The 60,948-nt window shown below is 37.6% G+C and overlaps 2 protein-coding genes, 1 long non-coding RNA gene and 2 pseudogenes across 5 annotated transcripts; 4 read left to right on the forward strand and 1 right to left on the reverse strand.

Moving 5' to 3' along the window:
* Positions 1–32,250: 32,250 nt before the first annotated feature.
* On the forward strand, positions 32,251–36,126 carry LOC147515622 (SNF1-related protein kinase regulatory subunit gamma-1-like pseudogene; annotated as a pseudogene). Its single transcript, XR_015212983.1, has 4 exons — positions 32,251–32,646; positions 32,990–33,255; positions 33,598–33,669; positions 35,813–36,126. The product of XR_015212983.1 is annotated as an SNF1-related protein kinase regulatory subunit gamma-1-like pseudogene (transcript).
* Positions 36,127–36,221: 95 nt separating this feature from the next.
* On the forward strand, positions 36,222–38,235 carry LOC147515623 (uncharacterized). Of its 2 annotated transcripts, XR_015213480.1 has the most exons (5): positions 36,222–36,283; positions 36,387–36,464; positions 37,562–37,582; positions 37,678–37,816; positions 38,009–38,235. It is a non-coding gene; the product is annotated as an uncharacterized LOC147515623 (long non-coding RNA). The 2 variants fall into 2 exon arrangements; XR_015213481.1 differs by lacking the exon at positions 37,562–37,582.
* A 1,155-nt stretch (positions 38,236–39,390) lies between these two features.
* On the forward strand, positions 39,391–40,514 carry LOC147515624 (uncharacterized; annotated as a pseudogene).
* Positions 40,515–45,719: 5,205 nt separating this feature from the next.
* Positions 45,720–46,691, reverse strand: LOC147515625 (uncharacterized). The gene is made up of 2 exons (XM_086592981.1): positions 46,121–46,691; positions 45,720–46,012 (listed from the first exon to the last, which is right to left on the reverse strand). Exons 1-2 carry the CDS (start codon positions 46,689–46,691, stop codon positions 45,720–45,722), a joined length of 864 nt encoding a protein of 287 aa, XP_086449107.1.
* Positions 46,692–50,314: 3,623 nt separating this feature from the next.
* On the forward strand, positions 50,315–50,881 carry LOC147515626 (uncharacterized). Its single transcript, XM_086592982.1, has one exon. It carries the CDS (start codon positions 50,315–50,317, stop codon positions 50,879–50,881), a length of 567 nt encoding a protein of 188 aa, XP_086449108.1.
* Positions 50,882–60,948: the final 10,067 nt, after the last annotated feature.

Below are 60,948 nucleotides of genomic sequence, written 5' to 3' on the forward strand. Positions count from 1 at the left end.
CAGTGGAAAAATGCCAATCCCCCATGATGTTCAGAAGAAAAAACAACATGGCAGTTCCAACATTCATGGTCATACTGGCTAGTGGAATAGTGAAGTCTAGCCATCGGCCAGCTTCGGCACGTTCTCTGACGTGGGCAATGCCATCGCCATACCGAGCAGCAAAATCTTCCCTGGGGAGTATGTCTGCTCCGGGTGTAGAATAAGAGAGTTCCAACCAACTTGAGTGATGTAGTCTCTGAAAAGATGTCCATATGCCGGAGAATTCAGCAACGAATGGAAAGATTGTTATGGAATCATCTTTGGAGCTTCCATTGTAGAAGATTTGAAAAAAATGTGACCTGTTTAGACAAGGATAAACAAATATTAGAGTATGATGAGAATAATTAAGTAAAAACAAATTACCATTAAAAACTAAAAAGAAAATGACAAATAATATAAAATTGCTAAATTTAAATGGTTTCATTGGCCCTAGTAACGGCGAGGATCCTTTTATGGGAGGGATCCATTTATAAAATTTTCTATGCCGTCAATCCATGCAACATCCCGTTGCAACATTTCGCTCTCTGTCTGGTAAATCTCGGCGTGGTTCTCCATTATGAGAGTGTGATTTGCCAAGAACTGGTTGTGGCTGTGCAAGAATTGTGCTTGTTCCTCTTCGTTTATTGTCCGCAGGTCCTGAAATTCAACAAGACTGTTGATGATAATGTTCTGATGTTTGAATAATGTCATCAGTCCTTGTTGCATTAAACGAAGCCCTTCCATGGGATTAAATACGTTGCATAATGCATTTTCAGTGAAGATGTTGTCAGCGGAACAATCTTTTTCGGTTTCTGCACCGACATGGTTCTTCGCAACGTCGGGGTTCCAGAATCCGTTCTTACATACTGAGTGAATGGTAAGAATGTTAGCTGTTCAAAGAGGTGTATGAGGAGAAGTACTAGAAAAACCCCAACGTATCATGATAAGTGTCACAATGGTTGGTAAAGGAGCTGCCTTTTTTCTGGCACGTGCGATCGCGTTCCAGAGAAATTTAATAATGCAAAAATCATTGCAGTTACTCTGTAAGACCCAGAGTATATGGAGTAGGGGTTTGGTTATTTCGGAAGTCTTAGACATGCCGAGCACATTATGAACTACCCATTGGATCACAGATAATTGGTTCTTTTGCAAAGATTGCTGATAAACAATACGGTTTTTCCGGTTGTATTCGCCGTGAAGGATAGTTGCAAACATCAGATGCCTGATATTGTCGAAAGGTGAATCCTGAAGGTGTACTCCTTGGTTTGTAATAGGAATTTGAAGTACCTCAGAGATGATTTCCATAGTCAATTCACGCTCGCATCCGTTAGCACAGACAAAGAATTGCTCGTTTTGGAAATAACCGCGTTTATAGAACAACAAGACCAATTCTCTGGAATAAAATGCTTGCTTATGATGTAAAAGAGGGTGCCATCCTCGACGTGATATTTCTATGTCAAAAAAGGGATGAAAAAGACCATTTTGGAAATTTTCCATAAAAGTTTGCTCGGGCACGAAACTTCAAGTGAGGGCCATTAAAGATGGAGTGGTGAAGAAAAATATTTTTGGAAAAAGGAAAGTTAGATTTTTGAGGTGTCTATCCTTGTTATAAATAGGCACCAATCCGAAATTATAAAAGATACGGATCGAGGTGTCACAGGGTAGTTAGACCACGTGTATCTTCTAAGATATGTGCAAAAGTGGATTTAGTATGGATGAGAAGAATGGGGCATGTGACAAGGAGTGCCCTTTTTTTTTTTTTTACACTAGAGCGTAAGAATAAGGACAAGGAAAATATAGATATACTATCACAATAAGATGTAAGAACGTACAACGGTATGGAAACACAACATAATGATACGGGAATTGAAATACAAACCTAAATATTAGATAGAACTATATGCCACATTAACAACATTACTATAATGAAACAAACAAGCATGAAGACTTGATTAGCATATTCAATTTGCCACTGCTCAAACTTTTCTAGTGCATCCATGAAGCTTGAAATTTGGAGCGGACTAAAAACGATTTTTTAGAATAAGAAGTGTAGAGGGAAGAATATGAAATGAGTGAATGTGGAGGAAGTGTTGAACTTATTTATAGAAAGAACTTTGCCGTTTTCTGACCGTTTTTTGTGCGTTTTCATGACCGTTTAAGAAAACGTTTTCATGACCGTTTTCTGACCGTTTTTTGTGCTTTTTCATGACCGTTTAATAAAACATTAGATTACGACAAATTTTGCTGTTAAGTGTGACATCTAAAATATATATGTATATATAATTATATATATCTATATAAATTATTATTACTAATATTATTATATATGTTCCTACCTATATAATATAATATTAGACATACTAATATATCCAGGTAAAATTTTTTAGGAAATAACCTACTATTAAGCTGGAAATGCAAACACGTAAATCAAATATCTGACATAAATATTATACAAGACTGGAAAAATAAACTAGCTACTGATGATCCTCAGGGGCTGTAGCAGAATCCTCGGGGGCAACAGAAGAAGAACCAGGAGTCCTGCGACGTCGTGCAGTACGAGCTCCCGTGGATGCTAACTGCTCCTGGATATCACCAAGAGTATCCATCACCGAGCCCGAAATCGATCTTTGGCTCGCCATGAACATTCGCTGGAACTGGTTCTAGCGAGTAAGCATATTGTCCTGAAATGCAGTCATGGAAGCTCTCATTTCCTGCTGGAATTTACCCATGCTGTCTGTTATCGACTCGTGGCGAGTGGTCATATCTGTCCTTAACTCGCCCAAGGTACGTCTCATCGATACTTGGAGAGTGTACATGTTTCTCAGACCACTGTTCACAGCATGTAAGGCCTCTATGGGGTGGGTGATCTTACTCATGGCAGTCTTATCAAAGTAGGGTGGGTGAGAGGAGCCTACGTTAGCGTGCTCGGCAGCCCTAGGTGTTGTGGGTTCCCAAGGGTCCTGTATGCATTTCTTGAAGACAAGCATATTCTCATATTGTGGTATAGGGAGTAGCGGGGTGGAGGACAGAAAATCCAAGGTAATCATAACTTGTGTTACCAGAACAGCAAGAGGGGCAGATCTAAGAGTGGCATGTGTAATAATATCAAAAAGAAAGGTAACGATGCAGAAGTTACCCTTTCGCTCCTGCAGGATCCAGAGAAGGTGGAGGAAGGTCTTGGTGATGTCTGAGGGCTTCGAGGTGCCGATGGACGTTGATCCCCACCAATGAGTCACACCCGGTGGTTCCGTCGCGACCGCGAAATACCGATACGCATTTTCCGTCTATGTTGTACTCTCCCTCGATTAGCGTGTCGAGCATTAGGTCGTAAGTCTATGGGTACACGGACTGCTGCTGAGTCAGCACATGGTCGACCAGAGGAATGCCCGTGATCCCGGAGAGCAAAACAGGTGTGACTTCGTGGCGCACACCCTCGACGTTTACCCAAAAATGGTCGCCATTAAAGCTCCCATTATCGTAGAATTTCATCACCAAATCCTTGGAATAAAGCCCTCCATTAGCATATAACAAGTACTCCCATCCTCTAGAGTGAATTTCATTATCAAAGAATGGAGCAAACATCCCATTTTCAAATAAATTTCCAAAAATTTTCCCCACACAAATACGCCTGTTACCGGCCATTACTGGTCTTAGGGAGAGGCTGGATAATGATTAATGATGAGGGGAAGAAATGGGACTTGCTGACGGAAGGGAATTGTGGTCGGAGCTGTAAGAGTCGCGCGCAAGACCTGGATATAGTGTGGGCATGTCTCGTGCGAGACTAAAGCGAGAGGGGGCAAGATCCGGTTTTTTGGGAAGAAGAAGAATGTAAGGGTGACGCGTGTTTTCGGGTTTTTCGTGTTTAAATGGACCGAGAATTCGATATTTTGGTTGGGCCAAAAAATTTTCCCAAGCCCAAATCAAGCCTAAAGCCCGATTTAAGCCTAAAAATTCAAATGCTTACCCACGACTCGTTCGGACTCCGAATTGGACGAATGAGATATCGAAACGATCGGCACAAAAAATGCTATCCAATTGTATGAGTCATTCTTGAAGGTCACAAGAGTTTTTGAAAAGAAGGAGAGTGTTTTATTTATAAACAAGGGTTTTATTTATATACAAGGGAGATATACGTGAAAAACACTGGATGTCCAGAAGAGTCACCATCTTAAATCATAGACAATTGTCATGTCGGCTCTGGAGCGAACCCAATTCAGCCAGACTGTGGCTTTACCTCTATGTATTATGGGGTTAGGGGCAGGACGATACCATCCTGGACCGTGCGCGCTACGGTCTAATAAAATTGCCCTTATTACATACGGCTATCCTCAAACCGCCCCAAGGGAACTCAAAGTAACCAATTCTAGGATTGGTCTGGTGGAATCCATTGCCCGTTTGTGTTCCAAGTATGCAACATCTGAGGTTGGACACGAATCTCATGTACAAAACTTAATACAAAGGGAAAAGGCAACAATATAAACATATCTACAAGGTGAGTCTTTTAACGTCAGATCCTCAAGACGAGTCGGGTCTTTTAACATCAAATTCTCAAGACGAATCCCAACCTGTGGGAGAAATGGTGCGGCAACAAAGATTATCCTGCGCAGCTGGTGTCAGACAAAAGTATACCTTAAACTGGCTAGTATCGGATAGGAAGTCAGGGCCTAGACAGAAAGGTGTTTGACAATGCATACACCAGCCCATCCTTCGCGCACGTCGTTTACGAGCAAAAGTACTACAACCATTCCCTATTCGTGATGAGTAAGACTTACACCAAATGATTAGCTGAAGTTCACGAGGTAGAGAGTAGAAAAGGGAAGAGAAGGAAGGAGGTGAAATTTTAGGTACCCATCGTTTACTGAAAAGCATGTTTGCTCGTGTTGTAGAAGACATTTATACTCAGTTATGAAATAGAGGGTTTTTTTGGACTAAGGTTCCGGACTAAGGTTGCAACCACACACTTTCAAAGAACTATGGAGATCATGAGATAGAAGATGGCCCGGCTACCAAAATGGCGTACCCTCTATAGAAACAAGATTGAGTACGCCAAATAAAACATCAAGTCTGTGTAGACCGGATCCTGAAGAAGAGTCTGTTCAACATCTGGTGAGCGTAATTCGTGGTAATGTTTTAGGCGTTGTCCATTGACTTGAAATTCGCTGTTATCTTGTGGATTAAGCAAAGAGATTGCCCCATAATGTTTCACAGCTGACACAATGAAAGGACCAGACCATCGTGTTTTCAATTTACCAGGAAAAATGTGTAATCTGGAGTTGTACAGTAGAACTTTTTGGCCAATTTTAAAATTCTTACGCAAAATGTGCTTGTCGTGCACTCTTTTCATATTAGCTTTGTAGGATTTTGAGAGATCATATGCATCACTCTGAATCTCCTCAAGCTCATTTAATTGCAGTTTTCGCTTCTCGCCTACCTCAATGATATTGTAATTGAGGCTTTTGATAGCCCAAAGGGCACGATGCTCAAGTTCAACTGGCAGATGACAAGGTTTTCCAAAAACAATGCGGTAAGGAGACATCCCTATAGGTGTCTTAAATGCTGTTCGGTATGCCCACAAGGCATCCGATAAGCGAAGAGACCAGTCCTTTCTTTATGGGTTGACAGTTTTCTCCAGAATAGATTTTATCTCTCTGTTGGAGACTTCCACTTGCCTACTCGTTTGTGGGTGATATGGAGTAGCAACCTTGTGAGTAACTCCATATTTTTTCATTAAAAACCCAAAAATTTTAATACAAAAATGTGTACCCCCATCACTGATGATAGCTTTGGGGACACCAAAACAAGAGAAAATGTTTTCTTTAACAAATTTCACGACAGTCTTATGGTCATTTGAACGACATGCGAGTGCCTCAATCCATTTGGACGCATAGTCTATAGTGACTAAAATGTATAGAAAACCTTGAGAAATAGGGAAAGGTCCCATAAAATCAATGCCCCAAACATCAAAAATTTCCACAATCAAGATAGGATTTAGGGGCATTATATTTCGTTTGGTAATTTGACCTAGGTGCTGACAACGAATGCAAGCTATGCAATGTTCGTGTGCATCACGAAAAAGGGTAGGCCAGTAAAAACCACATTGTAATACCTTGGCCGCAGTTTTCTTTCCACTGAAATGACCTCCGCAAGATTGTTCATGGCAAAAGGATAATACGTCGGTGTGCTCCCCGGTCGGGAATGCAAATGCGAATGAGTTGGTCGGAACAATACTTAAAGAGGTAGGGTCATCCCAAAAATAATATTTTACAGTGGATAAAAACTTTTATGATCGGGGCGTGACCAAGAGGAAGGAACTTCCTCAAGAACAAAGGTAGTTAACGATATCCGCCACCATGGAGATGAAAAAATAGAGTACAAATATTAGATGCGGGAAGGAATCACGGATGGCTTCAGAATCACTATCAATGTCACCAACCAGCTTTGATAAATGGTCGGCCCGCGACATTTTCAGTTCCTTTCTTGTCCTTGATTTCCGGGTGAATTCTTGCAAGAGAAGGATCCAGTGGAACAATCGTTGTTTTCGTCGTCCTTTTTAGTAAAGTACCGAAGTCGCGGCATGGTCGGTATATACGATGGTGGATGTTCCAACTAAGTAAGGGCGAAACTTATCCAAAGCATAGACAACAGCTAGGAACTCTTTCTCAGTTGTTGTGTAATTACGTTGAGCGTCATTAAGAGTTTTACTAGCGTAGTAAATGACAACGGGTTTGTCATCACGTCGTTGGCCTAGGACGGCGCCAATAGCAAAGTCGCTAGCATCACACATTAGTTCGAATGGTTGAGACCAATCAGGTGGTTGAATGATAGGAGCGATAGTCAGAGCGGTTTTTAGAGTATCAAAAGCTTGTTTGCAATTGAAATTGAAGTCAAATACTGCATCCTTAAGCAAAAGATTGGTTAAAGGTCGAGCAACTTTAGAAAAATCCTGAATGAATCTCCTGTAAAACCCAGCGTGGCCTAAAAAGGCACGGATATCACGAACTGTACGTGGGAAAGGTAGCGAAGAAATTTTAACAATTTCAGCTTTATCAACCTCTATCCCGTCTTTCGAAACAATATGACCTAAAACAAGTCCTTTGCTAACCATGAAATGACACTTCTCCCAATTGAGTACCAGATTTTTCTCTTTGCAACGCATTAATACTTTAGAAAGGCTGGATAGGCAGTCGTCAAAGGAATTTCCGTAGATGGAAAAATAGTCCATGAAGACTTCCATATAACGTTCCACCATATCACTGAAAATGTGAAGCATGCAGCGTTGGAAGGTGCCTGGGGCATTACAAAGACCAAAAGGCATTCGTCCGTATGCAAAGGTTCCAAAGGGACATGTGAAGGTTGTCTTTTCTTGATCGGCGGGATCGATGACAATTTGGAAGTATCCGGAATAGCCATCAAGAAAACAGTAGTAAACATGACCGGCTAAACGTTCTAGCATCTGGTCAATGAATGGGAGAGGGAAGTGATCTTTACGTGTTCTGGCATTAAGTTTGTGATAGTCAATGCAAATTCTCCATTTTAATGGAATGCGATTGGAGATGCACTCACCATTTTCATTTTGTACAACTTGAATGCCGGACTTTTTGGGAACAACATTAACAGGACTAACCCAATCACTATCAGAAATAGGGTATATAATAGCCGCATCAAGTAAACATAAAACTTCCTCTCTCACCACTTCCTTCATGGCGGGATTACGGCGGCGTTGTGGATCTCGCGATGTCTTTGTGCCATCATCGAGATGTATGCGATGCGTGCATATGCTAGGGTCTATTCCCTTGATATCATCTAAGGACCATCCTATAGCGGAGCGGTGTTCACGAATGACATGAATCAAACGTGCCTCTTCGTCGGTAGTCAAGTGAGCAGAAATTATTATAGGGTGACTACCATTGAGATCGAGATGCACGTAATTCAAATCAGAGGGTAGAGGTTCTAAATCCAGAGTTGGAGGATTGGGGATCAAGGATTCGTGAGGGATCATCTCTTCAATGGAACAGAGCGAATCCGGTTCTTCTGAATCAGTTTGCAATGCAGTAGTAGGATCAAATAGTGGTACCGACTCTAATAATACGTGGACATCCCTTATGTACGAGTCATTGTCAAACTCAGGATTATCAAAAGAAAGAAATTGGTGTATCTCGTCTGGGGGAAAAGAGTTTATGAAATAATCATGTTCCAGTATATCAACCAAACTAATCTCGCCCTCCATTATAAGATCGGGAAATTGTTTCATTAATTTGAATACGTTGAGTTCGACAGAAAGGTTCCCGAAAGACAATGTCATTGAACCGTCCCGATAATTTATGAGAGCGTTAGCGGTTGCAAGAAAAGGACGTCCCAAGATGATAGGAATGGAGTCACAAGCCACTTCAGTATCTAAAATGACAAAATCAACTGGGTAGTAAAAATCTTGGACCTTGACTATGACGTTTTCTACTATGCCCTTTGGGTACTTGATGGAGCGATCCACAAGTTGTAGAGTCATATTGGTAGGTTTTAATTCATGAAGACCTAACTGCTTAAATAAGTAGTAGGGAAGTAGGTTAACACTGGCACCTAGGTCTAAAAGTGCGGTAGCGGTATACTTGTCGCCCAACGTGCATGGTACGGTTAATTAGACACGGTCCTTGTACTTTACCACACCATTGGTAGTGGTAATCGAGGGAAACTGCTCAGTGAGGAACGCTTGTTGAGGAACATTCGTACGTCGTTTGGTGGTGCACATGTCCTTCAAAAACTTGGCATGCTTGGGTAAATGCTTAAGCGCATCTAGGAAAGGTAAGTTTATGGTCAAATTTTTGAAGGTTTCATGGATCTCATCGAAATGTTCGTCACGTTTGTTCTTTACCAAACGGGTAGGGAACGGAGCTTTTGGGCGGAATCGCACATAAGGATCAATGGCGTTTTTCCCTAGGGACGTGGGTGTAGAATTGGAAGGTACAACTTCGTCCGTTATAGGTTGCAAAGTAGGAGTTGGAAGGACGTCAGCCGTGGTTTCCGTCGATTCCTCGTCTGGCATACGTATTTTATTGTCGATGGTTCGGCCAGAACGAATAGTGGTAATGGCATTTACCTTACCCTGGCTTGGATTACTAGGTCCTGGTGTATTGTTGAGTTCAAAGGCAGTGTTTGTAGGCTTAGGGTTTGGAACTGCTTGGCCAGGGAACACGCCCTTTTGACTTTTATCCTGAGCTAACAGCTGAAGAGACTGTTAGATGGAAGCTAGGATTTGATTCTGTTGATTCATGTATGTCAGAAAAGTTTCAGCTGTTTTATCGGCTGTGGATTATACCAGCGGAACAGTAGGAACTAGTTCACGGTTATTATTTACGGGTTGATTTTTGTAGCCATATCCTTGATTAGCGGGAACAAGGTTGCGGTTGTTTTGGTACCCTATATTTGCATTGTTTGGAAAATTACTTTGCCCTTGCTGGAATTGCGGATAATTTCCTTGACGATAGGAATTGTAGTTCGCGGGTGGTCGTACAGGAACGTTGTTGACACCCGGAGGAGCTTGTTGTTGGGCAGGGGGTGCCCAACCTAAATTCGGATGTTGTCGCCAAGGTGCATTAGGGATGTTGAAAGAACAAGCCTCTTCAGAAGGTTGGGGAGGGCACTCGTATACCAAAGGACAATAAGAATCGGCGTGCTCCGGACTTAAGCAAAGAGGACATGGGGAAGCATTGGCAGCCATGACCTGTTTGGGTTTTTGATCATTTTCTTGTACCGAAAGAGCATCGACCTTTTTGTTTAGGGACTCTATCAGAGTTTTTAATTCCGGATCGGGTTTGACCTCGAACATAGACATAACTTTGGTAGGAGTGTATTTAGAAGATCTAGAAGAATCAGTGTTTCCCCAATGGGTGCTTCGTGAAGCCTGTTTCTCAAGAAACGTGTATGCTTCAGTAGCGTCCTTGTCCATGAAACAACCGCCGTTCATGATATCTAAGGTTTCCTTTTGATGGTCAGAGAGACCATTAAAGAATGAACGGACTAATACAGCGGTGTCGAGTTGATGATGGGGACATTCGAGAAGCAGATCAGTAAATCTTCTCCATGCTTCCGAAAAAGATTCTTGGGGGTGCTGGCGAAAGAATTGAATCTTTTGAAGCATTTCTGTAGTTTTATTCTGAGTATAAAATTTTATCATGAATGCTTGTACGAGTTTGGCCCATGTGTCAATGGATTGCGGCGCTTCGCCTATGAGCCAAACTGAAGCTTTATCAGCTAAGGTGAAGGGAAACAACCTAAGCAAGACTTGTTCGTTGGTAACAGTCGGATGGCGGAAAGTGGTGACTACTTGTTGCATCCGACGAAGGTGATTGTACGGTTTTTCATGGTCTAGACCATGGTAAACAGGTAACAAACCGAAAATGTTTGGTGGAATTCGAAAATCACCTACAATAGCATCGAGTTTAATGCAAGAAGCAAGTCCTTCTTGTAAGGCAATATAGAAATCCGAAAGGGGTTTCTCGACTGTGGGATTTTCTTGGGCCATAATTACGGGAGATGACAGCAATGGAGATGTTTGACGAGGTTGGTTTACGGAGGAGGAACTATGTCTAGGAGATAGCATAAGCAGTTGTTTATTGTATTTCTGACGCCGATATGTAAGTTCTAATTCCTTATGTTTACCAGACCGTAGTCTCATACAAATATAAATTTTAATTTAAGGTTCATAAGGAACGAGTTATGACCGGAGGTTTTAGAATTAAGGAAAGAGGGAGGTGAAGCACATCTTCCCGAAGTGTTTTGCTAACTTGAGCGGGTAAGCTAGGATAGCGTGTGAATATTCCAGCAGCCCGTGTCACCCGAGAGAATTGAGGGAGGTTGTTCGTGTGCTAGCACGCGTTCCTTAATTAGGCAACCTCAATTTTTTTCATGTTTCCTAGGCACTGATGGAATAGGATGATGATTTATGCTGGTGTATTATGCGGGGTGTTATTAAGATGATTTAGATGAAATTTTTAATCACTATGATTTTTTTATTTTTTTATTTTTTTTATTTATTTATTTATTTTTATTATTTATTATTTTTTTATTTTTTTATTTTTTTTATTTTTTTTATTTTTTTTTTATTTTTTTTTTTTGTTTACGTAATTAATGTATTATGGAGACGTAATTACGAAATATGCAATTAAAAACGATAGATGCCAAAATAGAAACTAATTAACATATACTAGTTTACGCAGAAAGTCTACACATGCAAATCTATATTACTTATACGTGCAACTATATGTAAGTTATATGTGAGCTAGGAGAATGTCGAGAACGAACTCATATAGATTAATACCATGTACGTGAATTGATGTAACATACACATACAAAAATATTCTAAGCAGGTGGTTTGAAACTACACATACATCCAAATATATTCAAATCATATTGATCGTGTTAACGTGAATATGTAATGACGAACCACATTTCTATACAAAGAGTTCTTATGCCACACACAAACATGCAAGGTAAAACAGGTTATAGTAACAACCAAATAATATCCTCGACAAAGTTTGAGGAGTTTAAGGATTTGAAACCTGGTGTCCCGCGATTCCTCGTACACGATCGAACTAACTCCCGAGCTTGTGAACTTACTTGCTAAACTGGACAAGAGAGTCCAAAAGAGTACTGAAAAGGAAAGTGGTATGTACCTGAAAACCGGAGTGTTGATACTCCAGGTTAGTCTCTCGCGCTACTAATTTAGTCTCGTCCGAGACTCTTTTGTCAGTTCAGTACTTCAAGTTCCTACGGAATACTTAAACTGTGCTAATAAAAATAAACAAAACTTGGTTCACAGATATTTGTTAATAGAAAAAGTTAAGGCAAACAGTTACGTAACACGTTAGTATCGTAAAAGAAATGGAAATTTAAAAAATGAAGAGGTAGGGGAGGGGGTTTATGTTTGATGTATTCCAGTTATTACGTTAAGTCCAGAGTCCTTCGGCGTGCAGTGGAGCCATTTGATAAAACGATCATAATACACGTTTATTGTTTTCAGTTACTTATTTTCTTAAGTTCGAGGTCCAAAGTCCAAAGTCCAAATACCCAAGTCCAAAGTCCAAAGTCCAAAGTCCAACGTCCGTATAGTCGTACGTTTTAGTCAAGTTACCTTACTCACGTGGGATTGGTAGGATAGGTCGAGTAAGGGATCGTCCAAACCTTAGGGCTCAGAAAAGGTTCACAACTGGAATTACAACTTTTGGTGAGTAGGATTTTAGGTTTTTTAGTTGGTTTTAATTAAATTAACGGTAATGCAAATAATGTAAATTACTACGGTGATTATATGTAGATTAACCAAAATAGAGAAACGGGGAGAGAGTTAATCATACTCATGCAAGAATCATTTTTAACAGTTTATATTACCACATCACTACATCTCTAATTCGTCTCGTGTTCGGAGACGGCGTCGAGTATTGATCCCTAGCACATGCCCACATCTCTGAGCCGCATCACACAATTATAAGGAGTTGAACTAATATTTCATCTCTGGAATATCATTTCAGCTCCTGGCTCGATTCCACATCAGCTGGACAAATTGGAGAGCTGTCTGACACCATAGAGTTGCACGCGAGACATTTTGGGTCGCGCCCGAGACTGTTTTGGAGCATCAGCACTCCAAATTTGTACAGTCTCAGTCATTTTGGGACCGGATGTCTAATCTATGCCTAATTCCTAAGTAGTGATTCTAGAATATTAACGAGTCAATCCGGATTCTCACACGAGCAGCATAACCCTCCCCCTGAGGGGGGGGATTAGCTCATGGTCATTGAAGGAATAATAAAACTTGCTGTATACATTAAGTAAATAAATGCAGGGCAGGAATTACACTAGAAAAGAAATGACTATTATAATGGGTAAAATGACTTACAGTATTTAAGCTGCTGGAAAGTAAATGACGGAATGTAAGTGATGAATTAAAACTAACTACTGCTAAGAGGAAGCTAGAGCATAAAATGCTGAAGGAAAATATATGAAGGCCACCCCCTCATATATATAGGATGATATATGAAGGCTACCCGTGAATGATTTAATTGAGTTTTGGCCTTATGCTAATTGAAACATTCAAAACTTTGAGAATCAAACTTTTGTTTTTATCCATTTTAATTTTGTCTTTTACCTTATTAAGGTTTCGTCCTTTAGCTAATTTCAATTCAAACCACCTGGTTTGAATTGGTACGTGTCTTCTATATTGCGAGGTGGCACCAAATTAAAACCATCACTTGCCACCTACCTATCTTGACTTCGTCATGCCTTCGGGCCCCCAGAGTGGGTCCACTTAGTATGTCCATGGTGGCTCGATTTTGGCATTTTTACAACTTTTCGTCTTTTTTCAGAGTTTGTCGCCTCGGTCGCTCTGGCAGTTCACTAGCCAACGTCGGCACCCGATTTATCCGATTTGAGCTTCGAAGTTTGTTTGCTTCTTTATATGTGGACTGTTTTGCACTGGTTTTGTTTTTTTGGAAACTTCGGCTCTAGTCAGGCTCTGTTGGGCTTCACTAGGGTTGAGTGGGAAACTTCAAATATTCCAGTATTCCCGTACTTGGATGCACGTTTTATCATTATATTTATTTTAAATGCGGAAACCTGCAAAAGTACGAAAATATAATTATTACATGATTATTAAACACATAATCGACCAAAATGTTATGTCTCTCGGGGTTTAATATTACAGTTTTGGGTGCTTATCAATACCTCCAGTACTTTTTTCTGGGGTTTTCTACAGTCACTTCTAGGAGTTCAGTAGTGTGTTTGTTTGCTATGAAATTTCCTCAAATCATACCGGAGCAGTCCTTTGAAGAATTGCTCGAGAGTGACACCTATGGGTGATGGTTCCGCAACATGATTGTGCAGTCAGGATGGCAGCCTCTAATGGTAAGTGCTGATGAATCTTATTCTCCTGCACTTACTGCTTATTTCTATGATAATTGTAGAAAACCAAGAATTTGTTAGTTGCTTCAAATAAGAAAAGAAAAAAAAAGTTTCCATCCAAAGAAAATAAATAAATAAATAAATAAAATAATAAGTTAGAACTCCAAAAATAGAATCAAATGAGTCAAAAGCTAAAAGAAAAATTAAAAAATGGCTAAGGATGGAAACAAAGTGTGGAAGTGAAGTAAGAATAAGGTTTTCTCTAGTTACATATTTTGAAGATCCTATTATCTCATACTTTCATTTTGAATATCCATTTCCTTCCTTCTTAAACCATCACCTAATCCCCGCAACACTTAATAAAGACCTCTAGTTTAATTAGGAATATGTTGGTGTGATAGTAAGTGGCAAATGTGTTTGATCGACCTCGGCTCCCTTGTACATCATTGAGATTGTGAGGAAAAGTGTGCCCACTGCACACTGGCCTGGAGTGAGCTAAACTTGAGTGGAAAAATCAGAGTATTTTTGTCTTGACATATTTGTGAGGACCTACTTAAGGACGCTATTCCAAAGTTTCATAAATGGATTTGTTATTGCATTTCATAGCATAGTTCATTATATATATGTTTATCCGTAGATGATTGATTATTATGTACGTATTAGCTTAGGTTTCGAATTGATTATTTTTTATTCATTGCTAGTGAAATGTATAGGTATCTGAGAATAAATAAGGAAACATTAATTTTATTTCTTAGTCGTTGTAGTATAAATAAAGTTTGTGAGTATCTTCTCTGTAAAACTCTCATGAGGCTATAACTCGTCCACTAGGGAAATCCTAGTGGTTTAAGGCCTTATTGCATATAGTCAATGCAATCGCACTCGGCGAAACGAGATTAGTTAAAACTCTAGTTTTTGTCACTTATTTTAATTTCTCATCTTTGCTTGAGGACAAGCAAAATGTTGTTTGGGGGTGGTTTGATAAGAGCCCAAAACTGTAGTTTTAACCCCTTAATAATATTACATTTAGACCAATTATGTTTATAATAAATAAAACTTAGTATTGTTTACGTACTTTTATGTATTTCATGTCTTTGAGTCAACTACGTGAAGAAATATATCACTTTTGCAAGAGAAAGGAGCAAAAATTGATTGCTAAGAAGTTCTATGGTTAAAATCCTAGTTTCAAAGAGAAAAAACCTTTTTAAAGCCCAATCAAAACTGAAAAGTCACTCTTTAGCCAAAAAAAACTGAAAAGTCAAAGTCAACGGGGCCAAAATAGAGCATAAAAGCCAATAGAAATTCTGCAGGCCGTATCTTTGGACTTAGACCTTGGAATTGGGCCTATTATATGTCAAAATGACCGGCTCGGAAAAAGTTTTTTCATGGTCTAGGCCTTGATCTAATAAGAGGAGCAAAAGTGGATGAAAAGGTTGTTGCAGCAATTTCCAGCAAAGAAACCCTTTTTGGAATTAAGTAATTAAGTTTTGGGCTTGATTTAGTGGCCCATAACATATCTGCAAAGCCCATGCACGAAATTGTAGACCTAGCCCTCTCCTATATAAATAGGACTAAGGCAAAACTCTAACTCTTTCCTACCTCTTCTCTTTAGTTTAACCTAGTTTATGTTTTATTAGCCTAGCCACCATTAATACAATTCAAGTTATTTTAATACAAGTATTCCTTTAATTATGTCTTCTTCTTCTCATTATTTATTCCATAATAGTCTAATGAACCATAGCTAAGCCTCCATTAGAGGGGTTTTATTGAAGCTTTGATGAAGGCTTGATGTGTTAATAGTTGTATTAAAGAGTTTCAAGTCTAGGGTTTTCTATTTAGCAATAAGTAAAATACACCTAGAGTAGAGGGTAGTTCATTCACCATGAGAATGGGTTTCAACTTCCTCTCATGAAAATTATTAGTTGGCTAGAGATACCATGAATAATTAGGGATAAAAAGACCTAACCTTTATGTTGAACCTTGTGTGAAAACATAAAGATTAGGGCTGCAACAAACTCTATACTAGCATGTTAGGGATTAATCAAGGTGGATTTCAAATCTCCCTAATTCTTTCTTCATATTCACATCTTAATATTTATTTGCCCTCGCTTAATTTAGAATATATTCAATATTAGTTTTCACCATATTAGTTATATTTAGAATCATTACTCTCATGCTGTTTAATTGTTAATTATTAGTGGAATTAGTATTATCTAAGCAATTAGGAGTGGAACGAATTCTTACTCTAGTTTATTACATGATAATTAAGAGTAGAACTTTGATCAAAAGAATGAAAGTATAGTTTACTTCCTCCTAGTCTCTTTAGCATAAGTAGGAGTAAAAGAGAAGTTTCATTTTATCACTATGGAACTTCCTAGTCAGAATCCGTGTGTGAATCATCACGACGTCGAGAAAATCCTTCTCCTTACTGACATCGGGTCCTAGGGTGTCTATCACTAAGCAGGAGCGCATCTCTAATGTTGTGCAGTGTCCTTGTGACACTATGCTGAAAATGTCGCTGCTCCTGTTGGAAAGACTGTTGCTCCTCTCTGTGGGTTTACTGTGCCACTATAATTGCTTGCTGCATTTGCCTGAGTTGGTGGACGTGCTGGTGCAGAATCCTCTGGCCCTCATGGAGGAAATGAATTCCGTCCATGGGTTGAGTGAACTGTTGAGTGGCACCTTCAGCAAAGTAGTCCACTGGCTCGGTTGGGCATGCTTGCTCAGCGGCTCTGGTGACAGGTGGATGCCATAATTTCTAGATGCAGTAGGCATATATAGGACCTATATATGGTAGCATCTTTGACCTCCACTAGAGCGTCTGTAGCCTCCCAGTCCTGCATGATTCAAGTGACCAACATTGGTAGAGGGGCGGTGGACTTCCTGGGTATGCAAAGTTGCTCCCAAACGAAGGCGACGATGCAGAAGCTATTCTTCTATTCTTGAGGAATCCATAGGATGTGGAGCATCACCTTACCAATATCAGAAGGCTTGACTGAGCCTATCAAGTCGTAGGCTGGTTGTCCATTGAGGCCAACTGATTCCTTTGCAGCGAACTCTAAAATGCGTAGTGTGACTTGGGGTTTTTCCTACCCTCGAGAAGCATTTCTGCCATCATCACATTGATGGTCTTGTTACCTGGGGACTATTCCATCTAAGTATAGACCTTCAGAGGAATCCCCAGAGCCTCACTCACCACCTCCTTAGTGAGCTCAAACGTGTGGCCATCCCTGACAACCATGATGCGGTCATCCTCCCCTCGTTGCATGTTGTTGTAAAATGAAAGAGTGAGAGAGGGAGAGTAACTCACATCCTCCAACAAAGCCAAAGACTCCCATCATCTTCTTCTAATCTTAGCCATGAAGTGCACTTCAAATAGATCAGAATTGAAGAGGGGTTGGAAATTTTGCTTCGGCACGATTTTTAGGACTCGAACCATTCAGAGTAGGAGCTGATGAAATTGGGGTTTTTAGTTGGAATGACAGTTAAAAATGGAGCTTAGTGTAAAATTTTGGAGGGGTAGTATTTGTAGGTTATCGAGCAATCGCGCTGTAGACGAGGGCGGATGCGAGCGCGGTTAAATGCGGCTAGGGTTGGGAAATTTTGGGGAAGATGAGGTCATTTGGGTGGTCACGTGGCTATAAAAGGTTTGATGGCACGTGCATTTTAAGTTGTTTTGAAATTTTGGCCCTAGCCCAAATGAAATCAGGTAATTCTGATCATATCCTTAGTGCATTGGCAACTTCAAAAGCCGATCCGCGCTTCATTACTCTTCTGATCTTGACCCGTGAGGTACCAAAACGATCAGCATTGAAAATTCTATGGAAAGATATATGGTACACTTACATCCAATAGTGGATGAAAAACAGGTGAGGGAAAGAAATGAAAAACAATTGAAGGGAAATATATACAAACGAAGGAAAAAAAATTAATTAGTTTTTTTGGGTTTTTGAATATGAACTGAAATTTTAAAAAGGTGGGTCATTTTAAGTCAGATCTCCAAGACTTTTGAAGTTTTTAAAAACTTGAGTCAATCTCAACCAGATGGTTGGATTACTCTCTTCAGATGTGCTCGGTGAGCAGGTGGCTGGCACATGAAAACCTTGAAAACTGAATTTTCACTATGAGATTGAAGACCGAGACAAGTTGGTGTTTGACAGTTCATGCACTAGCCTTCTCTCATAGCTCGTCTCTTACGTGCGTATAAACTCTTACCCAAACAAGGAATGGTTTTTTGTATATGTGTTCATATCTTCAGCTGCAGTTCTCTAGAAAGTGCTTGCACACGATCATTGAAACTGGTCCACCTAGTCTTGCTAGGTGAAGGGTTTTTGTTTGTAATGTTTTTTTTTTTTTTTGAAAATTTCTACAAGTTTGAGTCTTTTAACATCATATTCTTGAGGCAAATAGAGAGGTGGAGGCAAAAGATAGAATTAAACAGATAACAATATCACTTTGGGTTACTCTGTTTGTTTAATTCTTGTTTGGAGATGCCTCGTTTTTTTTGTTTTTTTTTAATTACTTAAAACAATAACAGAAAACAAGAAAACTACTAAAAAAATCACTATGAGGAGAGTGATCCACCCAATAGAAGGAAAAGATTTTTGAATTTAGATTACTCAAATTGTGAACCATCCCATGGTTTGGCCTCCCTAGATCTTCCACCTCTTGTTTTGCAACTAGGCAAATCAAGTGAAAAGGACTAGCTCTATTTCTAGATAATCTAGTCTTTCTTCTCCTAGTCTCTAGTTAGCCCTAGTTAAAGCCATTCCAACTAGATTGTAAGACGGAACTCTAAACAATTAGAAATTTCCCACAGAAGAAAAAAAAAATGAATTGAAAGGGCTCCAATTGCCAACCATCCTATGGTTTGGCATGTCTATATAAGAAGAAACATGCAAAACAACCATGAAAGGCAATCGTAAGACACCTCCACTCAATCACCATCTCACCTCTGCTTTGTTTCACATCTCTTCTTTATAGAGGAAATACTATTCAAGCGTCAATAGTGAAGAACTTATTTAAGACAAAAAACAAGGAAAGATATTTGTTTTGAAAAATAATGTAAAATAAATAAAAGAAAAATTATATACTCACTCCATCCATAAGGTCAAACTTACTCAAACGAAGAGTAAAATTTTTTTTACAAAGAATATGCGAGATATATGTGGACTCAAGGCTCCGGCACTTACAACCACACACTCCAAATGGAGGGTCCGGTTACCTTATTGATGTATTCCCTTTAAAGAAAAAGGTGGAATGGAATGAGGAAGGAATACATCGTGGAAAAGAGGATTTAATCCTCATAGATAGGATGATCATGAAAGAATTTTTAGCGCTCCAGCTTCGTTCACATCACTTGTTGCTTCAAAGGCTGTGTTTGTTGATTTAGGGTTTGGAATAGCTTGTCCTGGGAACACACCTTTTTGAGTTTTGTCTTGGACTAACAAGTTCAATGATTGTTGAATGGATGCTAAGATTTGAGTTTGCTATTGTATGACAGATAGCATTATCTCGGTGGGCTTATCTGTTTGGACACTAGTTGGTGGTGTAATTGGAACTAGGTCTCTTTGGTTATTGATAGAACCAATGCTCTGTTCTTATTGTTATAAGTACCTTGTCATTGTCTAAATGTATTTGGTGGTTTATTGAAACCTAGAGGTGATTGGGTTTGTGGATTATTAGTCCATGCAAAGTTTGGATGTTGTCTCCATGGTACATTTAGTACATTGAAAGCACATACTTCTTCTGGTTGAAGTGATGATAGGTTTGTGATCAAGGGACAAGTGGCATCTATATGATTTAAGCTTAAGCAGAAATTGCATGGTGAGGTATTTATGTTCATGACAGGATGAGGAGTTTGGTCTTTTTGTTTGGTTGTGAGGGCATTTATCTTTCTTGTGAGGGTTTCGATTAAAGTTTTGATTTCTGGATCGGATTTCACCTAAAAAATACCCTGTACATAAAGTTGTTAATGCATACTTCATGTATAGGGGGTTGAGCTGTTCTAGAATTGTTTATATCGCCCCAATGGGTACTCTTTTCCGCTTGGTTTTCAAGAAAGGTTAAAGCTTTGGTTGCACCTCTATCCAAAAAATTACCATTACTCCTGATGTCAAGGGTTACTTTGTGTTCTTGGAGAAGACCTTTGAAGAAACATTGAACAAGAGTGGATTTTTCTAATTTATAGTGAGGACATGAATTAAGTAGGTCAGAGAATCTATCCCATGCTTCGGAAAATGTCTCACTCGGGCTCTGTCTGAAGAACTATATCTTACTCCTTATCTCTTCTATTTTCTTCGGTAGAAAATACTTCTTCATGAAGGAGAACAAAACATTTTCCCATGTATCAAAGGAATCAGGCTTCTGAGAAAGAAGTCAGGCATGACTCTTACCAGCTAGAGTGAAAGGAAACACTCGTAGCTTCACTTGATCGTCAGTGACGCTCGGATGGTGGAAAGTAATGCATACTTCATGTATCCGACGTAGATGTTTGTACCGTAACTCGTGTTCAAACTCGTAAAATATGGGTAGAAGATTGAACATGTTTCATAGAATTCGAAAGTGTCTTATGAGCGGTGTGAGTCGTACACAAGATGGAGGTCCATCTTGCAATGGTGTGTAGAAGTTGGAGAGAGGCTCTTCAGTTTGTATGACTTCGTCGACCATCTTAGTAGGTGGGGGACGAGAAATTGGAGATTGTCTAGGACGACGTGCTCTCCTACGTGAGTAAGTTTTATTCTCGCTAAACCTTGTAGTGCCTGAACATAGTATCATGCACTTTTAGCAAGATAGCAAAACTATCTTAACATGCGCAAACGATCCAGTGTATGCTCAAGCAATCGAAATTTATTTTTGCAAGTTTGGAGTTTTGAAAATCTTTGCTGAGTCTATAATTTACTATGCCCTGTTCAAAGGAACAATTGGGCGCAGGACTAGGATGGATCTACTACACGGCTCAGATTAGTAAGCAATCACTTCACCAAGTGGTGTGCTACCAAGAATCTCACTCACGGTGAATCTGGAGGAAGGTAGTTGGTCCACCGGAATCTGATAACATATTACTCTAAATCCTCGTGGCTATATTTTTGTCCTTTTCTGGAGGAGTGTGACTACTTTAGGCTCTAGTCGATTGATCTTAATTTGTTTGTTTGGTCTAGTGCTTCAAGAATCAAGCAACGTCCGATTTATCTACATTGAGGAATGACTTCCCAATGGTTGTTTTGTGGCTCGGGTTCAGCCTTATGCGTGAATTGAAATTGAAGTGCAAAAATTAAAATTCAAACAATCATGTAAGCATGCTTGAACACACAAACTATCCTCTTACATGAGCTTCAAGGAGGTTTAGAATTTACCTCTCAAGTTGTGCTTACACGCTGCTTGAAGAGAAGGCAATGTTGGTTGGCGCATGATCTGAGAATCAGGCCCAACCGTTCGAGCGTTCCCTGTTTTAGGTTACAAAAAAGGTCTATTTATAAAGCTCACAATCCGGGTTTTTAATAATTAAACAACTTTGCCTTCATGGGCCCAAAACATAGAAGTAAACTAACACTAATACTAAGACTAATAGATTAACTAGATTAGCTTGATTACTTAGATTAACTGGAGCTAATCATAATTATATTAGAGCAAGTTGATTCAGAGTGCATGAGCGTATGATTCACGGCTCGCCTCACATACTTGAACTTCCCAAGGCAATGAAAACTCTAACTCTTGGTAAGTTGCACAACTTAAAAGAAGTGTTAAACTCATGCTAATCTAAATAATTAACCAAAAAAACTTAATTTTTTTTCTATTTTTTCGATTTTTTTTTCTTATCTCTATGTATCACAACAAAGTCCACTGATTTATACTACTCTATTACAAAATCTGGATCTTTAGTTACAACCACACATAAAATATGATCAGTTGAACCTCAAACTTGGATTTGAAATAAAGAAGATCAGTATTGAAAAATAATGAAATATATTAACCAAAAATTTTAAAAAAAAAAAACAATAAATGAAAGGGATAGAATGGTGTTTCCCTCCTTAACATTTAACCAAGCATCCATGTTCTTTCAATCTATGACGGCGGCACCATTTGAAGTAGATAGGGTAAGTATTTCAAAAGAGTATTGATGTGGTTCAGCATAAATTGTTTAGAACTTGGATTGAATGGGAGTTGTGAAGGAGAAAAGGTAGTACTTTTAGCTTTTATGACTTGTTTTTGTTGACTAAACTTGTATTGAAAGAAAACTCAAAGGAAACAAATTGATTGATGAAAGAAAACTTGAAAGGAACTTGTTTGATTGAATGATTGAAACATAAACTTGAAATAAAAATGATTGAATTGAAAAACAAAAAGTAAAACAACTTGAATGTAAATGACTTGAAAAATAAATCCTACACTACTCCTACATGACACTAAAATAAGTCTAGGTGTATTCTCTCCTCCTACTTTTTGGTTCTTATACCCCTACTTTTACTAAAGTCTGATTTGCCCTCTCCCTCTACAATCAAGACACCTCACCATGGTTGTTTTATACTTTTCCTTTTTGCTTTTTCTTTTGCTTTTGCGTATCTTCTTGATCAAGCTAGGTATTGAGCAAATCTTCTTTTGTATCAAGTCCATCCATCTATAGTCTTTTGAGTTAAGGATGTGACTTCAGTTCTCTAGTTTTTAGTCATTAGCCTTTGACTTTCACTTTGACTTTTTCAACACTTTTTCATATCAGCTTTGAATCTTCATAATAAGCATAAATAAGGCTCATTTTGGTGCTAATATGCAACTTTTATGATAAGTGGTCTAAATTGCACTGTAACCTGAAAAAGGCAATAAAAGCTATGAGTTGTCTTTTCGTTATGCGTAAGAAGGCTTGTAATGCAGTAATGTAAGGGTAATAAAACACACATTTGGGAGCTGATCAATCGTGCAGATGACAAATCTATCTCTCAAAGATACATACACATAAAAGGAACTTGATGTTGTTTGACTTGAAATTCTTAAATTCATCCAACATAATGGAGCGTTCGAGCCAAACGTTATGTCTTAGCTAGGTTTTGACCCATTCCAGTTAAGGTTTGCTGCTTGGTCTCACCATTTTTTTGATATTTTAGATGGAACAAATAGATTGTTGTTTTGATTGATGGAACAAGTTAGGTGATCAGCTCCCAAATGTGCATTTTATTACTTTTAAATTACTGCATTACAGCCCTTCTTACGCATATTAAATAGACAACTCATAGATTTTACTGTCTTGTGCAGGTTACATGCCATTTCAAACCACTTATAATAAAAGATGCATTTTAGCACCAAAAGGAGCTTTACTAACGCTTCTTATGAAGACTCAAGTTGTTATGAAAAAATGCTGAAAAAGTCAAAGTCAAAGGTCAAAGGTCAAGGACTCAAAACCAGAGGACTGAAAGTCATGTCCTTAACTCAGAAGACTGGAGATGGATGACCTTGTCACAAAAGAAGACTTGCTCAAGAAGATAGAGAAAGAGCAAAAGCATAAAGGAAAAATAAAATGCAACATAGTGAGGTGTCTTGATTGTAAAGGGAGAGGGCAAATCAGTCATTGGAAAAAGGTGTAATATAAAAGCCAAAAAGTAGGAGGAGAGAGAGCACCTAGACTTAATCTCTAGTCATACAAGAGTAGAGTAGTTTTAATTTAAAGTCCTTAACATTTTCAAGTTTTTATTGCTTTCTTTACTTTTGTTCTTCAATTCAACTTTTCAATTCAAAGTTTGTTATTCAAGTTTCAATCCTAGTTGTTCTTCAATACAAGTTTCAATCAAAAGTTATTATTCACTTTTCAATCCAAGTTTGGTCTTCAATCCAAGTTCTTGCATCTTTACTCAATGTTTCCCATTAAACCAAGTTCTTTACATTGCTTTTTAACCAAGTTTTCATTCTTTCAACAAACAAGTTATGAACTTTAAGAATTACTACCTTCTCCCCTTCATAAACTCCCATCAATCCATCTCTAAAAATCTATGGTGAACCTCATAACAAAAACTTCCCAACAATACTAACAACATCAAATGGCGCCGCCGTCATAGATTGGAATAAATGAATTCATGGTTGAGCTATAAGGAGGGAAGCAACATTCTACCATATCCATTTATTATTTTTAATTTTTTTCGTCATTTTATTTCATTTATTTTCAGTACTGATCTGTTTTGTTTCAAATCCAGGTACATAGTGGAGCAGCTGGAGAAGAGTTGGATCTGCTAACGAAAGCCGGAAGCTTTTCCCCAGAACCAGAGGGGCGACCGCCCGTTGACCTCAAGCACCAGTTCCACAGTTTTTTGTCGATCAGGTCAACTTTATCTAGTGGTTCCAACCACATATCCAGATTTTGTAATGGGTTATTTAGCCTTTAGTCCCTAAAATTATCGATTATTTGGTTTTAGTCCTACTTCCACCTTCGATTTTCTTAAATGACCAAAATACCCTTAGATCATGTTTATCACGTGACTTAAAATTGCATAAAAGTAGGACCAAAACCTAATTTACCCAATTACAGGAGGGGTAAATCCTAAAAATGAGATTCGACTACGCAATAATTTCTAACATTTTCTTAACTAACATTAAAAAAAATGTATTTTGGGAAAAGTCATTGCATTGTTTTTTTGTGCATTCTCTCTCTCTCTATAAGTCTTAATTTTAAATTGTTCGACTACGTAACACAATATTATGTTCATTGAGTCCTTTGAATTGGAGTGCTACATTAATAGTGTAGGAACCGTTATTTCAGAATGAATATTTCTACAAACTGTGAAAACCACGCACAGTGGAATTAATGGTTCTCACAATTTTGGATTGGAAAACATGTCTGTAAATCCGGTTGAGATGACTCTGAGAATCCAATAGCTATGAAATAAACAATCAACCTCTTGATCTTCTGTTGTATTTCTTTCAATAGATTGGACGTTATGTGGGAAACGATCTACCAACCCCCTTCTCTCTCACAAAGCTAGAACCGATTTTGGATCTATCTTTCCTTGCCTCTCTTTTCAATCCAGATGAATAGTGAATTTCAGCCAGGAGAGAAGGGTTTCTATTTATAGGGTACAACAGGGACCATGAGGAGAAATTAGGATTGGGCCTCCTGACGGGCTTGGGCTTCCCATGTTCGCCCAGAACACACAGCCTAAGTCCGTCAACAAATGGCTTATTCCACTAAAGGCCATTGTTGCACTACCGCCCTAATCCCAAATTATGTGTCAGCGTGTATAGGCTCCATATTATATGCTCGTTGATATCCCCGTGTTTAAGATATCGAATGCCCATTGATTAAGTCAAGTTACTGACAACTACGTTAATCAACTTCTTATGTCCTTGAGTAGTACCACTCAACCTCATTGTCATGTCGGATCAAATCTACTTGCAGGGTTTACAGACAATCCTTATGAGCTCCTCAAGGGGACATCATCAGCCCGACTTCTTGCGGGACACGGATTCCTTCTATAATCAACAACACACCTTACATACAATGTCATTACTCAATTCATCGAGTTTGTTGATTCACAAATGAATCTCACTCATTGATGATTTAAAGCAATGTACAATGCACGTAAGTGCCCGTTATCATATCCGGATTAAGAGGACAAGCATCCATAATAACAGAGGCGTTTGTTCTCTTATATAGTTAGTATAAAGAGAAACAACCTCACTTGGTCCTATTCAATACACACAAAATGTACTAGTGTAATCCTATAGTCAAGATAGACTAATACGTACCAGATTATACTACAACCGTACCAATGGTTTGTCCAAATCCATCTAGGTTGTGAACGATTACTTATACTTTATAAGGTACTGATGATATAATCTTCTGTGTGTCCACACCATATCATTTACAACATAAAGTAATAGACACATGCATATAACTAATAACATATATAATATGCATAACATTTGCCCATATGATTCTCATTCAAAATATAAAGAATTAGAGTTAATACAAAAGTAATGCTTTTAGTATATAACCCAGGATAAAAATACAAATACAAATACAAATATTGACTAGTCGTGTGCTTAATACAAATATATAGTAAAGAATTTATCGCTTGAATTGAGGTTCTTCTCTAAATATAGTGCCACGTAGACAGAGAGACCTTCCAGCTCAGAAAAGCCTAAGCCCATAAATGGTTTTAGTGAGCCCAGAATCTACTACATAGAGTTGGTCTTACAAGTATAGCCCCGCTTTTAAAATGTTTATGATTAAAACTAAATTGACATTATTGTATTAAGCTAGTGCTCCAGTAGGGCTAAACAAACGAAAAAAAAAATGAAATCTCCGCCCACTTGTCTTCTCTCACACACTCGTAATCTGAACGAAATGAGGGGGAGTGAGAAGAATTTTCCCTCATTATCTCACCTAATTCATCAAGATGAAAACTATCAATGATCGAATGGCAGATGTAATTTATGTAGGAAACTTATTATAAAATTATATTTATTGTTAAGTAAACAAGAAAATCAAATTGATACACAAATATGTCATGAACAAACCTTTAGTTCAACAAACTAACTTAATTTACCAATGATTAAATTTGATCCTAGTGATAATCACTATGTCCTTATTAAGACAAATTTGCTCCCTCTCGGTGTTCAAGATTGATGAACAATTGTCTCCCAAGACAGAATGGATTTCAGTCCCATGAATGTAGCACTCCAATTCAAAGGACTCAATGAACGCAACATTATGTTGCGTAGTCGAATCTCATTTTTAGGATTTACCCCTCCTGTAATTGGGTAAATTAGGTTTTGGTCCTACTTTTATGCAATTTCAAGTCACGTGATAAACATGCTCTAAGGGTATTTTGGTCATTTAAGAAAATTAAAGGTGGAAGTAGGACTAAAATCTAATAATCCATAATTTTAGGACAAAAGCCTAAATACCCCATAAAAAGTAGGACTAAAGCCTAAATAACCTTTTTGTAATAAAGTAGTGTAAATCTTCTTTTTTTTTTTTCGATAACCCTGAGTAGTGTAAATCAGTAAACTTTGTTTTGAAATGTAAAAAAAGAAAAAAAAATACAAAAAGTAAAAATACAAAAAAATACTACAAAAAAAAATAAAAATAAAAAATCAGTATATATATTAGGATAAGTTGATCATTTGTTGAAGTTGTGCAACTTACCAAGAATTAGAGTTTTCATTGGCTTGGGAAGTTCGAGTGTGCGAGGCAAATTGTGTATCATACGCTCGCACACTTTGAATCAATGCAGCTTGGTAATTGATACTCTAATTACGATTTTCTTTAGTTAATTAGTATATTAGAATTAGTTTTACTTTTATGTTTTGGGCCCTTGAAGGCAAAGTTGTATAATTATTAAAACCCAGACTTTGGACTTTTTAAGTAGGGTTTTTTTTGTAAACTAAACCAGGGAACGCTCGAACGGTTGGGCATGATTCTCATATCATGCGCCAACCAATGTCGCATTCACCTCAAGCAGCGTGTAAGCACTACTTGAGAGGTAAGCTTTAAACATCCTCGAAGCCCCTGTAAGAGGATACCTTGAGTGTTACGAGCATGCTTATATGATTGTATGAGTTAAATTTTCACACCGTAATTTCAATTTACACATAAAGTTGAACCAGAGCCACATAACAACCATTGGGAGGCCATTACCCAATGTAGATAAACCGGACGTTGCTTGTTATTTGAGTCCCAGTCGAACAAACAAATTAAAATCAATCAACCCGAGCCTAAAGTAGTCACGCTCCTTCAGAAAAGGACAAAAATATAGCCATGAGAATTTAGAGTAATCAATTACCAGATTCCGGTGGACCAACGACCTTCCTCACTCCCCTCCCCTAAATTCACCGTGAGTGACTCATTGCTCATCATATACAGAGTTCGAATCTACTACGGGAAATCCTTATGATTATGAACCTCAATTTTAATACTTCCCTAGTACCCCATACACTCAAAACTTTTCTAGTCATGCCGACAATTCATGGAATTCCACCATAAATAATCAACCACCATTCATATCTCCACCGGGTCAATCAGATTACGGTTTCATTAACGGTTCATCACCATAAATATCTCAGTCCATACCAAATTCATATTCCACTCTACCATCTATCACAGACCACAATTAAGGAAATGGCACAAACCTTATGTTTTCTCCAATCCAATTCTAATGATACCTTCTCTGGCCCCGATATTATGACCAATCAAATCTTCATCAACCTCCACCTGACTATCATGAGAATTCCAGCTATTATGGCGATGATTACATGCCTGAAGTTATATTTTATCTCACTTGTCTTAGTACATAATCACCCATAAATGAGAAAACTTTTGCAGAAGAAACTCAAGAACATGTGTTGGACTCGACACACTTGGACAATGACATTGACAAAATTTATGAAGATCTATGGAGAGAGGATAAAGAAAACGAAGTGCCTGGAAAGGAAAAGTGGATATAAATTCTATGGTGAAGAGTGGATCTAATTTTAGTTTAGTCATTAAAAACTTATCAATAGAACAAATTTGTGACATTCTTACTATTGCAGATATGAACCACAATTTTATGGAAATGCCGAAACGAGATGAAGAATTCTCTGAGTCCTCGAGATCATGTGAAGAACCACCACCCAACCATCACCATCCCAATTTAACACCTCTTGAAAGTCATCCTCCATCCATCAAAAATCCACCAATTTCTGAGGATTGCACCCAATTCTCACTTGAACCAATTGCCTCAGAAGTCTTTCATAATTTTTTCAATCCTCCCAGTAAAGAGACTTTGCCCAATATACAAACGTAAGAGTCCATTATTTCAGTAGTCGAGAAACCTAATATGTCGTATTCCCCATCATCTGAGCTTCATGAAGGACATCTACTACCAAACTCACACACTATTGGACAATTCAAACAAGACGGGTTATTACATAAGTTCCATGATGGGTTGCATAAGTTTTTTCTTATCATTCTGCATCTTACACTCTAAATGCATCATTTCATTCTGCTTCTGTTTGGGGGTAAATGCTTTAATATATTTTTCTGGATTGATCCCCAACTATTTAGACTATTAGTATATAGTTAACAACATATCATCCATCTTATGCATAATCTCGAGGAATCTGACTTAAAATGACCCAGCGCACATATAGTCTTGAATATCTTACTATATAAGATTCATAATATGTTTTCTCGATACATTCCATGGGAGTGCATCCTTCAGGTAACCGAGGCCTCCTCTTAGAGTGTGTGGTTGTAAGTGCCGGAGCCTTGGTCCACATATATCTCGCATATTTTTTGTAAAACAATTTTTACTCGTTGTTTGAGTAAGCATGACCCTATGGAGCGAATATACAATTTTCTTTTTCTTTGTTTTACATTTCCTTTTCAAAATAGTTGTTTTTCTCCGTTCTCATTATGAAAGATTTTCTATACATCAATAGTTATGTGATTTTTCCAAAAAACAAAATGGGCAATGGATTCCACCTAAACCAACCCTTAGAAGTACGCAATCTCCATTCTTCTAAGGGTGGTTTGAGGATCAATTATGTGTTACTAAGGGTAGCCCATATCACTATGCACTTTATGTCTCAGCTTAAACCAGATACCAATTGTCCGTTACTCAACAACATATCATCACCTCAACCAGAAAAAGTTTGTGCTTTCAATATACCAAATGCACCATAGAGGCAACACCCAAATTATACATGGAGTACTAATCAACAAGCCAAACCACATCTAGGATTCATTCACCAATCACGTCAAACCACCAAATATATTCAGACAAGGACAAGGTAACTACAACAATAAGAACAGAGCAATGGTTTCATTTATTTTAACCAGAACTACCAAAATCCACCAATCAACAACCAAAGAGACCTAGTTCCAGTTATACCACTGATAGGAATTTAACCGGCCTAAATAAATAGACTAATTAAACCCTATAATTAAACCGTGAAAATAGTTGTGGCAAACGGGTCGATCCAATAGGGATTGTTACTTAGGGACAACTGAATACTAAAATATTACCTAACCTAATTCGAACAATGTTATTTGATGGAATTTGGAATTACTAATAACTAAAGCTATTTAATTGAACTAATATCTACAAAAGCAATTAACTAGAGAATTTGGTTCAGATGATTAGAGAGGGACTAGGACTTCGTAATCCACCTTAGACCTTTCAATAAATACTTTAAAACTGGGTTTCAATGTTTCAAATTAATACGAGAAACATCCGCCGAATGAGAATTCAGTGTTTTCTCGAAATTTTATCGTGACAAAACTATTACGTAAAAACATCTTCCGAAATTCAGCACTAGAGATCAAACTTAAAAGATTAATTGTCTTTTAACAGCACAACTAATATCTAAATTTGCTATTGACAATAGAAATTAGGCTATGATTAGTAGTTAATCAGTTCACACTACTTAGGATGCTTCACATACAAGGTGCAATAACAGAACAACTATTAATCGAGAATGCAACGAAAGAAGACTGACAATTAAATATAATTATAACCATAAAAACTCAATCTCAAAATAATTACATCAAGGCTAGGGCTTCATCTCAGCCCTAGTTAATAGTTTACTAACACATAATAATTGAACTCAAAATAAAGAAAAGGTTAAGAGAACTCATGTCGACGGTGAGGTACTCTTCTTCCTTCTTCAATTTCTGTTTTGTCGATCAGCTCTAATTTTCGGTTCTCCAATCTTTCACTCTAATTCGTCTGCCGATCGATCCCCCTGTTTCAGTTTTTCCATTGTATATATATGGTTCGGCTAGGGTATGGGGTAGTGTTTGATTAGAATTGGAGTTGTCTAATTTGGTGACGAGAGATTCGGTTTTGATCAATTTGAGTGGAACCAGGAGTGTCGGTGTTTTGTTTCTCTTTCTGTTTATTTTTGTTTCTATTCGTGAGTGAAGGAGAATAGAAGGTGATGATCGGGTGCTTTAGGATGGATGGTGAATGGTATGGCCATTACACTACACCATTTGGGTGATTTTGTAACATTTGGGTTTTTTTAATAGTAACACTTATCCATCCGTTAGCAAATTATTCACATTTATAATCCATTAGAAATGCTATCGACCGTTGCTGAAATACTTGAATTATTTTCTAACATTTCTTGAGATATTTAGTGACGTTTCCCTATACGTTAGAAATTGTGAAATGGAAAAAAGAAAAGAAAAATCAGGTTGGAAAAAAAAGGAAAACTTAAGCGGGAGTTTTTCACCTCTCGCGCTCATCGAAAAGTGGAAAAGAGAAAAACCCTAAACCGTAAGGTTGTTCCTCACTCGGTGAGTCTTCCTCTCCTTCTTGCTCTTCTTCTTCCTTCCTCCTCCTACAAAGTGTCTAGAATTTTGATTTTGGGTGGCTAGGGTTTTGATTTTGATTTTGGTTTTGGGTGGCTAGGGTTTTGATTTTCGTTTTCGTTTTGTATGGCTAGGGTTTCGAGATTCATTTTAGGCATAATTGTTCGATCTATTGAAAAAAAGGTTCTCTTGAACAAAGGTAAGTAACTATTGGTCGTGGTTGTGGTTTTCCTTATCTGCTGAACATGTTTAATTTTGGCCGTTAAATATTAATTTCTAAGTAACAAGTTTATCTCTGTTTCCGAAGATTGTAATTCAAATATCAGACAAGATGAGAGCTTTTCCATTTCTTTGTTCATCAGGTACTAATTTCTCGTCTTTTTGAGTTTTTAATACTTTGGTTTTGAACCAATTTACTTAATTTTGATTATTCTTTGTCGATTTCATTATTTGGGGTTCAGTATTTTAAGTTTTTGAAGGTGCATGTTGCCATTAATTGCTGTTGTTGCTTCTTAATATGTGCTTGATCTGCTCAAGATAACAACTAATGTAGTGTTTTTAGTGTAACAGTTTTTGACATTAGGCTTTTAGCTCATGGGTTTGGCTGAATTACTTTAAATTTTTATGTAAAAGATTGTATCTTTATAGCTTCATATATGGTCCTTTCATGTTTAGTTTCTAGTGGAAAAGGTAATTTTGGTTCTTTTTATGGTTGGCAGTCATATGATTATTAACTTTATTATATAGTTCATATAAGTTACATTAAATTTACACAACATGCATTTGAAATGCACCGGTCGATCAATGTATGTTATGTGTCCATATATATTACTCGACAAGTGTGTTTTGCTTGTTTAATATATTTTGTTGAAAATAATTTTGTTGTCATGTTTTATGGAACTGGAATTATTTGTAATGGTTCATTAGAAGCAAAGGGAGTTCTATTTCCTTTGTTTTAATGGTTCTTTGGGTCAGATTTAAGTAATGTATAGTCTGTTTTTTCAAGAATAGAAATTCTAGCAGATTCAAACTGATACATCCGTGGCAAAGGCATAAATTTTTATCCGATGCCAACATTATGTATGCTCCTCGTTAGGAATCCAAATGCAGGAAATACTGCGGATTGGAGGGAAAGATATATAGGCATGATAGATTACTCGACTATCATTCTCTGGGTTCTAGCAAATGCAGAACTAGCTGCAGCTTGCTTTGTCTCAAGGGATTTGCAATAGTAGCCGGACTAGGTGCAAGTGTGGTCGGTGCTCTTGGAGCACTAGCGATGGAGTGCTACCGGTCCCATTGCAGCTTGTCGGATTGATCGCTATCAAGTTGTGGATGCAGCAGTGGCTAGTGGTATAGCTACATAAAAAGGAACTGGAAAAGATGGCCCAACTGCCGCCAGTAGTTTAGGAAGGGATTTTTATAATGTTATCCTTCAAGAAGAACCTTTAAAGTCCACCACGGTAAGTTTACTCGAGTCTTACGTAGAAATCTCGCTACTTTATAAAATTATGCACCTGCATAGATTATTATGAGTACCTAGGACCTAGATTCAAAATTGTTTCTGAAAATGAAACCTGTAATGTTAGTTTTAGGGATGCTCTGTAAATCCTTTGAAAAGAAAAAGAAAGAAAAGAAAACATTCTTTTGTACGTCTAGCCTTTCCTCTCTATATATTCCTTTAGCATTTTGGTGTACCATTGTTTTTATGTGTTGCAGTGTTGTTTAGTTGCATTTTATATTCCATATTGCAATTTGTATGGCCTCTTCCTATATTTTTGTAATGAATATGTCCTTGTATTTTAGGTCAAGCAAATTATAAAGTCCTTCAGATGGGCTCCTTTTCTTCCTGTTGCAACTGACAACTCCATGTTGAGTGTCTTATTGTTGCTATCAAAGTACAGATTGAGGAGTGTGCCCATTATCGAGATAGGAAATCCTTTCGTTAAGAATTTTAATACCCAGTCAGCAGTGGTGCAAGGTCTCCAAAAATGCAAAGGAAGGGATTGTTTGATTACATTGCAAGTCACCCAATATTTGATTTTGGACTTCCTTTTACGTCGTATGAGGAGGTGAGTTACTACTATATAGGTTTACTGGTTGACCAGTCTATGTTTCTTGGCACTTACGGCTCACTTTGTGTGGCAAAGAAATTCTAACAATAACCTTTTGAAATATGACACTGATTTCCTCATTTCCACATCCCAGTTGATCTTTTTAGCACATTTCTATCATTAGGATGCGTATAACATAAACTGCTGCAACCATATGTCAGGAACCCCTTATTAGGGAGTCATGGTTTATTTGTTTCTATCTTATATATAACATAATCATTGCATCATCTTATGCGTTCTCCAGCACTAAGACATTTACAATCAACTATTCATGTTAAGCGACATGTATATGCTATATAGGAGTTGATTGGGGGTGGAATTTAGACGTTGGAGCTTATCTCTTTATGATCAAAGAATATTCTGCTGGACAAGGTATTGATATACAAAATTTGCAACTTGCTCTTAAGTGGCAATGTGTGTTTCATAGACTAATTCTATATATGCATCGATTTATGACTCAATTTCGCTTAATTTAATTGGGGTTTAGATGTAATATTACTGGTATTGATATTTTATGCAACTAGTTAGCAAATTTATTCACATTGATTTTATTTGGTCAAATAGTAATGGTCAACTAAATGTAGTACACTAAGTTGCGCCCTGGTACATTTGATATTTTTGTACTTGTTTTCATAGTATTAATCGGGTGAATTACTCTGTGTGAGCATCTTGAAGTGGATCGGTAAATATAGGAGAGCCTCATGGTTATATACATCTCTATGTATGGGTTCCACACCTTATGCTATCTAGAAAATTTTAATTGGAGGTGGACATGCAAGATGAAGAGGAGGTGGCTTTCACTAAGGTATGCTAAATTTATTAACAAGTTTGTATTGGTTATATGCTACACATGCCTCCTTCTTGAACCAAACATGAGCTGGTCTGCTCCAAGTGACCCAGTACAGAAGGGGGATAAGAAGAAAATAGAAAGGGGTATCCACTGTTTTTCTCCTCCATTTTTCAGTTACCTTATATCAATAATAAAAAATGGGTGAGGGTTTTAATATATGCTTTGCTTAGTTATTTGACCCCATATACATGTACATCACATGATCACACTACTTTGATTTGTTAAGATTTTATTTTTTTTAGATTTGATTATTTGGTCTTGCTTGTTTCATATGCTCACAGTCTATTTGATGAAAGTTCCTTAAGGGCTTTAGTTTTTATGCTTTTACTGTTTTTGAAAATTAATAATTACAAACAATGGTTAGTGAGCATAAGCTGAGTATAAGCTGGGGGTGCCTAAGCTTAGTGAGCACATTATAGATTTACACTTTATAGCTAGGACCACTAAATCCCGAGGTATTGTTTTACTTAGTTCAAGAGCTTGAGAATATTTTATCAAGGTTTATTAATTCTACATATAGATAAGTGGTGTTGATGATTAATCATCTTTCTGTTGTTTGAGCATATGACGACTAATACTTTAAGTGACAAGTATCAAGCCATGTTGGACAACACCAACTTAACTAAATTCACCGTTATAGTCATAGAATAAGCTCCAATGACTTATTGACCCTGATCAGGCCTTTAATGCTAAGGATAGTGCCCTTTTTAAGCCAGTGAAGCCCTTAAATGACATGCTTTAGCTCCAACAAGAAACAAATGAGGATGAGGATAAAAAACTTGTGGGAATTGAAATTTCAGCTTATAACGGTGAATTTGACCATGAGCAATCTACGGTCAGTGATAAGTTCCAGGCTCCGTCAACTCCACAGTTGAAACAAGGATGTAGATTTCTAGACGATGGGCAAAGTAACTGCTCATTAGAGAAAGAGCATGGGGACCTAGAGGGAGAATCAAAATCTGTCGAAACTACCTGCAAATAATTCAGTTCTTTGAAACTACTTTACGACAATTCAGTGGAAGTAGTTACTGTCATGGTTGATCCTTCTTTGACATCTAAGGAGGTCGCTGTCAAAGAGGAGAACTCTGTCGAACGTTCTAGGAGTGGAAACGGTTTATCTTGTCATTCACAAAAGGTAGAGAAGAAAGCTTAATCCAAAGGTGATAACCCACAAATAGAAGCCCCTCACCCTAATTCCTATGGAAAAAAGACTAACAGGAAGATCAAGGTACTTAAATAATGATAAAAATGGTTCTTTATTATTTGTACCGCATTTGCTCTCTTTCTCTGCTGAACTTGCCCTGGTGTGTTATTTACAAGAAATAATGTTATATTAGTGAGTCATGCATTGGAGTCCATCAAGCACTGTGATTCTCAAGGAAAACTTGTTCAATTGTGAGATATTAGTCTAAGCAAAAGAAATGACTCTTTCAACAAGTTGGTTTCTCAGTTCTACAAGTTTCTGTTGGCGCTGACTTCTCCAAGTTTTATAGAACCCTAAGCCTAATGTAATTGGTTTGGACTATTTCCCATTTGACGCATCCTATGTTACCCTTCATTTCCGACATTCTTATATTTACAATTAGATTAGATTATTTATCTTTATATGTACTGATATGTGTGTATGTACATGAGATTAAACATCATTGATGTGTTGCTATGCAGAGGTATCGGATGCATAGAAGACACATTGTGCCGAAGGATGATGATAGAAGATGGCAGCATCCAAGAGGACCCACTCCAAGGGTTTATCCACACAAGCCCATCATGGCGTATCCCCCATACCATACTAATCATAGTTTCACACCAAATCAGTTTTATCCTATTTGGGGACACCCTAACAATCACCATTCAAGCATGCATATGTGGGGTCACCCTGGCTTCCCTACCTGGCATCCTCAGGATAGCTGGTCTTGGAATACACATCCATGGGTAATTTTGTTATTTTAGCTGATGCAGATATAAAAGATTGCTAACTTAAATATCAGTGCTAAAGTCGTTCTTAATTTGCTCCACATTCAAATATAGTAGTGTAGCCTTGTGCTAATTTTATGAATATGTTATATATGTGTTTCAGATGCATGGGGCCGTCCTATGATGTCGCCATCTCCGAGGCCTTGCTCCAACTTCCCTCAGGTGAGGCTAATGATGTGTCTATACTCACACTGAATACATACACTTTAGTGCCTTGCTAAATTGGATTTTAACATTATAGTGTCATTTTCTTAAAATGGTGCAGAATGCTTCTGGATTTCATAGTTTGCACCCATTTGAAGAATGTATCAACTCACCAAGCAATTCCTTCGACTTTCATCCGGTAAAAGTCTTCTCAGTTATATTTTTCCTTACATATTTACTCCACGTACTATGTACTAGCCTTTTGTTATTAAGAGGTACAATCACTTAACAGGTCCGATAGTATTTAGCATTTATGTTTGAATGGTGACCCCATGAATCTTTCAATCAGACAAATCCTATTGGGGTCCCGACCTCAAAGCCGGCTATTTTGTATAGGTGCCATGATGCAGTAGAACTCCATTCCATTATTTTATCTATATACTATATAGTATGGTTTACATTTAGGGTTGGGGTATCATCATAATGCGCCTTCACCAAATTTTTTATGGTATACGCTTTGAACTACTGATTGAACGCGTTTCCTCTTCTATCTCTAAGTAGGCAATATAGTCGAGGCAAACAACTTGACCTTCTGTCCTAATGTCAAATAGACAATGGGGCTGCACATAGTACACCATCACATTAGCAAGGACTTAAACCATGACATCCTCGACTCCTAGTATCCTACAGAGGTGTGGATCCACTAGACTGTGGAGTTTGCAGGATTGTTTTTTTCGTCTGTATCTTGTGGTGAAAATAGTGTCAGACATCAAATGACACTAGAGTGTCAATTTCGACAAATACTGTATTTATCCCATAGTAAATGAATACTATAGTGGAAGGTAAATAAGGAAGCTTCATTATAAACTGGGTATTATTTCATCTCGTTTATTGATTTGTTCAAGATGCTAACAGTGGAAAATATGTCGACTTTTAAAAGTTTATAGAATTCCAAGTGTTTCCATGGATCCAAAATAAACAAATTTCTATGTTGAATATATTCATACAATAGCTACATAATTAAATATCTTTTGTGGTAAATTGTGGCTTCATTTCGTTTCTAACGGTTCGAATCAAGGGTTTGTCACCTGATCTAATATAGTATTTGGTTCGTTCATTGCCTATGTGAAATTGTTCTTATTTGTATGGCATCTTCGAATATGGATTGAGAAAACTAGGCTGATAAAAAGTAATTCCCACCATCTAATACCTTTATAAGTAATCAAACAATATCATTTTTGTAGTTTACAGCCGAACTTAAATTCTTTGACATGAAAAGTTATTATATTGTTACAGGTAATGAGGCATGATTTACAGGTAATGGAAGTCTACATTTTGAGATAAGATGTTTTACATTATTGACTATCTTTGTCATTTTGATTGGCTTATTTATGAACTTTGCTTGATTATAGATATGCCAAAGAAGGAAATCCATCTGAGTTAGCAGTGATAGACATCTTTGTGAGTACAATTGATCCTCCGAAGGAGCCTCCACTTATCACTGCAAATATTGTTCTATCGATCCTTGCTGTGGATTATCCAATCGACAAGGTAGCGTTTGAGAGCTACTAGGACTTATTCTATCCATGCATTTTGTTTACAAAAACTTATTTTACTAGTTGTTATTATATTCTTGGTTGTTTTCTCATTGTTGAATCTAACTTACACAAATTTTACTTACTACTATGTATCGATCCTCTCTATTTTCTTAATTTCCTTTTGGTGTCATTGGTCTGGTTGCAGGTGTCGATGACTTTTATGATTGCTAGAGGAAGGACAATGTGAGAGATCAAAATGTTTCGTTTTAGAGCTATTAGGACTAATTCTATCTATGTATTTTGTTTACAAAATACTTAATGAGTTTACTGATTGTTATTATATTTTTGGTTATTATCTCATTGTTGAAAAAAAATGTAATCAAAGTTAAGACTTGCGACTTATGAATGAATTATCGAGTATGTTTGGTTCAAGTGTTTTCTTTCTCGTTATTGTACCTAAGTGTATGTTTTAAGTTTTTAGTGGGATGGATAGGTTGTGTATAATGTGTAGGATATATATATGCTAGAAGCAGGTGGCAGGAACAATTGGGGTCAGAATATTTAAATATTTTTTTTTCAAATGTTTCCAAATTTAGCAACGGTTGTGTATCCGTTACTAATGGAAGCATAAGTAACGGTTACAGATCCGTTATAAATAAAAATTGCTAACACTTTTATTTGTTGGAAATGAATTAAGAACAAAATTAATAACCGTTACTAATAATTTACTAACGGTTGATAAGTGTTGCTGACATTAATTTCAGTAACATTTGCTAACCGTTGGTAAATTTGCTAACACTTTATAACCGTTACCAATATCTGTTACTAATATTTGTCACGCTTTTGTGTCGACGAAAAATAACTGTTACTAATATTTTTTGTAACGGATGCATATCCGTTACAAATAAGTTGTTATGGTGTAGTGTTAGTTGGTTGTGTGGGCTTTAGTCTTGAACATGTAGACGGTTTGTAATTCTTGTGCCTGAACTTAACTATGGCCCATAAGCTAACAAATACAATCCACGCCTTTGCTCATGATAAATCTTTAAGAGCAAGTCCAATGGGGAGCTATATGGACGGCTAAAGGCAAATATAGCACCCCAACCACAAAAATGTCATTCCAATGGGGCTGCTAAAAGGGTCTTAAATTTGGAAGGAGTAAAAAAACCCAGCCAAAATTAAGACCTTCGTTAGCATCTGCCATAATAAGTTACGGGATAAGGACGGCATAGTTTCTGCCGTCTGTTGGTTATTTATGTACAGACGACAGTCACTATGTCGTCTGCCTCCAGTTTTAAATAAATGGACGGACGGCAGACACTGTACCGTCCGTACCTTCCAGACACTCAACACTATTTAGACTTAGCCAGATTTAACCAATTTTTCACTCACATGCATTTACTTGTCATCAAAGCCTCAACCCTCAACTCTTCAACCATCAACTCTTCAACCACCAATCTCATTTCTTGTGTCAACTTTATAGACCACAAACTCTTCACTCACACTTTTTGCATTACTATTCTCAACTTTGCAACCTTTCTTCTCACATTCATTCTCAACCTTGTAACTTTTCTTCTCACATTCAAAATGGCTTCTTCTTCTCACTATGTTGAATCAAGCTCCTCATCCAAAGATGAGAACATGACAAATGATGATGAGAATATGTTCGTACCTATTTTCTCGTTGTTGCAAGACATGCATGAAGATACTCGTGATCATCGAGGCTCGGTCTCCGGTAGAAAGTACATTTATCGTGATTGAATCGACGCTCACAATAGCATTATGAGGGATTATTTCGTGCAATACCCGAAGTATCCCCTTGATATCTTCCGTGGGAGGTTTAGGATGCACCGCCATCTTTTCCTCCAAATCTTGAAAGCCGTCTCCGACCATAACAAGTACTTCACATACGAGGTTGGTATTGGAAAGCCATGTTTGACGGGTATGTAAAAGGTAGTTGCTTGCATTCGTTTGCTTGCATATGGGTATAGTGCGAATGCGTGGGATGAATACGTTCAAATCACAAAGAGCACCCTTTTCGAAAGCTTGAGGCATTTTTGTGATGCTATGTTGGCGGTCTTCAAGAAAGAATATTTGAGGGCTCCAAACGAAGAAGACATTCAACGTCTACTTGCACAAGGTGAAAATCGTGGCTTCCCGGGTATGCTTAGAAGTTTGGATTGTATGCATTGGCAATGGGAAATGTGTCCTACGGTATGGCAAGGTACACATGTAGGACATAAGAAGAAACCTACAATCATTTTGGAAGTCGTTGCCGATCAAGACTTGTGGATTTGGCATGCTTTTTTTGGTATGGTGGGTTCGAACAACGACATCAATGTGCTTCAACGTTCTCACCTCTTTGATAATCTTATGCATGGTGATGCTCCTCGTTGTAATTACACCGTGAATGGTCACCAATACAAAATGGGTTACTATCTAGTCGATGGGATTTATCCTAAATATGCTACACTTGTACAAACAATCCCTCACCTAACAACTCAAATAGAGGGATTCTTTGATAAGATGTAAGAAGCGTATGCAAAGATGTGGAGCGTGCATTTGGTGTCTTACAAGCTAGATAGGGGATAATCAAGAGGCCGGCGCGAATGTGGAGTAGGGATGATATTAATCGAATAATGAAGACGTGTATAATTTTACATAATATGATTTTCGAGGATGAACGAGCGATTGATATTGAAGATTGGTAAATTGACATGGATTGGGAGCCACCAGTCGCATTGGATGTTGTCAGGAATCGAAATGAGGAAATTGCAAGAAGACTCAACACACTTCGTCATATTCAGAGCAGAGAAACTAAAATGTTCAACTAAGAGTTGACTCATCAATCACCTTTGGCAATTTCGTGCGGATCAAGGAATGTAGTATGAGTATTTTTATGTTTGTAGTTTGAGTATTAACTATGTTTGTTCTATAGTTTAAGTATTATTTATGTTTGACTTTATGTTGTTTCAAGATAATTCAAATTAAATTGAAATTACAATATTGGAAATGAACTAACAACAACAATGGAAATGAAATAACTAAAGCAACATTGAAATTAATCTAAGTAGTAGAAGCACCACCCCTACTAGAAGCACCACTTGGAGTTCCAAACGTTCCATTCTCTCTCTTTTGGCGAATTATCTCCATTTTCATCGTCTTGAAGTATTCGGCAACTTCCGGCTCAAGAGTAGAAGTATCTTGTGCTAATATTTTGTTGTCTTCTTTCCACTTCTTGAGCTCCACATCTTCACCCTATCGGCGGCGGCATTAGTCATTTGTGCCAAATACTTTTCCATCATCTTGTAATTCTCTCCTCCTTTCTTCATTCTTCATTCTCTCCCTTTGTTCCCGGTGGTCGTTTTTTCTTGGTTCCACTTCCACCTCCACCTCCACCTCCACCTCCACCTCTATCCCCAACTTGTGTAGGAAACGGATGAATTGGAACGCCACCAAGAGTTTCCGATAGCGTTGTGGGTGTTAAAGGCACGACTTCGTCATCTACATCGAGAATGACGTTAGTTCATCTCCTCGATGTAGTTGTGGACCGGCTCTCCAATTCTTCATTCCATTTTGGGCTATCCTTGAGGAGGGCCCAACAATGCTCAAATTGAAAGTGTGTGTTATGAGCCAACATATATGTTGTTTTTGCCTCGGCCAACCGATCTTGGATCGTTGTGCCACTTCTTGCAGTCCTCTTCGAAGAGAAGATAATTCCTGCCTATCGGTTGCAAGCTTTTTGGATGTGTCCAAATCGAGTGGACACCGAATCTTTGCTTCTCTTGTTGTTTTCACCAGCTCTCTCTTGAAATTTCTCTAATATTCTCTCCCAATAGTGTGTGACTCGTTATGTGAAATGAGAGCAAATGGTGAGAGAGTTGTGTGAAGTAGTTGCTATAAATTTGTAATTTCAGAAAAACTAGTTGTTGGGATGTCTGGACTAGACAGACAGCAAAGTTTATGCCGTCCATTACAATTTAACATACAAACGGTAGAAACTCTGCCGTCCGTATCCCGAACTTAACAACTATTAAAAGTCCCCATTGGACTGGTTTTTCGAATTTGGGCTGCCAAATTTGGCTGGGGCTGCTAAAGGGCTTATGTGGCACCTTTTAGCAGCCCATTATAGCTGCCCCCCATTGGACTTACTCTAAAGTAAGGTTCCACCTTTTGCTGGTCACATGCCCACTGAACTTCATGGCGACGCTGGTCTTTAGCACATGGGCTTTTATAGCTAACTCCTTCAAACTGACTTTATATATTCTGCACCTCCACTGAAGTAGATCAACGTACACACACTAATATCTTCGAATCTCCATAGTTTCAACACTTTTAATCAAGTTAACTCCAATCCTGCAAAATCACTAAAAACACACTAACTAAATCAAACAAATTAATTAAACGAACTAACTAATATGAAATTGGGCGTAAATATATGTAACATTTACGTGTTTATCAAATACCCCCAAACTTATATTTTGCTAGTCCTCAAGCAAAACTAAAACGAAACTAATAACAAAAACAAAAATTCTAACTCACTTTCGTAGGAATCACGATTATACTTAGCATGTGTAACAAGCCTTTAAACCTCTAGATTACCCCTAGTGGATGAGTTTAGTCTTGTGAGGGTTTTTCAGAAACGGTACCCACAAACATTAACATAGCATAACCATAACCAATGGTGATATAATTTTCTCAGAGATAAAAACTTTTCCAACTGATAAACAAGTTAAAAAAATCATCAATTACCACAGTTTACATCATTATCACCAAGACACATTGCTACTTTCAAAGATAGAAAAGATTGACTACTTTCCCAAACCAAAGCGTGTGTGTGTTTAGCCAAACTGATACAATCTTCTATCCAAGTAATGGAATTCCTAACTTGCTATCCAAAGAGCATATCAACTTCAATCCTCACCATACATACACTCACAAGAAAGTTTCTCTTTCAGATAAGTTTTCAATTTTACCTCTGTACGCAGGGAAATGAGTAAAATAATAGAACATCCCACATACTTAGCCAGAAAGATGGACTTATGAAATTTCAAAAACAAATTAGTCTCATGGAAAGAAGGTCAATCACATGTGAAGTGTCGGGTCCTTCACTTTAGCATCCTCTCACCTATTCTACACTTTATATCATACTTTTGTGATAAGTCTGGGTATTACAGGGCTTAGGATAAGTTAACAACAAAAGGTAAAAGGATTCAAAAATTTCTGAGAATATACTAAAGACTTATCTTGTACTTGATCTTCTTGGAAAAATTTCTTCACTTTGTAGACCACATTACTTGACTTTCTCACTACTTCTGCTCAATGATTTCTTTTTCTTTTTCTTTTTCTATATTTTTCTTTTTTCTTTTCTTTTTTTTCTTTTTCTATTTAATCATTTTGAGCAAAATGAATGATTTTCTTCATTTGATTTTGGTAAATTTTCCTTCTAAATCTTCTTTCTTCTAGCTTTCTCCTTAGTCCTTTAGAAATCCTTAGAAATATGGGTAAGGCTAATAATATGGGTTTACACTCCCTATTTGGAGTTGGGTTAAGGATAATTGGTTTAAGAAGAAAAGGCTTAATAATATAAGGCTCAAAAGGGTTAACATGATGATCCTACTAGGTGGTATAGATAAAGGCTAATTAGTTAACTACTTGACTTATTAGTATGATATTCCGCTTCGAATAGACTACAAGGCCTAATGGCTATCTCCCCAGTTGATGCCACTTCATGATCAACCAAAACAAGAATATATAATGAGACTATACAACGACTTTAAAGCACAAAAGAATGATTGAGTCAACTCGGACTCGGAATTTACGTAAAGACACTCCAAGAAATTAGAATTGACAGGTTCAAGTCTCATGGGTTAAGTCTCTATATTCCTCTTTTAGTTCACTAGGAGGTTAAGTTACTCTTCAACTTGACATATATCAATTGGCTAATAGTGCAAATTCCACTTTGGCTTGGACTTTCATCAATAAAATCTATTTCTAGAAGTAGAAAATAGTCTAAGCAACAATAACTTCCAAAGTGACTCTTAACTTCTTAAATTCCTTGAAAATCAGTGGCATTAGAAATAAAAATTCTTAAATATTTTCATAATAGAAAATCACCATTTATCATACAATGCTAGAAAATTTTATTTTTCACAAAACAAAAGCTTTTGTTCCCACCCCCAACCTATCATAGACATTGTCCTCAATGTTGACATATATGCTCAATTGAAAAGATAACGACATGGACAAGTAAAAGAATAAGAAAAGAGGTTACCAATATTTCCAAAAATGACAAATAAAATCTCTGAGTCACCTGTAGAAATTAGTACATTACCAAAGATATAACAGTGATAATATATATAAAGAACCAAATTACAACAATGACTAAAATGTGTCACGTGTCTCATTCCATAGAGTTACACGTCTCCAACAAGGTGGAGAAAAAGTGCTAGAGTGGAATACATGATACACGTGCACAAAGGACTAAACAATAACAAAAACATTGGTTGCCTCCCATAAGCGCTACATTTAACGTCTCTAGCAGACGAATGTTTCGCACCCCCAAACTTAGGATTAACACTACCATATGAGTGCATACAATATCACGCAGATAATCAAATATACCAATCTCAAGCAAAAGATCGTGTGATGTAAAAATTTGCCACCCCCAAACTTATGCAAAACAACACTTAAACATACCATGTATCACCTAATAAGATATGCAAATACAATACACAGTAGGCGAACATGAAACAATGCACTTAACAAATAGTGATAATGTCATCCGATTTTCGTAAATCCGACAACACTTTCAAATCATCTTTCCGTACCCAAACGGCACGGACCTTAGGTGGAAAGTGTCTAGGTTGTGTCTATTTATATTGCACTCCCATTTTCTTACCATGATTTCTAGGCAAATTATAATCACATTTCATAGGTCTATTAGATAGACTAGGTATGATAACAGAATTAGCAATGTCATGAGATGGAGCACGTGATTGTGGAACCCGGTTTAAAGAGTTACCTTGGTTTACACGAGGATTATATTTATACCAAAACTTAAATTCTCTTTTTCTAACCTGACAATGATATTTCATATGACCCTGACCACCACAATAATGACAAACAATGTGAGGCCTAGGACGTTCAATATGAGTAGTGGAAAGGATAGTAGATGGGACACGTTCTAGAGAAAATGGAGCTAACTTAGAACAAGTAATAAGACTATCGTGATCACTGGAACACTCCCTAGCACTTGGGATCGTATCCAAATTTTCAGCACCATTACATGGATTTTGAAATGTCATATTGGAGTCAAAATTCTTCTGTAAAAGATCAAAATAAGTTTCAATAGCTTTTTGACTTTTCTTAATCATGCCAAACTCAATTTCCAAAGATTTATTTATAACACTAAGAGATTCATTCTCCGCTTTCAATTTATTAGCAACATACATCGTCTCATTAGCGTGAGAAGTCAAAACAATATTTTCACTCTCAAGAGATAGCATCCTCTCAAACAACTTCTCATTTTCCTCAAGTAACTGCTGATTTTTAATTAACAAATCAAGATAAATCTCTGGAAGTTTCTCATGAGACTCATTCACCATGGAATCACAACTAGAATCAAGACATAGAATGCAAAGACTAGAAAAGGGAACAATATCATTAGGACATGAAGAATTACCATTAGGAGTACTATCAAATGAAAGTTCCTCCGATAAAGTAGTCACCACTTCCCTAAGTATATCATCATCACTATCTCTAAAGTGAGCTAGACACACATCCAGCAACTCATCCGAATCGGACAACCAAAAATCATTGTTGAAAAGAATATCAGCGTCATCACTAGTACTTAATGGTTTACTATTACCCTCAACCATATTAACATCACAATATTCTCTGAATCCACAAGCGGCTTACTCACATAAAAAAACATTAAGCTCAACTGTCATATTTCCAAAAGAGATTTTCATAACCCCATTCCTACAATTTATAATGGCATTAGCTGTAGCCAAAAATGGCCTACCAAGAATCACAGGAATATTTTCTTTAGAATTTTGGATAGGTTGAGTATCAAGGACCACAAAGTCCACTGGAAAATAGAATTTATCCGCTTGAATCAAAACATCTTCAACAACACCACGAGGGATTTTAATAGATCTATTAGCAAGTTGTAGTGTTATTGGAGTGGACTTAAGCTCTCCTAATTCTAATTGTAGATAAACAGAATAAGGTAATAAATTAACACTGGCTCCCAAATCAACTAAAGCTTGTTCTATCCGTTAGCTTCCTATTCCACATGAAATGGTGGGACAACCTGGATCCTTAAACTTAGGAGGAGTTTTGTATTGAATGATTGAGCTTACTTGCTCTGTGAGGAATGCTCTCTTCTGCCCATGCATCTTACGTTTCACAGTACACAAATCTTTTAAGAACTTGGTATAGGCAGGAACTTGCTTAATAGCCTCAAGAAATGGAATATTTATTTGAACCTTTTTAAAAACATCCAACATTTCATTAGATTGTGTTGCTTTCTTAGTCGGAAGCAACCTTTCAGGAAAAGAAGCTTTAGGTATATAATGTGGTATGAGATTAGACTCCATAGGAATAAAAGGTTGCCTAGAAGATTTACTAGCATGAGGACCACTAATATCACTCTCCTCACTTTCACGCTCTCCCAAATCAGACCTAACCTCTACCCTAGGCATCTCAACCTTATTATCAACATGTTTTCCACTCCTAAGCGTAGTAATCGACTTTACTTGCTCATGGTAGTGCCTTTGGCTCAAGTTAGAGCCTATCTCATACTGACCTTTTGGATTAGCTACTGGCTGAATAGGAAGATTACCTTTCTCCCTCTCACTCAAAGCATTTGCAAGTTGATCCATTTGAATTTCCAACTTGGCAATATATTGCGAGTTTGAATGCAAACTCTGTTGGGCATCTTTTTGAAGTTGTTGGGTTGTTTCCAAAAAATTTATAGTGTTTTGTGCTAATTTAGCAAGGGATTCCTCTAGAGCTTAAAGCGTAGGTGGTTGGGGTGCATAATGTTGCACTGGATTTGAGTTACTAATTGGACCTCCCTGGTGTATACCCTTAGACCAAGACAAATTAGGGTTGTTACGCCACCCTTGGTTATAACTATTATTAGAAAAGGAGTTGTTGCTTGGGTTCTGGTACGTGTTAAAGGCATTGACTTGTGCAGTCACGCCAGCATAATTATCAATAACATGATCAAGACTATCGCACAAAAGGCAACTAGGGGTTTCAACATTATTAACTTGAGCTGGAGATTTTGTCTCTTTTTCTAGCTCGAGAGCCTCAACTCTTCTAACTAAGGCATCCATTTTTGGCATTTGCGTCAAAATCCTTATCAACATGAAACATAACATTCTTTGTAGTACTACTAGCCACCTTCTTAGGTTCACGACTAGTTTCCCATTGCTGGACCTTTTCAGAGACTTTTTCTAAAAAAGTCCACGCTTCATCTACAGTATTATCACAAAAATCTCCAGTACTCATGGTCTCAATTATAGCCTTAGAGCTAAAATCAAAACCCTCATAGAGAATTTGTATCAGCCTACCCTTCTCTAGGCCATGGTTAGGACACTACAAGAGCAGGTCCTTGGATCTCTCCATACACTTCCATAATGACTCTCCATCAACTTGGCAAAAAGATGATAATTTTTTTCTAAAAGCAGTTGCCTTATGATTAGGGAAAAAATTCTTTAAGAACACATTGCATAATTTTTCCCACGTAGCTATGGAATTTGATGGAAGAGTGTTAAACCAACTCTTCGCTTTCTCCTTAAGGGAAAAAGGGAATAACTTCAATTTTATAACTTCATCGCTAAACTGTTGAAGTTTAGTAGTCCCACAAATATCCTTGAATTCCCTTACATGCATGAAGATATGGATCTTCCTCATCCATTCCCCTATATTTAGGAAGTAGCCCAAGCAGTTTGGGCTTTATCTCAAAGTGATTAGCATTGGTCGGTGGGGAAACAATGCAAGATGGTCGAGTTGTCCTAGCAGGATAGATAAACTCCTTAATAGATCTAGGTATTTGGGCAACAACTTCGTTATTATTGCCTCCTTCAGCCATTTTTATTTTTTTTTTCTTTCTTAAGACTCTATAGGACAACACCCTAACAAAAAGGAAACTAACTTAACCCTAAGACTGATAAATAATGCAAACGATGCACACACACAAATAATATCAAACAATTATTTCAAACCAGATTGAATTTTTAATAATGTTTAATATATTTGCTCCTAAACCCAAATAACACGATTCCCAGTTCTTGTGTAAAAGCACCGTCATCGATCCACATCTCAAAAGAGCTTTCCTAGTGAGCGGGCTAAACCTGTCCTAATGCAAGATGCCTAGGGCTGGTCAAGGTGAATTATCCTTCCTAAATGCAAGAAAAATCAAAAACAAACAAAACACACAAGGTAAACAACGTTCAACCCCACAAAGGAAAGAGACGTACCTCCGGCGTGAGCCTTCGAAGGCTACTTGCGACACCGGGTGACGACAAACAAGCAACTTCCCAAAAGTCCACAAGAAAATCACGACTATCAGCTTTGTAAGAAAAATTATTTGCTTACTGCCTGCGAAAATCAAAATTCGACACAGAAACTAAGAAATAATAAAACTACAACTAAACTTAAACTACGAATCATGATAAATAAAACTTTAAAACTCAATTGTACCACTGCAATCCCCGACAGCGGTGCCAAAAATTTGATAGGAATTTAACCGGCCTAAATAAATAGATTAATTAAACCATATAATTAAACCGCAAGCGCACAGCTATCGTTGAAAATAGTTGCGGCAAACGAGTCGATCCCACAGGGATTGCTACTTAGGGACAACTGAATACTAAAATATTACCTAACCTAATTCGAACAATGTTATTTGATGGAATTTGGAATTACTAATAACTAAAGCTATTTAATTGAACTAATATCTACGAAAGCAATTAACTAGAGAATTTGGTTCAGATGATTAGAGAGGGACTAGGACTTCAGAATACACCCTAGACCTTTCAATAAATACTTTAGAACTGGGTTTCAATGTTTCAAATTAATACAAGAAGCATCCGAATGAGAATTCAGTGTTTTCTTGAGATTTTATCATGACAAAACTATTACGTAAAAACATCTTCCGAAATTCAGCACTAGAAATCAAGCTTAAAAGATTAATTGTCTTTTAACAGCACAACTAATATCTAAATTTGATATCAACAATAGAAATCAGACTATGATTAGTAGTTAATCAGTTCATACTACTTAGGATGCTTCACATACAAGGTGCAAGAACAGAACAACTATTAATTGAGAATGCAACGAAAGAAGACTGGCAATTAAATATAATAATAACCATAAAAACCCAGTCTCAAAATAATTACATCAAGGCTAGGGCTTCATCTCAGCCCTAGTTAATAGTTTAGTAACACATAATAATTGAACTCAAAATAAAGAAAAGGTTAAGAGAACTCATGTCGACGGTGAGGTACTCTTCTTCCTTCTTCAATTTCTGTTTTGTCGATCAGCTCTAATTTTCGGTTCTTCAATCTTTCACTCTAATTCGTCTGCCGATCGATCCCCCTGTTTCAGTTTTTCCATTGTATATATATGGTTCGGCTAGGGTATGGGGTAGTGTTTGATTAGAATTGGAGTTGTCTAATTCGGTGACGAGAGATTCGGTTTCGATCAATTTGAGTGGAACCAGGAGTGTCGGTGTTTTGTTTCTCTTTCTGTTTCTTTTTGTTTCTATTCGTGAGTGAAGGAGAATAGAAGGTGATGATCGGGTGCTTTAGGATGGATGGTGAATGGTATGGCCATTAGTTGGTTGTGTGGGCTTTAGTCTTGAACATGTAGACGGTTTGTAATTCTTGGGCCTGAACTTAAATGTGGCCCATAAGCTAACAAATACAATCCACGCCTTTGCTCATGATAAATCTTTAAGAGCAAGTCCAATGGGGAGCTATATGGGCGGCTAAAGGCAAATATAGCACCCCAACCACAAAAATGTCATTCCAATGGGGCTGCTAAAAGGGTCTTAAATTTGGAAGGAGTAAAAAAACCCAGCCAAAATTAAGACCTTCGTTAGCATCTGCCATAATAAGTTACGGGATAAGGAAGGCATAGTTTCTGCCGTATGTTGGTTATTTATGTACAGACGACAGTCACTATGTCGTCTGCCTCCAGTTTTAATTAAATGGACGGACGGCAGACACTGTGCCGTCTGTACCTTCCAGACACTCAACACTATTTAGACTTAGCCAAATTTAACCAATTTTTCACTCACATGCATTTACTTGTCATCAAAGCCTCAACCATCAACTCTTCAACCATCAACTCTTCAACCACCAATCTCATTTCTTGTGTCAACTTTATAGACCACAAACTCTTCACTCACACTTTTTGCATTACTATTCTCAACTTTGCAACCTTTCTTCTCACAGTCATTCTCAACTTTGTAACTTTTCTTCTCACATTCAAAATGGCTTCTTCTTCTCACTATGTTGAATCAAGCTCCTCATCCAAAGATGAGAACATGACAAATGATGATGAGAATATGTTCGTACCTATTTTCTCGTTGTTGCAAGACATGCATGAAGCTACTCGTGATCATCGAGGCTCGGTCTCCGGTAGAAAGTACATTTATCGTGATCGAATCGACCCTCACAATAGGATTATGAGGGATTATTTCGTGCAATACCCGAAGTATCCCCTTGATATCTTCCGTAGGAGGTTTAGGATGCACCGCCATCTTTTCCTCCAAATCTTGAAAGTCGTCTCCGACCATGACAAGTACTTCACATACGAGGTTGATGGTATTGGAAAGCCATGTTTGACGGGTATGCAAAAGGTAGTTGCTTGCATTCGTTTGCTTGTATATGGGTATAGTGCAAATGCGTGGGATGAATACGTTCAAATCACAAAGAGTACCCTTTTCGAAAGCTTGAGGCATTTTTGTGATGCCATGTTGGCGGTCTTCGAGAAAGAATATTTGAGGGCTCCAAACGAAAAAGACATTCAACGTCTACTTGCACAAGGTATTACCTGACAGACCAAAACTGCCGCAAGACCGTCGGGAAATGCTCGGTCGGCATAGGCTTCCGACGGTTTTTATTGGTCAAAACAGGCCGTTGGGGTTGAAGATCTTTGCCGACGGACATTCATGCTGTTAATAACCGTCGGATATGCCGGCTGTTAACAACCGTCGGATAGTTGCTACTGTCAAAAACCGTTGGATATTCCTGCTGCTAAAAACCGTCGGATATTCCTACTGTTAAAAACCGTCGGATAGTTCTACTGTTATGAACTGTCGGTTAGACCAACTATCACCAGCCGTCTGATATGCCAGCTACTAGCCATCGGGTAGTTTGCTATTAGACAGTTTTTATCCGTCGGGTATTAGTTCTTTATTTTTAAAAAAATATATTTCTTATAATAATTGTTTCAGGTATCCCAACATTACATTCTTTCCTGCACCAATTACATTCTTGCAAGTTCCTACTCAAATGCTACAAACGCCAATGTATTCATAAAGAAACAATGTGTTCATAAAAAAAAAACAGGAATAAGACATATCGTTCACTAAGTATACATATTACTTCCTTCAAAAACCAAAAATCAACACCACACCATCTGTCTAGCAACCAGTCCTAGTAATCTCTAGTACCCTAGCAATGACAAAACACCAATTGTTTAGCAACCTGCTAAAATTCAAAATTAGGACTGGTCAGTTCTAAAGCACATAGTAACGCCACCATTGAATGTCTAACCAGCTTGGATCTCTGACATGGGCCACTAGATCACTTGACTATCACGGGATTACTAGTAACGTCTCCTGGGAGAGGTATTTGATATGCCTCTAATAGAAATCTACCTACTGATCATGGAGGGAAACATAATTTCTTATGAATGAAAGTAAATCGACTAGAAATAGCCTTTCCTGTTGAGCCTTGCCTAATATGCCATTTCTCCAATCCATCTGGAAATGCTCAATCTTCAACACATGACACAGGATTGCAATGATGAGCACCATGAAAGGTGGAAAATCAAACTTCCACAGAAGAGCGAGCAACATGAAACCAAACTGCCAAATGAAAATCATGGTGAGAAGGCAAGAACTGTATAACTTGATGATAGAAATCTAAAAAGACTCCTATCTAGTATGCCTACTCTTTTTCCAGATTACAGTACTCAAATGATGCAAGTGAATAACCCTAAGACTACTAGGAAGCTTACCACAATATGAATTGTGATGGAAACTGCATATATCTGCAACCACCAAAAACGTTATCAAGAAAAGAAAACACAAAACATGATCTAGTTTTCATTTCATTTACTATCCAAAAAAACAAAAAACGGCAATCAAATTGCAGGCGAAAGGATAAATGTAAAGTATAGCTAATCCATACTAGACCATGAACAGAATAAAAAATCATCATATAGTTTTTCATCCTCTGAAAGATTGCTCTACTGGTCAATACAACACTGATGATGACACTTAGGCCAGGTTCTGTCAGGACAATGTCAGAAGCACTACGAGCCGCATCAGTTGAATCAGTGTCAGCCTTCTTAAGGATAGGAGCATCATTCACTCCATCACCAGTCATTCCACATATATGTTTCCTCGCTTGCAAGCATTTAACAATCTCATATTTGTGCTCTAAAACAATAAAACACAATGAGACGCAAACTTTAAGCCCCATAAGACAATTTGACACCTTATACGATGATAGTGAACCATACCAGGGAAGACACCAAAGAAAACCATCGACTTTTCTCTATTAGATCATCAATAGGCAAGGCTGCAATTGATTCATCCTTGTTCTGACCTAGTAGAGCAGATGAAGGGTACATATTCGTTCCCATTCCCAGACGACAACCTGTTTCCTTTGCTATTGCCAACTGATCACCTGACACAAGTCAAAAAAAGAACAAAAATAAATAAATAAAATCAAGTAATTGATCCAGATAGTGAAAAAAATCACAAAATCAAAGAGTCACAAAATCACAAAATCAAAAATAACAATATACTGACCAAAAATAAATAATGTAGGTAGAGGCGAATTTACCTGCCCAGTGCACCACTTATCGACACGATGCATTTTGCCTTCACTGTCAATATAAGTTAAAGCTATTCGCTTGTCAGTCAGATTGAATGGAAGGAAGTGAATCTCACGAATACCAGCTCTCACCTATTGGCAGGAAGAGAAAGGGACAAGTCAGCCAAAAGAAAATATGGGGAAAAGAACAGAGGTAATAAACTACAAATAAAATTTTAAAATAAAAATAAAAATCTTTTTCACAATAAGATGGTTCGGCCCACTTACCTCCTTTGGATCAGCCAAATTCCAACTATAGCGGCGTCTATTGCATCCTCGATTCTCCACACGAGAAGCTCGGCTGCCATCAAAACGACGCTATCTGGGTCTACTCTCATGAAAATATGAACAAAAGAATATCATGCAGATCTATCAGGTCTATATTCCAGAACGTATGTCAAGTTAGAAAAAGAACAAACCACCAGCAGTATTATCCATCTAACCTCAATAAGATTTATGTCTACCGAGAGCTTGTTCAGGTCAAAGTTCCATTTTTATCACCGCAAAAGCACATCCATGCCTGCCATTTCTATTGCTATCATTCTCTTTGTGATGGCTCCCTACATTAGTTAAATTCGGAGGCATCATCATTTATCAAATTTTGTAAACCACACAAAATCGAAATTAAAAAACCTTGAAAAGTACTCTGACAAACCTGTTGAGCTAGGTGATGGAAACCAATTAAGAGGTGAAGTTCCCACTATAAACGCATTACACAATGAGATTTAGTGTGCAACTTAAAGATGTAACCAAGGGATGCACATACACGGTACACACAACAAAGAGTAACAAACCAGACATTTCACAAAAATATTTCATCTTACATTTTTCTTTAAAATCTTGGCAGGCTATTCATCCTCGTCCTCATCGGATGAATCATCCTCGAATCAAGCATCGTCCTTGGTGACTTCGCTAGGGTCGCCGAGAAAGGAGAATGAATACAACAATCAACCCATATGTCATCTAAACCCACCAAAACAAGTTTTATACCAAAGTAATGAATACATCAATGGGAAGTGAGACCTAAGAGGCAAAGACTCTAGAACGATGTTGGAGAAAATTACATAGTAAACTAACTAACAATTGACAAAATATAGTGACAACGATATTCGAAGGTCCACTCCCTTCGGGCAATGAAAATAATCAACACGCAGACGCTCTCCAAATTTCGAAAGGTTCACTTTTGCTTTGAGGCAAGAGTGTGTACTCCCCAAAGAATGAACCCAACATTACAACCCGGTCAATCTGGATTGTTACTTTCTGAATGAGTGTCCATTGGATTAAAAAAGTCGGTTCGGTTTACGATAATAGTGAAGCTTAATAAAGTCATCATAATCTATTTCTTTTGTCTTGTTTTCTTAATTGATGATTAATTGATTATGCTCTCATAATCACTTTCCCAAATTTGCTCTTGTTCTTACAGGGTAATGTGAAGTTTTGACCTTTTGGAGGACTATCTAGTGCCCATGCAAAGCCTCGGCCCCACTTTCGGGGAGTAGGACCGGTCGAAACAACCTTGAAAAGTGAAAGCAAACAAGATTGTGTTCTATAAATGTTACATGTACCGAAGCATATAAAGGTCATGAAAATGGAAGGAGAAAGTAATTTCAAATTTGGATCCGGATCTCAGAACAACTTTCAAAGCAGAGTGGCAAATGAAATGCAATGACGTTATGGAAGGAGTTAACAAAATCTAACTGACTTTTCATGCAACATGCATGATATATGAATTAGCTAATATTCTTATATAGCACCTAAGCAGCAGCTACTTCAACATAATGCCGAATCACCGCAGGAGTCTAGCTTCCATATGAGGGAGACAGTAGAGGCTACGTACCCTTCATGGGCAATTGGGCATGTATTCAAAGAGTGAAAGTTGGATGCCACAAAAGAAAGGTGATGTGCAGCCACTTCCGGCGAATAAAGTTCCAAATTATGACCATGAAGTAAAGCAATGACCCACATAATTTTCAATGATTTTATTTATCTCCGAGGTTGTTTACCATTTCCTTTCAAGGGAGGGCGGGAGTTTAGCTCAGAAAAAATTACACTATTTTTACTTATTATTCTAAATATGAAAGCTCATGATAGAATTGAGGCAGCTCATGATAGAATTGAGTGAAGCACTTTTTCTTACCTGTGTCTGCCTGGGTTGAGTATTTCCAAGTGTGATTTTGCAGTATACACTAGCATTGCCAACAGATTGCTTCAAATTGTTTCCACGCTTAATGGTGACCACTAACGTCCCAGGTAAACACTGTAGAAGAAGTTCCGCCTTTTCCCGAATCGGGTGGACTGGGATCGAATCAAATCTTTGCAGACAAAGGAATTGCCTCTGCAGCAGCCATTGACCGAGTTTTAGAGACTTCGGCAGGGCAAGCTGACCAAGCTTGCCTGAGATAGAAAAGTGAATCCAAAGCAGCTTCTTGAGTTGCCCCCGAACCAGTCTTGAATGATGTGACCAAGAGGGGATGCTGATTGTCGCAGGCTCGGTGGCCCCTCGACGTAGGGAAATTGCTAAATAGTGAATTAAGGGCTTTGAGGTACTCCTCGTTCACACTTCCAGTAGCCCATAAATCCTTTTCTATAGCAGCTGCAGGAATGAACAAATTCACCAGATACAAGAAATATTAGTTATGAACATGAGAAAACATAGAGGAGCACTAAGGAACAACTAATATTAGTTATATTAAAGCAAACCAGTATCAGACCACCACAAGAAAATGGTCTAAATCAGCAAAGTGCGCTTCTGTCCCTGCAGTAATGATGTGCACATCAGTAACCCAAGTGACCGCTAGTCCTTCTCAGTAAATGCAAATGAATTGGAGATAAGATGCGCTAAATAACAAAATAAGAAGTTGACTGTGATATCGAAAGCATTATTCCTCCAAGGCAGCTCCAACCTCCCTTTTTAAGAAACCGATATACATAAATAGGAGAGAAAGCCTTCAGAACTATGACCATGTTTCCAAATGTTGAATGCACCGACACCTCCCATCATAAGAAACCAAAGGAATGCGATTGGAGCAAAGAGCCACCCAACTTTATCGGTTCCATAACTTTGCATACTAAACAAGCAAAAATAACTGTAATAATCGACAGGCAGCTTAACCTGGATTAACGTTTGAACTACACCAAATATCACCTTTTTTGGAGAAACTAAAGGAAAACAACACTAAGTTGAACCACTGAAAAGTTGAATAGTCCTTACACCACTAAATTAGTAAATTACTAGCCAATTGCCACAATCTCGATCCCTTCTCCAAAGCATGCTTTACAAAACAATCTTTTCAAACTTGTAAGATGTAGTCTAAGATATCAAATCAAAGAATAGTATTCCCATTATGTTTCAAAGACTTTGCATTCATTTCTTTCCAATATGGATTACACATGTTCACTGGTGACTTCGCCTTCATTTCTTTCCAGAAGGTACATATTTCAGGCATTGAATCAACTGGGTTTTGTCAAAACAAGCTAACGGGATCATGGAAATTTCACCTATAACATAGAAAGAAGAAAAGTAAAAGGATTCAAAACAAAAGGAGAAAGAAACTCACTACCCCATCAGCAGATCCATTCTCTTGAACATCTTCAAAAAGAGATGAGAAATAAGCTGGATTATAATAGAGCTTCCTAAAATCTCGTCAGAATGAGAATTCTGTCTAGCTGCGGCAAAAGTTGAGGGAGTCAAAAAACTACTTCGTAAATCATAATCTGCTTCCCGTGTATTGTCTACAAATGAAACCCTCATTCTGTAAATCTGGATCCATATTACTGAAGACGCCATCCTCACAAAGAACCCAATTATTTGCATTGAGAGAGTGAGCCTTGCAAGAGTATAAAGCAGATAATAGTGTTCGTTGATTTTAGAGATGCTTTTCAAACACACAAACAAGGGAAATAAAAAGCAAAACATTTCTGGTGATGAAATCAAGAGAAATACCAATTAGCTGAGACATACTAAATGCAAATTACAACTGCAGAAGAAAGTAAAGAGTTGGTCTTGCACAAACTCAAAGCAGTTGCAGAAGGATATATAATTCTAGATCTTAAAACGTAATTCAGTTGAATCGTAATAACAATTTCCAAAAAAATCTACCGCATATGAGCTGCCCAGTTTAGGTTAATAAATTCATGTTTTCAGCATTAGAACAAAATTATACATACAAATTATTTAAATGAGATCAGTTCCCTAACCCGTTTTACATCGTCAAAGTTGTCTTCATAATCGACCGCCAGTTCATTGACGATCACAAGACTTGAACCTTCCGTTGCCTCTTGTTAGAATATCCATTGACAATCCCGGATAGCACTTTCACGCGAAAAGCCACTCATGACAACAATCAACAAATGAACTACTCAATTCCAATAGTTCTCATTTCGGCTTCAATTGCTTTTTACCAAATGAATTTCTCATTAAAACCAATATCACCACTACTCTTGAAACTCATAGTAAATGATGAAAGGGCATCCAAACAAAGACATGGGCAAGTGTGTGAGTCCACAACCGATGAACCTATAAGTGATATAGCCCCCCCATCTTCTTAGCTCACACACCGCATTCTTTCCAAACTTCACCAAAACTTCTTCTTCAACACAAGAAACTACAGAAAAATAAGAGATACCCTCTTGGTAAAATTTGAAAATAAGTAATGTATTGAAAAAACCCAAATATTAACACCTTGATACCAAAGATTCAACCAGATTCAAAGACAGAGTGAATAGGTAGAAATGAAGAGGGATATTCTTGATTTTTTTCAATGAAAGAAGATACTTAGAATGCTATTTAGAGGGTTTCGAGGGTCCATCAACACCTAATTTACATTTTATGAGGTCCAAATCACTCCTTGTAAGCTATTCACTTATAACTTGGCTTCTGCTCTACCATCTATACACTTTTCTCCTACCAAATGTTGTCTTTCCAACTTGGTGGGTGGTATGGGATGCCCATGTGGCAGAATCGCATAGGATATAAGAGTCGTGCAAGATTCCATGCAGAAAAAGTGGAAATAGTACATTCGAGACAAAATCTAAACTTTACAATCAAATTTCAAAAATGCATCCACCAGAAGGGAGAAAAACATAGGCAACACATATATGATGAATATCAGGGGGGGAAAGGATGATAGTATTCACTTACATGTGTAACTCCACCTTCTTGTCCATGCAAAACATATAAAAGCTCCATATTGCCCTAAGAAACAGGAAGGGGTAAAATATGAGTTTCTCGCCATGAATAGAAACAAGCAGAAATCCTAGAAGAAAGAAAAAGAATTACTTACATCTATAATAGCACTAGCGACTTTATTAACGTAACGTGAATCCAAAGAAAACAAAACATCCGCCATCCTTCTCCCTCCTCCTTTATCCGGGCTTGGGACCCGAAAGAATGCAAACTTATCATAAGTTTGCACAGGCGGAGTTACCAAGGGGGTTGGTAGAACACAACTCAATTATTGCTTTCCTAAGAACCATATTACATAGTGATAAAAAATATACATCACAACCACGAAACCCAAAAGGAAATAACAAAAAGCCAACAGTTTACTTAGTACTTGACACTGGTAAAAGCCAATAAAAACATTTAAGTAAATGAGCAATGTTTCAAGAAGGTGACCCAATGATTACAACATTAGCAGTTCTTTGGGCCAGATAACACTCCCTTGAGCGACCTCGCCAAGCTTTGATCTCCAATCATCATGAGGCAATGGTAGTACAGCACCTCCGTCATAAACCACGTTCACATGAACTTTGAAGTTCCCCTCTTCCAATCTCCTGTTACCAAACTCGGTATTAGGATTAATATCTTGCACGATACCTCTCGCCACGACTCTAAGTGGCCAACCACCACGCAGATCACATTCTTTACCAATATATTCATTGACAACCTACAAATTTAAATTGTGTTATCAGTCTTTCCTTATAAGAGATGTTTTTTCAAAAAATAACTCAAATAATTATCGGGGAAGCGTGACTAGAACGTGGCGATTCAACATCTGCCATAGCCATTCTTCCTTGGCTCATAAATTCTCTCAACAAGGCTGAATTCTCCAACACTGTATTCTGAAGCACATCTACCCTCTTCACAAGGTCCGTGTTCATATCTTTCAAAGCTAAATTCTGTTGTGCCACAACTTTCATCTTCTTCACCGATGTTTTGCAGACCCTTCACCCAAGCCTCAAAAACAGCCCCTACTATCCGCCCAAGAACACAGACTTAATGGACAATCGATTTAGTACCCTTAAAATCATGTCAAACAACAATTAATTACAATAACTATGATTCAATATGAGACCTTTGTGAGGGCATCATTCACCGACGTCTCTCGTGACTCCGGGTGCAAAGCAGTGTAGTCATTAAGCTTTTCCTAGTAAATCGGATAAACAAAAATATCTCAAATTACTATCTTTAAAATAATTTAGTATCTCAATTCTTATTAAGTCAGTGCACTAACAACTAGCTCCGGGTCTTGGTGTTCCCCATTCTTTCTTTTATGATTGTGCATATATTGGTCCAATCTAGTGATAGATGACACAGGGACCCCTTTCTCCTTTGCCATTTCAACTTTAGCTACAGACTCTGACAGATTTCCCAAAGACATGAAGAGTTTTTTTGTTGCTTACGATTTTCTGTGTTCCTCAAACTAGAAGCCTGCACATGTTAAAGTTAGTAATAGTGCACTTTAATTTATATCAAAACACATATACTTAATCACCATGAAATAAAACAGAAAACCCATTAACCTTGAATTTCTCGGAATTACAATTATCCACAAATTGTCGCCAATCTTGCAGAGGAATTCCTTGTTTGGGATGTTCCCTCACAAAGGAAGGAGGTTGATCTTTGACGTATTTTTTGAACAACTCATGCTTGTACTCCTTCCACGCTTTCTGGAATTTTCTTATTGTCCAATCCGTGTCAATAGTATCGATATTTTCAAACACATACATTCTTCCTAAAGTTTTACTAGCTTTGGGTATGATGCTCTCATGCGAACGAACTGGTTTCCAGCTATCATAGTGAATTGGGATGTCACGGCGAGCAATGTGACCAAGCTTGGTGATGAAATGGTCAACCTCTTCTTTGGGCTCATCTGGTTGACCCCACTCATTAAGCTTAATGATTACCTTCTCATAGCCTTCGGCAGCTCCTCAAACACCTATCTATCGAGGACCTCTTGTTTCCTTAGAAGAGGAAGTTGATGCACCAAAAATGTGTCTCACCTGCATATATCAACCAAATTTGTTAGTAAGATCAAAACAATGGTATGGAAAACTGAAAACTAAAAGTCATCTCCATTACCTAAGTCATCACCAAGGTCACACTTAGTGAATGTGAGCTGCTATGTGTTTGTCCCTCATCCATGTGCAAAGAGTCAGTAATACAATACAACAAGTATGCATGTCCATGGTGCAAAGATCAAGATCAGTTAATTTTTTATTTAAATTTCTATTTAACTAGCAAGAGAAAGCATTCCATAAAAGGCCTATTATGCACACATGAAAAATACAGCCGGAAAATAAAAGATTCAAGTACGCATACCCTGTTCAAACAAAAAGTTGCACTTAATCAAAGAACTACCAAAATTTTAATACCACAAAACTCACACCACTAAGTCAACACAAAATATAAATGGACTATGTTCTAGATCTCTTTCTTTTTCTGCTACTCTCAACAACTTCAAACATGTCATCTGGGTCGTTGAATATCAGTTCATCCACCATAGAAATGTCGAGGTTGTTAGGCCCTATATCTGAATCATTCACCACTCTTTCCTCTGAGAGACACGGTCCACCTTCATCAAAATACACTTTTCTTGGAACCTCCAAAGACTACATGCCATTCAAGATTCTTGGGATCTTGGGAATAGAAAACCTGAGTAGCCTTCTCTGCAAGAATAAATAGTTCATCACATATATGGTCCGAACTGAGTTGATTGGATAAGTTGACCAACCTCAACTTTGCTTCCTCATCCACTTTTACACCAAGTTGTGTGCACTTAGCCCAATCACACTT

This window comes from Coptis chinensis, chromosome 2 (genome assembly GCF_015680905.1).
Source record: "Coptis chinensis isolate HL-2020 chromosome 2, ASM1568090v1, whole genome shotgun sequence".
NCBI classification, from domain to species: domain Eukaryota; kingdom Viridiplantae; phylum Streptophyta; class Magnoliopsida; order Ranunculales; family Ranunculaceae; genus Coptis; species Coptis chinensis.

What these genes read in the sequence shown, in the direction of transcription:
- LOC147515625 (XM_086592981.1), bottom strand. Translation starts at nt 46,691, where the DNA reads ATGGATCAACTTGCAAATGCTTTGAGTGAGAGGGAGAAAGGTAATCTT. An exon ending in TCCTAAGTTTAAGGATCCAG is followed by an intron (nt 46,013 to 46,120) that starts GTTGTCCCACCA and finishes ATCTACAATTAG; the next exon opens with AATTAGGAGAGCTTAAGTCC.
- LOC147515626 (XM_086592982.1), top strand. Translation starts at nt 50,315, where the DNA reads ATGGCTTCTTCTTCTCACTATGTTGAATCAAGCTCCTCATCCAAAGAT.